Raw genomic sequence first — 72,089 nt, forward strand, 5'->3', positions numbered from 1 at the left:
CCGGGTCCTCAAGTACCCTAGAAGTAAATTTTTTCTGGGTCAACTGTGGATTTTTAAAATGTGACAGTTGCTGATACACAGTGCAACCGCTGGGTGACTTGGACATGGACTGTTAGGGTACTTGAGGACGAGGGTTGGGAACCACTGGTCTAGTGTGTATGGGGCTAAAAAATGCATATTTGGTTTCAACACCTAGACAACCTCAGTGGATATGGGCCGGGGGTTATACAATGATTTACCTAATCACCTCCTCCCACTCCCGTGTCCAAGACTTCTCTCGCGCTGCCCCTCTGCACTGGAACAACCTCCCGCCACCCATCAGGCTTTCTGATTCCCTTACCTCCTTCAAGCGCTCCCTCAAAACCCACTTTTTTCGACTAGCCTATCCCTCCTCCTAACCTCTTTTGATCCTCCTATCCTGCCTCCGTTCCCCTCCGTTCCTACTTATCCTGTTGTTTTTCGTTCGTCCACCCACCTATTTTTAGTATGTTAGCTCTTATGAGTAGGGTCCTCCTGCCTCACGTACTCACCCTACCTCTTTACCTCACCTGTCCTCCTGTCCTGTTCTTCCCTTCCTCTACTTCATCTTCAGTCTCCTCGACAATTTTGACACCTACTTCTGAACTGATGCTGATTTTATTTCTACCAGCTATACCCCTATTTATACTGTATTTTTCAACACACCCTGTACGTTACCTTGTCATTTGTTTTTTGTTTGCTATGTACGGCGCTGCGGACACTTTGCGGCGCCTTATAAATAAACGTACTACTACAACTACTACATGCAGGAGAGGTTGAGGATACTTGCCTAATTACTTTCTACTATAATGATGTTTTATACAGAGCAGCCTACACTGCTGCTGGGTGGTTCTACAGCTATGCTTAACTGCTGTCACCATGGAGTCCAGTTGTGAATTTGCAAGGGGAGGGGTGTGAGGCCAATTGTCACGACTAGGAGTTTGTGGACTCAGCCGTGACCCGTGGTGGTCTGGTGGCTGGTGTAAACGGTCACACTGGATGGCTATTGTGGATCAGTCACAGGCTGCGGTACCGGGACGGGCTGTGTTTGGGGAGCTGGAAGTGTAGCGGGTTGGATATAGGACCTGCGCATAAACCCCCTGGATGTGAGACTTGGCTGAACTTCTTGATGAGGGCGCGGAGTCTAACTGCCCAGCGGTCTTCGCCGCCAGGGACCCCCGCAAGGAGGTTTGGATTTCGCTGCGTCTGGACAGCAGGTCGCGGCCCCTCCCTAGAAGTGCTCACTGACGGTGAGAGGTTGCGCAGTTGAGGACTTGATGTAGGAGTTTCTGGTCGGAAGGCAAGTGGGACGAATAAAAGTCTGACTGGCTGCAACAGGCTGGAGTATGACTGGGATGACCGGGTAGACCTCCGTAGAATGAACACAGGAAATAAAGGAACTGATAAATGTAAGGTTATGCACCTTGGGAGACACAACCAGTGTGCAAGTTACAACCTTAGTGGAGATGATCTGGGTAATTCCATACTTGAAAAGGATCTAGGAGTCCAAATAGACAGCAAACTAGGATGTAGTGCCCATTGTAATGTAGCTACAAAAAAGGCCAACAAAATTCTGGCATGTATTAAGAGGGGAATGGAAACTAGGGACTCAAGGGTAATTATGCCACTATATAAAGCATTGGTAAGACCTCACCTAGAGTACGGAGTACAGTTCTGGGCCCCACACTATAAAAAGGACATCATAGAATTAGAAAAAGTCCAAAGGCGAGCAACAAAGCTTATTAGGGGAATGGAGAATTTAAGCTACGGGGAGAGATTAAGCAATTTGGGACTATTTACATTAGAAAAGAGACGTTTAAGGGGGGACATGCTCAACATGTACAAGTATATCAAGGGCCAATATAAGGAACTGTCACACACCCTCTTTTCTACTAGAAAGGAATCTAGGACGCGAGGGCATGAGTATAGATTAGAAGAAAAAAGATTTCATTCAGCTAGTAGAAAGAATTTCTTTACGGTCAGAACAGTCAAACTCTGGAACTCTCTTCCCAGAGAGGTGGTAACGGCTGGCTCATTAAATGCGTTCAAGGCAAAGTTGGACAAACATTTACTGGAGAAAAACATCCATGGGTACAAATAAGAAATATAAATTGTCTGTAAAATACAAGAACCTACCAAATCAGCAATGGATATCTATACCAGGTTGAACTAGGTGGACGCAGAAATGACAGACTTGGCGTTGACACAGGAACAGGTGATGGTAATAACTGAACTGAAATGACCGACTTGGCGTTGACACAGGAACAGGTGACGGAGATAACAGAACTGAAATGGCCGACTTGGCATATAACAAATAACTGAAGAAAACCGAGGATAAACACAGGAACTAGATGAGCAGGTACTGGAGCAGGAATAGGACAATTTGTGGACCAGACCGGGAGCGCTGGACCAGCCGGACAAGCAGAGCCTCTGGGAGCTGAACGCTGAAGACTCACGCAGGGATTCCAGGAAGCAGGCTTGAACTGCACAGAGCATCCAGCACATGCAGCAGGAAGACAAGTTGCTGAAGGCAGTTTCTGGGTCTGTGAGCAGGATATTTAACCCCCCTGCCTTGCATTGATTGGAGGAAAGGACAGAGGGCATTCTGCAAACTGAGGCAGGAATCCAGGAGCTTTCAGTGTGAATTTAACAGGTGAGCAACAGGGAACAGGACAGCAAAGGGTTACAGGTGATTTCAGTTTTAGACTGGATTCTACGCAGCTGCACAATCAAGGAGCCAGCAATGCATAGACTGACTGGCAGCATGAATGCAGACAGAACTGATTCAGACTGAGACACAGCAGAATCACAAGTCATGTAAGCTTGAATAAGCAGATCCGTGACAGTACCCCCTCCTTCAGGGTGGACTCCGGACACCTATGCCAGAACCTTCTTTGGAAGGAAGCTCAAGGTCAACGACGATGCTTCTTCTTCTTCTTCGATGAATTATTGGATTTTTTTGAGGAAGGTGAAGCTTTAGGTTCTGCAAAACAGGCATCAGAGAGCACAGGACCTCCCAGGAAGGGAGTTGCATCATAATCAGAATCATACTCTGAATTTGAGTCTTGGTCTTTGGTCAGGATTGTAGACCTCTTAGTTGAATTCAAACTCCCTGAAGGACCACCGAGGTAGCATGAAGCGGAAGATCCAATACATATGGGTATTGACAAGGCAGATTCCTTTTCAGAAGATGATCCTGGAGAATTGGGCAGTCCAGAGGAACCAACACAATGGGTGGACATGGATTTGTACCCAATTCTAATGTCCATAGATTCGGGTATCGATAGATAATTCTTTGAAACCTTGGAGGTTCTAATGCATTGTTGAGATGGCTCGTAATCTTGGATGGATGGCAAAGAATGGTCGGTTTTGGCCACCGGATGACTTTTAACTGTAGTGGTGGAGGAATTCTTCCAGGGAGTCTTTGAACCGAACCTTTCCACTACGGCCTTGGAGAAGGATGTCAGATCTCGAAGTCTGGAGTCGTTAGATTCATAAAGTGGACTAGTCCACTCCAAAGCTTCTCCTTTAAATGCCAAAAACAGGTAACTGACGATGTTGGCTAGCGTGAGACCAGATGAAGGTTCGGTTTCCAATACAGACAAATATTGGTTCACCAGGGCTTCATAATGGACAAGATCCCCATCAAAATAGATGGGCGAATATTCTATGCTTGAATCTTTAAATGGTTTTAATGGAATTGGGGCTTTGGAAGGCTTCGGCTGATCAAGAATCTTGGACTTTTTAGGAAAAACTGGAACCACGGAAGCCTCAGACAAGGCAGGCACATTGAGTGTTTTGTGCATGGCAGACCCCTCGGATGCCTTGGGCAAGGCAGTCTGCACTGGAATAACTGGAACAACCTCAGGCCCGAAGGCCAGGGCATTAGGAACCTCAGCCCCGAAGGCCAGGGCATTAGGAACCTCAGGCACGAAGGCCAGGGCATTAGGGACCTCAGGCACGAAGGCCAGGGCATTAGGGACCGGAGGCTAGGGCAGGTGTGTCCTCAAGCCCGGAGGCCAGGGCAGGTGTGTCCTCAGGCCTGGAGGCCAGGGCAGAACTGTCCTCAGGCCCGGAGGCCAGGGCAGAAGTGTCCTCAGGCCCGGAGGCCAGGGCAGAAGTGTCCTCAGGCCCGGAGGCCAGGCCAGAAGTGTCCTCAGGCCCGGAGGCCAGGCCAGAAGTGTCCTCAGGCCCGGAGGCCAGGCCAGAAGTGTCCTCAGGCCCGGAGGCCAGGGCAGAAGTGTCCTCAGGCCCGGAGGCCAGGGCAGAAGTGTCCTCAGGCCCGGAGGCCAGGGCAGAAGTGTCCTCAGGCCCGGAGGCCAGGGCAGAAGTGTCCTCAGGCCCGGAGGCCAGGGCAGAAGTGTCCTCAGGCCCGGAGGCCAGGGCAGAAGTGTCTGACTCTCCTCCAGGGTCTCTGGTATACAGGACCCCCACCTGGGACTGGACACTTGGAATTGCCCCCTCTTGGAGCCCGACACCTGAATTCAGACCCTCCTGGAGCCAGACCCCTGGAATATCCCCCTTCTGGGACTGGACACCTGGATTCACCCCTTTCTGGGGCTGGACACTTGAAATCCCATCTTGGGGCTGGACACAAGAAACCCTCTTCTGGGATTGATTATACTGAACCCCCTCTTGGGGCTGACGAGGCTGAACCCCATCTTGGGGCTGAGTGCAATGAACCTCTACTTGAGGCTGGAGATGAACTCTTTTCTGGGGCTGAAGAAATTGAACCCCCTCCTGGGGCTGGAAACAGTGAGCCCCCTTATGGGGCTGGAAACTTTGGACCCCCTCCTGGGGTTGTAAACTGCGGACCCCCTCCTGGGGCTGGAAACTGAAGGCCCCCTCCTGGGGCTGGAATTTGTGTGCCCCCTCTTGGGGCTCAGGGTTGCGGACCCCCTCTTGGGGCTCAGGACTGAAGACCCCTGCTGGGGTTGAGGCACAAGGCAGCCCTCCTAGGATCCGTAACTCAGTCTCTTCCTTTTGGGGTGTAAATAAAGGTACCTCATATTCAGTAGCGGACACAGAGACCTTCTGTGGATCTCTCTGGACTGTAGCAGATCCACTTTTGGTGTGGATGATCCTTGTTCTAGGACTCCAACTATGAACTCGCATCTTTCTCTGAGGCAAAACTGTGGGGACCTTCCCATTCCTAATCGTACGGAGTGAACAGTCTTCTATAAAATGGTCAGAGCCACTGCAATAGAAGCACAGGTCTAACAGCCTGCGCCGCTGACGTTCCTCCTCAGACAATTTGGGTCTTGGCCTGCTTCGTGGACCTTCCTCTCGTTGTAACCGCAAAGGGTTCACAGAACTAGATGTAGCTGAGGCAGATGAACTTTTGAGCTCAGGACCACTGGTGAAGGGTGTTAAGGAAGCAAAAGAGTCACCTAAGATGACGGAAATCACAGGAAAAATTTTGGTCAGAATTTCCTGTAACTGCATCCAGCAATTGATGTAATGTCCTTAAATGTTCTGCCTCTCGCTGTGTAGAAGTCGGGGGGAATCTACAACCCCCACAAGAGGAAGGCTTTCCCATGGGAAACTCACTCTTCTCAGAAGCCAAAGTAACCTTTTTTTGTGTAGAATGATCATGGAGAGTAGGATGAGGTGGGGCCAGATCACCTGATGTAGTGGATGTAGATGTGGTGCTTGAAGTGTCCTTAGCTGGGAAAGATTGTCGAACTTTACAGGAACAGCTGCATAACTCCTGCAGAAGCTTCATGACTGGTGATTGCATATCCTTATTGCACACTGACCAAACACTTTGGTCACAGACCAAGTCTATGTGCCTTCAGCAAACTGTCACGACTAGGAGTTTGTGGACTCAGTCGGGACCCGTGGTGGTCTGGTGGCTGGTGCAAACGGTCACACTGGATGGCTATTGTGGATCAGTCACAGGCTGCGGTACCGGGACGGGCTGTGTTTGGGGAGCTGGAAGTGTAGCGGGTTGGATATAGGACCTGCCCCCTGGATGTGAGACTTGGCTGAACTTCTTGATGAGGGCGCGGAGTCTAACTGCCCAGCGGTCTTCACCGCCAGGGACCCCCGCAAGGAGGTTTGGATTTCGCTGTGTCTGGACAGCAGGTCGCGGCCCCTCCCTAGAAGTGCTCACTGACGGTGAGAGGTTGCACAGTTGAGGACTTGATGTAGGAGTTTCTGGTCGGAAGGCAAGTGGGACGAATAAAAGTCTGACTGGCTGCGACAGGCTGGAGTATGACTGGGATGACCGGGTAGACCTCCGTAGAATGAACACAGGAAATAAAGGAACTGAACTTGCCGTCTTGGTGTTGACACTCCGACTGTATAATGGAAACCAAAGGCCGACTTGGCTTTACTACAGGAACAGGTCACGGGAATAACTGAACAGAAATGGCCGACTTGGCGTTGACACAGGAACAGGTGATGGTAATAACTGAACTGAAATGACCGACTTGGCGTTGACACAGGAACAGGTGACGGAGATAACAGAACTGAAATGGCCGACTTGGCATATAACAAATAACTGAAGAAAACCGAGGATAAACACAGGAACTAGATGAGCAGGAACTGGAGCAGGAATAGGACAATTTGTGGACCAGACCGGGAGCGCTGGACCAGCCGGACAAGCAGAGCCTCTGGGAGCTGAACGCTGAAGACTCACGCAGGGATTCCAGGAAGCAGGCTTGAACTGCACAGAGCATCCAGCACATGCAGCAGGAAGACAAGTTGCTGAAGGCAGTTTCTGGGTCTGTGAGCAGGATATTTAACCCCCCTGCCTTGCATTGATTGGAGGAAAGGACAGAGGGCATTCTGCAAACTGAGGCAGGAATCCAGGAGCTTTCAGTATGAATTTAACAGGTGAGCAACAGGGAACAGGACAGCAAAGGGTTACAGGTGATTTCAGTTTTAGACTGGATTCTACGCAGCTGCACAATCAAGGAGCCAGCAATGCATAGACTGACTGGCAGCATGAATGCAGACAGAACTGATTCAGACTGAGACTGAGAAACAACAGAATCACAAGTCATGTAAGCTTGAATAAGCAGATCCGTGACACCAATAATATAATGCCTAGGGGTGACATAAGCAATGGGGCCATGCATCAGCTGGCCAATTTCCTGATCATGATTCAATCCACAGATACATGATATAAAAAAACATTGATGATTGGCAGTCCATCAGGAGAATCAGCAAAATCCAGTATGTTAAAAATTTGTAATGTGCAGATCAAGATCATCTGTGGTTGGAATTGGCGAATAAAGGATTTATAACATTATAGATTTCTCTGACAGTCTCTGTCAGAGTCTGAGAACCCAACCCCCCCCCCCCCCCCCCCGGAGTCTAAGAGCACTAGGCTGAAAGCTGAGGGTCCCCTATTTCTATGGGTACAGGTATTTTAAAAATCGGCCCTTGGGAACCGGAGATATTTTACTTCAAAGCAGTGGTCCCATCCAAGCCTGTTAATTGCTCTTCTCAGTCCGATATTTCAGGTTCTGTCTGACTTAGTTTTTCTGAGGGTATATTCCAAAAGCTGGGACTCTTCCCCTTTGATGGACACTAGTAGCTTGTCTCTACTGTTCCCAGAACCAGAGATATCATCCTTCCAGCAGCTGGTTACTGCTCCAGCTCCACACACCTGGTATGTAGTTTTATACACTCGTTGGCAGGTTGCTCTGCCTCCTGAACTCTGATCCCCTAGTCCCCAATACCATTTGGTAGGTGGGATTCTCTAGTTTTTAATTCCATTAAAATCTAAGAAATCTATTTCCGGGTACTGGAGATATCTGCAGTCAAGCAAGCTGCCCTCCCACCAGAAAATGATGAATAATAAGCCCACTCCACTATACACCCCTCCTCTGCATAATAAACATCCTCTACCACCCTGGAAGTTATGTATCAGGGCCCCTTTTTTCAGCCCAATGCCCCCTTCTCCCACCTCATCTCCCACTATCTGTGCAGTAAAGGGGTAATTAGTGGAAATTACTGATCCAGGCCCTACATGCTGAGCAGTTGATATAATACCCCCTACCACCCGTGGGACATCAAAGCTTCCGCTCATAGCACCCCCCACCCCTACCGCATACAGTATAATATATAAATAATAATCACATAAAACATATGAATAAATCTCTTACTCCATTGTTTGCAGATGACACATAAGTCCAGTACAAATATGATCATAGGACAAGACTTTCTCCGTATGGAACTTCTAAACACAGTTTGGTCCAGGAAAAATGCTTGTGAATTCCACAATCCCAACAAGTTTTGATAATTCATCCAGTTGGTAATGGACAAGTAGGTCAACATGGCCCCGAACACCATTAGATCACATAGGATATCTGCTGGTAGAAGTCCATGCAGTCACACCATCCATTGGTGATTCATCACCTGCTTTACAAGTTTCGGACCGACGGTCCTTCATCAGAAGCTTCAGTAATTCATCTTTCAATTAGCAAAATGGAGGATGAAGTTAGGCTGATTTCCATCAATTGGGAGAACGTTACCACCACCAGTACCTGCAACCCCATGAGCCTCTGAGATCACAAGCTGGGATTTGAATTGAAATTCAGTTGGAGTTCATCAAAACTACTTTCAATCAACTGCATAAATGGCTTCCATCTTCAGCAGGTCTTAGTAACATATGATCTGTAGTAGGAAATACTCTGAAGTTTGGAGTCTGAATGTTGTATTCTTATCACCAGGTGGAGTTCCACCTGGTCCCGTACTGCCAGAAAAAAACATTTTCACAGTAGTGGTTCCCAAAGTACTATAGATGTACACAGACTTATTACTCATAAACTTGACAGACGAATGCACAAAAACAAAATGAGTCAATTTATTTTATTTTTAATTCTTAAATAAACCTACATTTTCCGTTCCAAGTACAGATCTGCTGTTTAGTTATTCTGATATGTACATCTGCAAGTTTGTGCCACCAATGTCTCAAATTACAGTATAATTATGAGTCAATTCAGGAACCCATTTACGCTACAAGGTCAGGCTAAGACAAAGAGAGCTATATAGCATTCATCTGATGTACAAGTTGATCAAGGAGAATCCTTTACGGTTTTTATTATTATTATTATTATTATTATTATTATTATTATTATTATTATGCACATCTCTGCGGTATCCTGTCCATAGGTCAACAGTGTCTAGGTTGACAGTCAATAGCTCACTATATATGGTCGACATGGATAAGGTGGACATAGACAAAAGGCAAAAACATGAAGAGTTTGATATGAGTTTTTTTTTCTTCAGGTTTTGAATGTTTTCATACTTTACCACCTTGCATGAGGATTGACAGAGCCATGTGAGGGGAAACGGTTCACAAATTTTGGGTCCATGTGATGAAATATACAAATTGACACCAAAAAAATCATGTTAATTTATGTGAACATTCTGTCTATGTCGATTTCATCAATGTTGACCATTTGGTGTCCAACTATTGATTGTTGACCAATACACTCTCGACATTACTACCGTAACCATCTCTAGAATGACTCTCAATACTAATTAACTATAGAAAAGTAAGGCACTTGGCATTAATTAGCACCTGCCCTCACAATCTGAGGCAGATATTTAAGCTGTCTTGTTCCATGTCCAACATGGGGGGGGGGCAATTTGGCCGGTCTGAATCAGGTAAGTATCATCTGAGGGTGGTATCATCAGGTGTGTCTGCTGTCTTACTCCAGGGCGCCATGTCTGCTCTCCTCTATCAGTCCGGGGATGCCCAGTCATCCATATACCTAGGTGCTGCCCAATAATCGGATGCTGCTTATCTGCCCGATCAGTACATAGGGGGAGGGGCCCTAAACTGCACACCCTGGACATATGAGGTGCTACCTGCTGAGACTTGACGTGCAGCAAGCAGGAGGAGGAGTTTGCAGGTGCACACTAAATATATATGCTAGACCTTTTAATATCTTGCTATATTGCATTTGAGGTTATTAGCATAGTAATGGCCATTAGTATGGGCTTGTCCACCGCATCCAGGTTACCTCAATAGGACAAGTCCCTAACACTACTCTGGGACAGGTCCAGGGCACAGGGCCCCCCAGGCCAGCCCAGCAGAACCACCCCATGGCATCACATTAGTGTGAAATTAAAGTGATAGTAAAAGGGATAGGGGAAATTATATGTGATAGGACTTACCTAGGTAAGAAGTAATAATAAATGTGAAGGGTGCTACATATATATTAAACAAACTAAAGGGGTGATTGAAAGTATACGATATGATGCCATGGAGCAGCCCAGCAACAGCAGCCCAAAGAGCCCAGCGCCCCAAACACAGTCCCACAGACTAACATTCAGCATATATGTATAGTAGGACTTACCCTCATAGTGCCAAGCTGAGGTGTGCAGTCTTGAATGTTGGGACTCCAACCTATTTAAAATCAATCTGGGACAGGTGGGTGGGGTGCTAGTTAAGGAGGAAGGCGTCTCTAGTTCCTTCCAGTGTGTATGAATACACAATATATAGTACATAGGGGGAGGGGCCCTAAACTGCACACCCTGGACATATGGGGTGCTACCTGCTGAGACTTGTAGTGCAGCAAGCAGGAGGAGGAGTTTGAGAGTTTGTCTAGGTTGACAGTCAATAGCTCACTATATATGGTCGACATGGATAAGGTGGACATAGACAAAAGGCAAAAACATGTTATGATATGATATGAGGTTTTTTTTCTTCAGGTTTTGAATGCTTTCATACTTTACCACCTTGCATGAGGATTGACAGAGCCATGTGAGGGGACACGGTTCACAAATTTTGGGTCCATGTGATGAAATATACAAATTGACACCAAAAAAATCATGTTAATTTATGTGAACATTCTGTCTATGTCAATTTCATCAATGTTGACCATTTGGTGTCCAACTATTGATTGTTGACCAATACACTCTCGACATTACTACCGTAACCATCTCTAGAATGACTCTCAATACTAATTAACTATAGAAAAGTAAGGCACTTGGCATTAATTAGCACCTGCCCTCACAATCTGAGGCAGATATTTAAGCTGTCTTGTTCCATGTCCAACATGGGGGGGGGGGGGGCAATTTGGCCGGTCTGAATCAGGTAAGTATCATCTGAGGGTGGTATCATCAGGTGTGTCTGCTGTCTTACTCCAGGGCGCCATGTCTGCTCTCCTCTATCAGTCCGGGGATGCCCAGTCATCCATATACCTAGGTGCTGCCCAATAGTCGGATGCTGCTTATCTGCCCGATCAGTTCAGGGGTGCTGCCCTGTGCGGCCATATAGAAGTCCAGTAGTGCTGCCCTGTGCAGCTTTATATATAGTAAGTCCTGTAGTGCTACCCTGTGCTGCTTTATGTAAGTCCAGTAGTGCTGCCCTATGCAGCCATATATAAATCCAGTGGTGCTACCCTGTGCAGCCATATAAGTGCACTATTGCTGTCCTGTTTTGCTGAATATAAGTCTAGTGCTGTCCTGTGCTGCTTTATTTAAGTCCAGTGGCGCTGCCCTGTGTTGCCATATATAACAGGGTTGCCTACTTTTGAAAAAATCGGTACTTGTGTATTTTGGCGGCGCCCATCGCATCGCATACCATAACACATACGATGGTATGCGATGCGACGCGATATCGTACGATAGAGCACGATGGCATACAATTTTGAAATTGTTTGCCATTGTACATGGCATACGATGCCATACGATGCGATGCGATGCGATTAAACATTGTATAAGCACCCTAATGGGTGCTTATACTATGTTAAGCACCCAAATGGGTGCTTACAATGTTAAATGCACCCCCACGCCACCCCCCACTATAAACGTGAACCCGAAGCGTGGCGAGCGCAGCAAGCCCGCGAGGGGCGGCGGTACGCGTCCTACGACCTTTTCATACCCCCACTATCCACGTCGGCGTGGAGTTGAGAATACAATAGTGTGGCGAGCGTAGCGAGCCACCGAGCCCGAAGCGTGGCGAGCGCAGCGAGCCCCGCGAGGGGACGCGGATACCTTCACAGGTAAACGCGTCCCCTCGCGGGCTTCACAGGTGTCCGCGTCGCCACGGACACCTGTGAAGCCCGCGAGGGGACGCGTATAACTGTGAAGGTATCCGCGTCCCCTCGCGGGGCTCGCTGCGCTCGCCACGCTTCGGGCTCGGTGGCTCGCTGCGCTCGCCACACTATTCTATTCTCAACTCCACGCCGACGTGGATAGTGGGGGTATGAAAAGGTCGTAGGACGCGTACCGCCGCCCCTCGCGGGCTCGCTGCGCTCGCCACGCTTCGGGTTCACGTTTATAGTGGGGGGTGGCGTGGGGGTGCATTTAACATTGTAAGCACCCATTTGGGTGCTCAAAAGCACCCTTTAGGGTGCTTATACGATTTTCGGTCGTATAGGGGGTCAAAATCGCGTCGCATCGCATCGCATGCCATCGGGTGCATGGCATGCGATGCGATGCAATCTGTTCGTCGTACGACGGACATCGGGGGCGCCGCCAAAATACACAAGTACCAAAAAATCATTTCAGGGAGAAAAATAAAAGCCCAGGGGGCGGGCCTTGTGTCACCAGGGGGCAGGGCTAGCGTCACCAGGGGCGGGCCTTGCATCGCAGGAAAAGGAGCTGTGGGACCGGTCTGGCTGGGGGTCTGAGGGACTGGCAGGGCAGGTGCCGGCGGACAGTGCCGCAGATGGGGAGGGACAGATTTCCAATGGCCCAGGGTAGAAAGCTTGGGCCCTATGATTATAGGCGCCTTGGGCAACTACCCATCTAGCCCATGTGCTGAGATGGCCCTGACAGCACCCAGCACTAGTGTCTTTGGCTGATTGGGAGTTTAGCTTGTGGCCTAATATACTGTGGGAAGAAAGCATGGCAGAACAGGTCTGCTTCATACAATGCATTTGCCTGAGCACAGCATTGCTACACATATTAGCTTAGAGGTACTGTACTGGCTCACAGCCTGAACAACCCCCAGCCCTGGGCTCTGCATGACATAGAAGGCATCTGACTGCCACCCCAGGCTGCGGGACTCAAAACTGTACAGAGGTACGGCGATGCATTTTTTTTATAGCCCCTGTGTGAAAGGGAGGGAGTTCTATAATATTGGGGAGTTCCCCAGTGGCATGTGGCCAAGCTGAGGCTTTGTTCAGTCTGCTCTGCGGGGTGTGCGCAGTGGATGGGGGAAGCGGCAGCCTGGCCGATTGATGGATAGGGCAGGGGCAGCACTCAGAAGGTGAGGGGGGGGGGGGGGGGATCTTTGCATTGAATGTCCCTGGGAGTTTGGGCTCTGCTGGGGGTGAACGTCCCTGGGGAGTATGGGCTTTGCTGGGGGTGATCATTTCAGCCTATTGTGCAACTGTAAAAGTGACCATTGTATACTTACCGCCCGCTGTACACACGCTTTCTCCTGCAGCTACAGCTTAATTTCCACAATGGATACTGCGCATGCGCTAAATACCATCGCTGGGCCACGTCATCTATGTTATCTAGCGCATGCGCAGTAGCCATTGCGGAATCGGCAAGTGGCAGCTGTGGGAGAAAGCTGTCCTCTTCCGGGAGTCCATGAGATGTCCAAGAATACCGGGAGTCTCACGGACATTCCGGGAGAGTCGGTAACGCTGATATACAGTATAAGTCCAGTGGTGCTGCCCTGTGAGGCTATATATAAGTGCAGTAGTGCTGTTCTGTGCTGCTGCATATAAGTTCAGTACCATTGCCCTCTGTCACCATATATAAGTCCAGTGGTGCTGCCCTGTGCGGCCCTATATAAGTGCAATAGTACTGTCCTGTGCTGCTGCATAAAAGTCCAGTGTGGTTGGTGTTGATAGAGAAATGGAGGACACACAATTTAAAGCTCAGGAACCACTTCCTACAACTAGTGCTGGAGCTGCTGTCACCAGTCATGACATTGACGGTGCAAGTCTATGAATGTTGTCTGGTAAAGCCGATGCCCAATGTCATAGGGGACATGTCAAATCCAAAAAGCCAAATTTGGCTGGCTGTTTATCACTCTCCATTTTATCACTTTTGAAGCTTAGTGCATCTGGCCCAGTGTCTCTTCTGCTTGCTCTCCCCCCTCTATAATACTGTCTCTCTCCCTGACACTGTCTCTCTCTCTCCCCTGACATGGTTTCTCTCTCTCTCTGACACTTTCTCTGCCTGACTCTGACACTTTTCTCTGCCTGACTATTTATCTCTCTCTCTCTCTGACACTCTCTCCCTCTCTATCCTCCTAAAATGTTTTCTCTCTCCCTCTATCTCACTGACATTCTCTCCCTCTCTCTTACACAACCTCTTCCTCTCACTTTCTCTTTGACATCCTCTCTCTTCCATTCCTTGATACTTCTCTCTCTTCCTCTCCTTGACACTCTCACTCTGGGCCAGATGCACTAAGCTTCAAAAGTGATAAAATGGAGAGTGGTAAACAGCCAGCCAATCAGCTCCTATCTGCCATGTAACAGACTGTTTGAAAAATGGAGCAGGAGCTGATTGGTTGGTTGTGCATCTGGCTCACAGTCTTGCTCCCCTCTTTATCTCTCCTTCCCTGACAATCTATCTCTCACTCCCGCCAGCACCCCTCTCTTGCTCCCCCCCCCCCCCCCCACTCTACCTGACACCCTCTCTATCGCTCCTCTTTCTTTCATTCCCTTTCTTCCTTGAAGTTTTCTTGGTACTTGTTTCCTAGAATGGCGCCCACAATTTTGATCTTAGGCATCGCAAGGAAAAAAATTGCGTCAGTCGCATCGCATGCGGACAAAAAATCGCATGCGATGCGACCGACGCGATTACCACGATTTTACATAGGAAACAATGTTAAATGGCCCAATTGACCCGATTTCACATAGGGAACAATGTTAAATGGCCCACAGACCCCAAATACCCACCCTGAAGTGTGAAATGGCCCCCCCAATTGTTAACGCCACCCCACGATCAACGTCAACCCGAAGCGTGGCGAGCGCAGCGAGCCCGCGAGGGGCGGCGGTACGCGTCCTCCGACCTTTTCATACCCCCACTATCCACGTTGGCGTGGAGTTGAGAACAGAAAGTGTGGCGAGCGCAGCGATCCACCAAGCCCGAAGCGTGGTGAGCGGACGCGGAACCCGTGAGGGGACACGGATTACTTAACATGTATTCCGCGTCCCCTCACGGGGCTCGCTGCGCTCGCCACGCTTCGGGCTCGTATTCAACGTCCCCTCGCTCTCCACGCTTTGGGTTGACGTTGATCGTGGGGTGGCGTTAACAATTGGGGGGCCATTTTACACTTCAGGGTGGCTATTTGGGGTCTGTGGGCCATTTAACATTGTTCCCTATGTAAAATCGGGTCAATTGGGCCATTTAACATTGTTCCCTATGTAAAATCAGTAATCGCGGCGGTCGCATCGCATGCGATTTTTTGGCCGCATGCGATGCGACCGACGCGATTTACATTTTACCATGCATTTCTATGTAAAAAAAAAAAACACCCTCTTGTCTCCCACTCCCTGCACTCTTTTCTTCCCCTTCCCTAAGCAGCATTGTAGGGACAGCAGTAGGGTGGTGATGGGGGTGACCCTTTCAATAATTCGCTATGGGGCCCACAGACTTCTAGTTATGCCCATGCCCTTATTTCAATACCCCCCATTAGGGGAGAGTAAAAGGGAGTGAGAATCAGAAAGTGAGAGATTTGGGGCCGGATGCACTAATGTACAGTTAGGAGCTGATTGACAGGTGGTTTATCACTCTCCGTTTTTGCAATCATTTGCACTTAAAATCCAGGTTGATCTCTTTATGGTTGTCACACCATATTACATTCCCCTGCCTGTTAAAGTACACATTCCATGGTGTTTGAGACTTCAGCCATCACTCTCTTCTTTATCTATCCCACAGAGTCATCCAAAATGTATCTTTCATTTCTCAGCTACTGTACATGACATTCCAGAGACAGTGGGGCAGATGTATTAAGCTGGCGAAGAGATAAACTGGAGATAAAGTGGAGAAAAAGTGGAAGGAGATAACGCACCAGCCAATCAGCTTCCAACTGTCATATTTCAAACACTGCTGATTGGCTGGTGCATTATCTCCTTCCACTTTATCTCCAGTTTATCTCTTCGCCAGGCTTAATACATCTGCCCCAGTGTCCCTATTACAGAGGTGAAAGGTTAAAGCGATGATTCACCATTACAAAATGTGTAAAGGATGAGTCCACAACATCCAGCAGAGATGACATTTATGGACACACAGGAGGAAAATTTATTAAGAAGGGATTTCTATTTCAGATCGGATGTTGCTATGGGCAACCAATCAGATATGATGTATTATCTTCTAGAAGGTGCTAAATAAATATGAATTAGAGGTACTTGTTTCGTAGCACGGCACCCATCGCATACCATCGCATGCCTTAATTAGTGGTATGCGATGGTATGTGATGGGACCCGATTTTCGGGTCCTAAGAGCCACACTGTACAATTAAAAAATGGCATGTCATTAAAATGGCATGCGATGCGATTGATGCGATCAAAACGATGATTTAATTGTACATGCACCCTGATGGGTGATTAGTATGTTATATGCACCCACATTCTTAATGCCACCGCCACTTAACGCCAACCCGTAGCGTGGCGAGCGACCTTTTCATACCCCCACTATCCACATCAACGTGGAGTTGATTTTCTATAGTGTGGCGAGCGGACATGGATTACATGTGAAGTTATCCGAGTCCCCTCGCGGGACACGCTATATAAAATCAACTCCACGCCGACGTGGATAGTGGGGGTATGAAAAGGTCGGAGGACGCATACCGCCGCTGCTCGCCACGCTACAGGTTGGCGTTAATAGTGGTGGTGGCATTAAGAATGGGGGTGCATATAACATACTAATCACCCATCAGGGTGCATGTACAATTAAATCATCGTTTTGATCGCATCGATCGCATCGCATGCGATCTGGTCGCATGTGATGCGATCGATGCGATCAAAACGATGTAATAAGATTAAAATCGTGGGCGCCGTGCTAGGAAACAAGTACCAAATTAGATTCTGATTGGTTGCCAATAGCAACATTTCTTGTTAACTAGAACTCCCAACGTAGTAAATTTTCCCCACAGAGAAGGCAAACAGCATTTTAGAAATATTAAGCTGTTTGTATCATTATTTAGCACCCATTGGTGTGTTTGACAGCACAGAGGGTTGATAAATATACCACCAAAAGGAGATATTTACCAAGATGGGAGTTTTATTGAAGATGAGATGTTGCTATGGGCAACCACTCAGATCGCATCTTCTAGAAGGTGCTAGAGAAACAAGAAGCAGGATCTGTTTGCTATGGACATCTTCACTCTTCTGTTTTCAATAGAACTCCCATTTTAGTAAATTTACCCCTGAGACTGTGGCACCCCAAACAGCATGCCTCCCAACTGTCCCGCCCAGGGCTGGCAGTTGGGTGTCCCCCCTGCCTGCCATTGCAAGCTGTGCACATGCGCTGGTCATGCTTCCATAGTGATGAAAAAGGGGGCAGGGCCTGCATCTTCATGAGGCCACGCCAGGGGCGGATCCAGGATAAAATGACAGGGGGGGCACCATGATAAAAGAGGGTTTAGGTGGGGGGGGGGGGGGGCATTGTTAGTGGTGCCAGTGTACATGCTAAGAGAGCGGCAGAGAGAGGGTGGGAATGGGATTAAAAATAGGCGCTGGCATTTAAAGTACGCAGGCCCACCATGGCAACAAAAGTGAAGGATGTAGTTGTGCTCCGGAAAAGGGGTGTGGTCACTTAACAGAGGTGTGTCCTTGAGTGTAGTCTACAACACCATATACAACTTGTACACATTATGCAACAAAATACTAGACCCCTTTATAATTCCCCCTTACACATGATGCCAAATGGAATGAAACTAAATTCACATAATGCCACATGGATTGAGCCAAAATTCAAATAATGCCACATGGATTGTGTCAAAATTCACATAATGCCACACGGATTGAGCCAAAATTTACATAATGCCACATATATTTAGCCAAAATTCACATAATGCCACACGGATTGAGCCAGAATTCACATAATGCGGATTCAGTATTGAATCCCGGCGGTCGGGATCCCGGCGTTCAGAATCCCGACGCCGGAATCCCGACCGCCGAAATGCCGACAAGGGGGGGACGTGGATCGCCCCCCCTTGCGGGCACGCTGCGCTCGCCACGCAGCGGGCCCGGTGCCTCGCTACGCTCGGCACGCTATTTTATTCTCCCTCCAGGGGTGTCGTGGACACCCCAGGAGGGAGAAAGTGTCGGCATTTCGGCGGTCGGGATTCCGGCGTCGGGATTCTGAACGCCGGGATCCCGACCGCCGGGATCTTAACTGCATCCCCATAATGCCACACAGATTAAGCCAAAATTCACAATACACTTCATAAACAGGGACATTGTCCACCAAAGGCGCGCATTAAACATTTACACCATAATGTCCATTACACGTTAAGTTACACGCCATTATGTCCATTATGTATTATGCCAAACACCATAATGCCTATTAAAAATTATGCTACATAAGTGCTGCTTATCTACATGCTCATTGCCAAGGGTTCCATGCTCATTGCCAGAGGTTCCATGCTCGTTGCCATGTGGGATTACATGTTCATTGCCAAGGGGGAATACATGCTCTCGGTAAATGGGGGACAGCCGCCGCCAGGCAGAAGTGATAGCCACTGACAGTGGCAGAGCCTGGCTGTATTCAGAGCACTGCAGGTACCGGCTATTTGAAATAATACCCCTTTCACACCAGAAAATGCATTCACAGTTTGGCCCCTTTTACACCAGCCTAGTCCCTGCATTTTCTGGTGTGAGGGGGAGAGAAAACCACCCCTCCCCCCGTTTAACCAGTTATCTCATTTAACCGGCTATATCTTTGGAAGCAACTGACCCATTTACATGAGACAAGTATCATATTGAAGAACTTTTGAGTGGGCTTTGAATGATTTTGGTCCAGTGAAACTGAAACGTTTGGTTCCAGAGTAATCTGCCCTCAAAGAACATGAACAGCCATGAAATTACATTTCAAAAATAAAAAAATCGGTTTACACACAATATCTCTGGAACCGATTGACCGATATGGACCAGCCTGGTATCTGTGATGCCAGGGCGGGAACTGGCAGCCTTCGGAACCGGGTGGGGGTCGGAATTGATGGGTCCCATATTATCCTATGGGGAAAAAACTTTACAGCTTTGCCGCGCGATATCTCCGGTTCCCGGGGGGCTAGAGACACGGGGCTGGGCTAGTTGGAAAGCCCTGGTCCTCAGCTACAAAATGAAATGACAGGGGGGGCACGTGCCCGGGTGCCCCCCCCCCCCTGAATCCGCCACTGGGCCACGCCATATACATAGTACACCACTCTACCATATAGGCCTCAAACATGTGGCTCCGATGCTCGGGCGTCCCGATCCCCTCCGGGATATCAAAGTTAGGAGTTATGAAATGGGGCTATTCAGTGAATAGTTGCAAACTTTTTGGCTGTTCTTGCACCCGGACTCAGCTGGGGGGTGATGTGGGAGTGTGATGCATCACAAGAGGTGGGATGGAGGCATGACAATACAATGAGGCAGTGTGTGTTTGTGTATGCATGTGTGTGGGGTGCCTGCAATCACCTCATAACCATGCCCCTGCTATACAATACTGACGTTGCCAGCATTATACTGTACAGCAGGGGGCATGGCTGCCATGAAGCGATTGAGTGAGAACTGCATCATGGACCATACAGACTGCCCACTTTATTCACTCAGCGGGTCGCTGGGATCAGAGGCTGATATCGGGAGACTTCTCTGATTTTTGGGAACTTTGCAGGAGAGTAGGCAAGAAAAATTTTGCAATATGTGTATGTGGACACATCTGTAGATACTGTGGGAGAAATGTATCAAAGCTTGTAGAGTGATAAACTGGAGAGAGATAAAGATTGTTAGGGCGGGATGTATTAAAATACATCTCCACCCCTCCCCGCAGCAATGCTAGCGCATACAGAGCCGGCCTTAGGCATAGGTAAACTAGGCAATTCCCTAGGGCATTTGGAATGCCTAGGGGCATCAGCAGCTTCTGCTGATTAAAATGATATGCAGCATGCCTATATTCATTGTGTGAGTGAGGATGTACCTGCATATGAACTAGTGTATTCATGGAAATCACTGTAACATAGCATTCTGTATGCAGGTACAGCCACAGTCGCACACAGAATATAGGCATGCCGCATATCATTTTATTCATCAGAAGCTCCTTGTGTGTGCTGGTCATAACAATGCAAATAAGATGAATTTTCAGCAAAGAAGGAACCCATCGTTAGCAGAACTGGCCAGGAGCTGCATGGCCTATTGAGGCAAGATTTATGAGGAAACATCTGTATCCAAGCAGAGGCAGAGGTCACAGTATTAGCGGCTGTGCGAGTGCGGTCTGCGGGTGGGTTGGTTGTGCAATAGTGTTCGGCATATGTGTAAGGGGCATTATGTGTGTCATGTATAAATGCATTAATAATGTGCAACATATGTGTAACAGGCATTATGTGTGTCATGTGCATAAGGGCATTAATAATGTGCAACATATGTGTAATGGCCATTATGTGTCATGTGTATAAGTGCATTAATAATGTGCAACATGTGTAAGGGGCATTATGTGTATGAAGGGCATTAATAAAGGTTGGCATAATGTGTAAGGGGCATTATGGTTATAAGGACATTAATAATGTGTGTCATGTGTAAGGGGCATTACTGTGTGGAATTATCAGGGGTGCCGAGAGAAAGGGGTACAAATTACCCAGGCCAAAGTCTGATGGAAGGGCCCAGCTCTTCTCCTCTGCCCAGCACACACTGCTTTGTGCTGGGTTGCAGTGTGGTCATGGAGGTGCTTAAAATACAATATTTTCTCAGGACTTTTTTCTAAGGGTATAATGTGAATAATGTGAGGAGTAATGTACATAAGGTAAAGTGGTACTACTGTGTGATGTAACGTGAATAAGGGACTCCATCGCATGATATAATGTGAATAAAGTGGCACTACTGTGTGGCTTAATTTGAATTGGGGATACTATTGGGTGGCCATGCCCCTTCCCAGCAAGAACGCACCCCTGTTTGGGCTGAGCATCGAATGTGTGCGCTGTTTCTATTTAAAATATTGCGGGTAGGAGCACCAAAATGATGACTGCTATGATGAGGGTTGATGGTGCTGGGAAAGGGGAGCAGGGGCAGAGGCAGTACTAGTGGCGGTGCTAGGGGGCACCAGACAAAATCTTGCCTAGGGCGTCATTTAGGCTAGGGCCGGCTCTGAGCGCATATGTATTAACATATGCACCTAGTATCGCAAAGTGGTGATGGAGGCCACCCCGCAATACCTGTGATGTGGTGTGGCGTGCCTCCATCACGATTCACATCCCCGGCTCAGCAGCGGTCCCCTGTGTCTCCTCCTCCCCCCTGCAGCTGGAAGGACATCCGGGGGAGGAGGAGCTTCATGGAGGACAGGGAGGGGGGTCGGCGTCTGCGGCGGGTGGCGATAGAACCTTTTGGTGGCGATACCCTGCCCAGCGAAGACAGGGCGGCCGGGTTTTAGAACATTTGAAAGGTAAAACCCCTGAAAACGTTGGATCCGTTTTGTGAATTCTGCCTTCAATGCTGTTGGAAAGTACAACATTGACCAGGAGACCAACGCAATTTCCCCTGTCAGAAATAGCGGTGGGGATTGAATGCACCCCTATGACTCTATAATGAGGGCAGACATTGTCACAATTAAAATATGTAATTTATTAAAAAGCCTAAAATGTGATAGGATTATTAGTTTATAAAAGCACACATAACATATACATAGAATGTACTGTATGTTCTTACCGGGGAATGGGATCATTGGATAGACAGTAACTAGGTCTACAAGCATTAGATCGACACCACTAGGTCGACATGGATCAAGGTCGACATGCATGAAGGTCAACATGACTGAGTTTCGACATGGGTTAGGTCAACAGGTCGACATATATACATAGAATGTACTGTATGTTCTTACCGGGGAATGGGATCATTGGATAGACAGTAACTAGGTCTACAAGCATTAGATCGACACCACTTGGTCGACATGGATGAAGGTCGACATGCATGAAGGTCAACATGACTGAGGGTCGACATGGGTTAGGTCAACAGGTCGACATGGGGTTTTTCACTTTCTTTTGTCCTGAATTTTGACACAGTCGATATGGACACGCACGGTTCTGCCATGCTTTGTGTACGGTGCCTCACTACGCTTGGTACACTATTTTATTCTCCCACCACGCCCTAGTCCAAAAAAAGTGAAAAACCCCATGTTGACCTTTTGACTGTTGACATCCCCCATGTCGACCTAATGCTTGTGTCGACCTAATGACCTGTCGACACATCCCATGTCAACCTTCAGTCACGTCGACCTTCATGCATGTCATCCTTCATGCATGTCGACCTAGTGGTGTCAACCTATGCTTGTCAATTTAGTTACTGTAAACCTAGTGACCATACCCCCTTACTGGACCTTGTTGGACAGGAAAGTCTTGTTAAATACAGGATATATGTGTAAATATCACTGTGATACCAAGTGGAATATGCCCCCAGTATTTAGCTGGTAAATAGCGCCCTTTATCTTTTCTCTATAAATGTCTCTTCCTTATTTCTTTCCTGCAGATGGTTACAACATTCTGCATTCCATAGACGCAGAATGACAAAGGGTCACCGGAACCATTGTACTTGGGTATACCCTCTAGAAAAACATTGGGTTCCTTAGGCAACAAGACCGCTGGTCACAGACTGAAGACACCTTCTTATCGCAGGAAGTCGGTGTACCAGGATCACTAATGAAGGATTAATCTTGACCCCAAGAAAATGCCACATACCCATGTCATACAAGAGGAAGGAATCGCATTCTTTGCATTCTTAAGCATCTCGCTCATCTTCCTGCAAATTATCAGGAATAATTATTTATATTAATGATGGACATATTATACAACAACTTATAAACAAAGAAGTCCACACAAAAACAACAGCATTATTGCATCAGTAGTAAATCGTTCTATGTGCGGGATGCGGTCATCTATTAGAATGAACTTAGGTCTACAGTCATTAGGTCGACTGGCAGGAAGGTCGACCTGACTTAAGGTCGACATGGGCCAAGGTCGACATGACTTAAGGTCGAATTTGCATAAAGGTCGACATGAGGAAGGTCGACTGGTCATAAGGTTGACATGGGGTTTTTCTGTAAACACCGCCTGCCACCCCCTGCTGCCCCCTGCTGCCCGAAACCGTGAGTTCACATACACATCCGCTCGCATGCGGCCACAGGGAAGAAAAATCATTTGATGGTCGCTCACCATGAAATTATTTTTTTCTCTTCGCTAATAAAGGTCGATCTAATCTGACTTTTATCCTGGCAGGAGATGGCTGAATTCGGGGTGAGCACTGACGTCAAGTGATACACCTGCATTCGCCGGGGTCCGCCCAGCCTGGGGGGGGGGGTCAAGCTGCAGGGGGAGAGAAGACCCCTGGCCTTTGGGGAGGCTGTGCTGCACCTCCCCGCTCCCTACTCTAGGGCAGTGTGGGGACTGGTTCAGGCAATGTCCAGTATTCGCTGCTGCTGGTGGTGAATGCTGGAGAGGGGTGATAGTAGCACCTAAGCAGGGGAAGAGCAGCTCTGGCCAGGGGACCCTGGGGATACTCACCCCCTAGTCCTATCCCATAATCCGCCACTGTTCTCCTGACATATTTCAAATAGAATGACCACTACTTTATATCATAAGACTTTGATGATTATAATACAAATACCTTCAGAAGCAGGTAGACAGTGTTGCAAAATGTCATCATCATCATCATCATCATCGTACAGTATATCATTGAACCTTGCTTACAGACACATGAAAAGTTACTGCTCCTAACAGGTAATTCCGTGCTGTATATATCATATAACACAATTAAAGCTAAGTAATTCCGTAAATACTGAAGGGAAAAGCACTTATAATGTATAGCATGTGTCTATAATAGTTCAGTGGCTAGCCAACCATAACAGTTCTATAGTCACCTAATTTTCTAAGTCCTCTAGATTGCTAAGGGTCAATGAGAAGCTGCATCTCCAAGATATCATGCCCAAGATCCCTTCCCGTGCTTGTCCATGTCTCCTTGTACTGGTGCCCCATAGACCTCTCAGTTACGATCCCTGGGACACAAGAAAGCAGAGAGAGTCTAGGTCACATTACTAAAAAGTCTAATCGACCTGTTTGTTCACATGGATTAAGAATTTTGGTACTCTTTACCTAGAAGGGCGCCCATCGCGGCCATTGCGGGCATTGAATGCACTAAAAAATCGGGTGCAATGCGACCGACGCGATGCCCGCGTTTCCCATAGGGAACAATGTTAAATGTCCCAATTGACCCGATTTTCCTGTTCAATGTCTCAATTGACCCGATTTTTCCATAGGAAACAATGTTAAATGGGCCACAGAGGCCAAATAGGCACCCTGAAGTGTGAAATGGCCCCTACAATTGTTAACGGCACCCCACGATCAACATCAACCCGAAGCGTGGCGAGCGCAGCGAGCCCGCGAGGTCCTACGACCTTTTCATACCCCCACTATCCACGTCGGCGTGGAGTTGAGAATAGAAAGTGTGGCGAGTGCAGCGAGCCACCGAGCCCGAAGCGTGGCGAGGGGACGCGGATACCTTCACAGGTATCCGCGTCCCCTCGCGGGGCTTGCTGCGCTCGGCCACGCTTCGGGCTCGCCACACTTTCTATTCTCAACTCCACGCCGACGTGGATAGTGGGGGTATGAAAAGGTTGTAGGATGCGTACCGCTGCCCCTCGCGGGCTCGCTGCACTCGCCACGCTTCGGGTTCACGTTGATCGTGGGGTGGCGTTAACAATTGTGGGGGCCATTTCACACTTCAGGGTGGCTATTTGGCCTCTGTGGACCATTTAACATTGTTTACTATGGAAAAATTGGGTCAATTGAGACATTGAACAGGAAAATCGGGTCAATTGGGACATTTAACATTGTTCCCTATGGGAAATCGCGGGCATCGCGTCGGTCGCATCGCATGCGATTTTTTAGTGCATGCGATGCCCGCGATGGCCGCGATTTTTTACTAACGATGCCCACGATCAAAATCGTGGGCGCCCTTCTAGGTAAAGAGTACCAGAATTTCTTTATATCATTAGATATTGGGCCTGTTTTTGATCTGCTCACTCCCAGGGATCGTAGCTGAGAGGCCCTTACACACTTTTGATATGGGGCCTATGAATATCTAGGTAAGCCTCTGGTTGGAGTAGCTCAGTTGGGTTCAATCACAGAAGTAGTATGGTTATGGTATAGATGGTAGACAATGTCTAGGTCGATAGTCAATAAGTCAACCACTAATAGTCAACATTGACTAGGTCGGCACCTATGAATGTTCGACATACCCTAGGTTGACACTGACAGAAGGTCAACACAAGGTCGACATGGTCATGGTCAACATTAATAAGTTTGATTAACAAGTGCTTGTGCAGCAGAGATTCAAAAGTGGAATATAAAAATACTGAGACGAGATGGGTCTGATTCTATTACTGAAAGTACTGAAAAGTGATCTACGCAGGGTCAGAGCAGTGTGACCTGAACAGATATGAATGACTCATGTACTGTGTAGCCTGTTCAAATAACTCACTTGTACACTGCCAAAGTTCTGGCTATGGGCTATGGGCAGTGTGTGTGAGACACTGGGACAGTGTGTGCCTACAGGGCAGTGTGTAAAGCTGTGTGTGTGTGTGTGTGTGTGTGTGTCTACAGGGCAGTGAGTGTATGTGTGTGTGTGTGTGTGTGTGTTTGGCTATAGAACTGTCCCGATTTTTGCAGGACCATCCCATTTTTTTTAGGACGGGCCCTGCTTCCAGCCCACGGCTATCAGTGTACCATTGTGGGGTGGGGGCAGTTGGGAGTCTCCCCTGCTACCCGCTGCTCTGCACAGCGTCTATTCCCAGAGACAGTTGAGCTAGGGGAGGAAGTGCGGCTGTGCCGACTGATCAGTAGGCCATGCCCCCAAATTTTGAACGTGCATCTAAAATGTGCACAGAAGTCCTGACTTGGACAACTCAAATGTTGTCAGTGTGTGTTTGGCTATGAGGGTAGTGTACCTTATCCCTACTGTTGTAAGTGCCTGTTCCAGAAGTTACCTGAGTGTGTTTTTTGTTTTTTTATATGCTGCTACCTGTACCTGCATTACCAGAGGGAGAACAGGATTCTCCTCAATCTGGATAGCAAACTCCATTTATTGCCCTTTTGTCTTTGCCAATAGTATGGGGTACTGTGCGGCAGACATGGTCTCAGCTGCAGGTATGTGTTGGCCACTGCTCACATGTCGTACGGCGCACATCAATGGGGCCGGGACCATTGCATCTGCGCCATGCGCCATGTGGGCCGCAGCCTTTACTTATCTGCGGCAGACATCCTCTGCCACACAGTAGCCCGTACTTATTGGGAAAGTTTAAACTGGGTCATACATACTTAAATCTTTATATATAGTGTGTTTTTTTGTACAATATCTTTTATATGGTATTATAATATATTTGTGTTGACACAATAAATCTATTTACTATTTTACTATTTACACATGTTTTACATATGAAAGGCCTAAAAAACCTGTTTCTGTCCTAGGCCTAAATTATAAATAAAAATATTTTGTTTGCACAATAAAGTGTACGGTGTATATTTCATCCTTACCTTGCAATACTGGTACTGCAGCACCTTCACAATGGCTTTGCAGGTCTCCGGGATGATGAGGCCCAAAGCTTGCAGGGAGATGAGGGATCCAAACTTTAGGTCAGCAAGAGACCGTCCTGTCGCTAGAAACCTCAGGGTCACCACCAGCCGTTCCTCAGCAGGGATAGCCATGCGATACTTGGTATCCTGCTTCTCGATGTGGGGAGTCACCAGACGCAGCAATTCCTGGAATGTGGTATCATCCATCCTCAAGAAGTTACGAAATCGTCTGGGTTATTTTCCCTGATGTCCCTGAGCAGTGGCATGTGCGAACGAGTCTGACGCTGAAGTAGCCACTGCTTTGTCCAGCATGATCTTTCTCTCCTGCGCTGGGCTCTCTGACGTCTGAACTTCAACACTGCATAATAGAGCAGGTACTGTTGCTGGTGACTACCCATCACTGCATTCTCCATAGTGCAGGGTTAAAAGACACTTTGTAATGGCAGGCAAAACAAAGTAATGTGTAAATAGCTATGTCCAGCGTTCAGCAGGTATAAACCAAGCCTCACTAGTAACAAAGCAGAAATACACTGGTTTAAAATGGCTGCTGCTATTCCTATCCCCCTCTGCTAGTCCTCCCCCTCTGCTAGTCCAGCCCCTTCATTCAAATTTCAAAGGCCAATCTGACGACGGTCGCATGTGTTCTTGCAAAAAAACAAAAACCAGCGATCCGACCGTCTTAACGACCATCGCGGGCGCATCGGGATCGGATCTCGATCGTTCCGCCAAAAAACCACAATTTTTGCTAATCGTTTGCTGGGGACTGCCTGGGAGCTCCCGGGAAGTCCAAGGGAAATCGTTCCATGGTCGTCTATCGGTCGTATACGATGGTGGTCGTCCTGGTGTGTACCCTACATAACCCTGCACCCAAACGTGTGTTGCTTACCTAACCCTACTCACAATACTGTACCGTTACCCTCTAACCTTGCACCCATTATTGTATCCTTTCTCCCCACACCCTGTACACACTACTGTACCACTTATCATGTATTTTACAACATTTTGCATGTTACATTTCAAAATATGAAACAAATCTCATTCTGTTCACACCTTGGGTGACTGCTCATGGTTGTTGGAAAAACTTATTTAGGAAGGATCACATCAATCTTAAGAACTTGTATTGATGTTATAGAAGTTTTAGGACTGGAAGCGGCCTTTCATTTTCATGAAATTGTTTTGAGGTTGTATATTTTACAATCATTTATAATTGAACCACCCCAGATGAAGTCTATATAAAGATGAAACGCGTCAACCGAAGTGACAGTTTTTCATCAATACTTAGGATCAGTAGCCATTGACAAGAACACACAGCCCTATTAGGGAATGACTAATGGTGACTCATTCTATTCCTAGCGAGGATTAAAAAAAATGCATCTTTTCAAGATATTTGTTGAAATGTATTTAAGAAACTTTTTTATAGATCATGAGAAATCTTTTATATATCTATCAGAAGGCTATAAGTCATCTTTAGAGTGTCTTTATGGTATGAGGGTACAATTACAGGATCTCCTCTTAAAACTACAGAGAGTCGATTCATTAAGAAAAAAAAATTCCTTTATAATTGTATCTTTAATAAATAAATCATTCGTTATATGAGGCAAATGGTATTGGGACCCCTAGGGGTGATAGTGGCCCTTTGACAGAGGCTGCTCCCCCAGCAGCTGCTAGAGGGGGATAGTCAGTCACCTAGAGCTTACAAAGAAAATAGAAAAAAAATAATTAGCAGTGCTTGTATTAATTACAGAGAATACCACGTAAAACGATTGGACTTATTTTACATTAAAATACATTTTATTAAAACACATATAGCTATGACCAATGATGTTTATATATATGTTTATATATTACACTGCAATGCATGCATTAGGCTGAGATTCCACACAGTTCCTGGTAAAGGTGGTAAAGGCCCTAGTATTGTTGATAAAATGGGTATATTTGTTATTACCATCCACCGTGAATGTGTGTATTAAGCTGGACCAATTGGAATCCAGTCCACCATGGAGGATAGCTCAGCGGTGCAGGTGGCAGCTGATGGTGAACTCCCACAGCTGGGGTGCAAATGCTGGTGATGGAGACATCTGGGGCTGGTCCGTATCAGTCCAGGTGAAAAGTGGAATGAGATGGAAGTTCTGTTCAGGAACACTGTGGGGTGAGAACGCTGACACGTTTTGCCATGTCAAACAGCTTTATCCTTTGATGAAGGGTGGAGGGTGGACCTCTTAATTCCAGCACTATTTAGGTAAGACTAACTGCACACTTGTTTGCACTTAATACTAAAGCAGGTAAAATCGCGAAATGTTAGCATCAATTCTGTGTTGGATTGTTATTACTCTTAAAGTCCATGGGAGTGCCGATAATTTATGGATCTATATATATATATATATATATATATATATATATATATATATATATATCTCAACATATATATATATATATATATATATATATATATATATATATATATATATAAAGAAAGGGGAAAAGATCAGGGTGCGCTTTCAGACATGAATTAACACATTTAAAAGTAACAATCTTATTTAATAATAAAAGATGCTCAATGAGTAATAATAAAATACACAATAAAAATGTATTTTGGCACAATTTGTTATCAAAAGAACTGCTGATTAGACTTCCGATCGTCGAAGAGATGCCCAACGCGTTTCGTCAAAAAGACTTCTTCAGGGGCAGTGGAAGCAGCATATTATATGAACAGTTCACACTGTAAGTCACAATACATAACAATAAATGTACATATAATGATACAGATAATTATTACAAATCTGTGTATAAGATCATATGGCCAAAAAACAAGGGAGAAAAACGTGCTAACGGAGAAAGCGTTGATATGGAGAGAAGGACAATGGAGAGGGGAAGCAACATGAAATTCAATAGGATCTACAGTGAGTCTCTAGATCATAAGGGCAACAAGTGGGCCACCCATGGGAGAAGAGACCAACAATTCTCCACCAAACCAAGAGATGTGAACAAAAAAATGGCCTGCACCAAACAAACTCAGTGAATGTACATCATACCGTATTCTGTAACAGGAAAGTTCCTGTTACAGAATACGGTATGATGTACATTCACTGAGTTTGTTTGGTGCAGGCCACCCCCACATTCCATCGTATCATGATTCTCGAGAGCCGGAGTAGAAGTGACATCACTCAGGCCGATGGTTTAGCTGCAACAAGGATATTGAAAGTGACAATAAAGTGCATAAAAGCAAAGTGTATAATATAAAAATGCTTAAGACAAACATTTAAGACGATGTCTAAAAAAGACAATAATGTGCTTATAATTATATGTTACAAGGAAAAAATGGTGAATTTTAAATACGTGCTACAAAATTTTTTATATTTAATATAACATTTTTTGGAGGCCAGTCCATGTGCCTGCCGGTAGCAGGCAAGCAGAGGCAACACAGAGTATGCCTCTAGCTCCAGAGCCAGCCAAGGAGCAATGGGGTAGATTTATTATAGCGGCGCCTATCGCGCCGCTATAACAGTTCCTGCTTCGCCTCATTAGCGAGGCGAAGCAGGAGGGGACACCGAAAGAGCTATTAAGATCTTGCCGCGCTAACTCCCCCCTCCGGCGATGTCCCTCCTGGAGACAGCGCATCAGTTAATACTGATGCGCCGTCTCCTTTCCCCCCAGCCGGCTCACTGCGCATGCGCGGGATCTCGCTAGTCTCGCGAGATCCCAGCGCAGCTCAGCGCCAGCAGCAGGGACAGAGCTGTCCCTGCTGTTAGGTATAGGGCATCGCCGCCTGCAGCTGGCGAAGTCGACAGCTGCAGGCGGCGGAACGGTCAGCGGTGCTGACCGTTCATAAATCTGGCAGGGGCGCAGTGCAAAATATCGCCCCTGCGCTATGCCTCCTGCCCCACACCGCCGGCATTAGAGTAAACGCTCGGCGGGTGTGATAGATCAGGGGAAGCGCTATCCCCTGCTATAACGCACGGGGATAGCGCAGATTCCCCTGATCGCCATATAATAAATCTACCCCCATGTTTGCCAGATGGCAGGGGAACCCCAATGTTTGTGAGCTTTTGTGTGACTCCCCCCCCCCCCCCCCCCCCCTTATAATAAAGTCCTGCCTTTTAATAAGCATGATACATTTACCCTGTTATCTATAATAATAAACTGTGGACAGCTGTATGCTGCAATGAGACTCGGGCAATTGACAGCCTGTATAACAGTGTATGACAAAGAACACAGCACAGAGAGAGTATGCTGCTAGAACATTAGACAGGTGCCAAGACATTCACATCCCACCACAGCACAGGTGTGCAAATTAATTTCATATACAAGAGACTTTGATGACTTGGTGGTCCTGCCTGCATCACTGGACCAAATAATACAGCCCGCAGATCTTATCTTGGTCATCTTGTTACAGAATCAAGCTGGAGTCTCATGCTGACTCGGCATCCCAAGCACATGAATAAAATTAAACAGTTTTGGCAGCACTGATGAGAAAATGTAACATGGTGTGTATTCCCTGGGGTGCCCTTTGGGCCGCCCCCTCACACACAGGCGTGCAGTAGACTCCTCCCTTTTGGAGTAAATCACAAAACGTTCAGTTAGTAAAAATAATGGCTTTAACCCCATCGGTGCCAAGGAATAAGGAGATTTCTACAGTGTGTTCGAAGAATTTAGACTGTCACAATCAGTATGCATAAAAAACGATGTATTTGTTCCCCATAAACACTGTACTATGTCCTTACTTTCCCAGAATGGTCCACTTATAGGTCTTTAACAGTCCATAAATCCATCTTACTATCGCACATCCTATAACACCGTACATTCTGTACATCACCATATAAACCCTCAGGCACAACAGAATTGGCTCATCACAGTCCCATCCAACGGATTCTTACTACCGTATTATGTTTAAGATCTCTTCCTTCTATATTTCCATAGTAGCTGCTTCTTAAATACTTTTTATTGCTGTTTTATCTCTTTATTTATACAACTCATATAGTTATCCCTCATAGGGGTCATAATGTACTGTGAGGTTATCACACAGTACATTAACTCTATTTCCTATCTCACATGCTCACGCGTTCATTGACGCAAATGGGAGTGACTCTATCTATAAATGAACCAATTCTCTCTCTCTCTCTCTCTCTCTCTCTCTCTCCATATCCTGGTGCTGGCCCTGCAGGAGAAAGCATTATACAACTAAGGTGTATGCTTTATATTACCCAAAGGGAGGAATAAACATCAGTGTTTTCTTTGAATGTAGTTTGTGGTTCCTAAAGGGTCAAATTCCCCTTATTTAAATCAAATATTGGTTTTACATGATTTAATACCTTACTCTGCATGAGGCTGGATCTGTGTATCCCTTAAAGTACCCTCTGGAGATGTTATGCTCCTAACGAAGGCCTTTTCAGATGAAACGCGTTGGTTATTTCTGCTGTGCAATTCTGAGTGAAGAACTATCAGCCATTTGATTTGTGACAATCTTTGGAAGAACCTTTCAATAAACATATTTGGATGACATCTTCCTCTGCTTCAATGAATGTTGGACTGTAGAATATACTCAAATTGAGTCAACGAAAATCTATTTATTCATAGGCGCCATACCACTATTATTTTGTATTATTTTGTATTTCCATGTTTTGTTCTTGACGGATTTTACTAGTGGTTACGCTGCCAAGTTACAAAGCGTATTATACTTACCTATAAATCACATATATTGGGAAATTTCTAATAAATGTTCATTTGTTTTTATCTATTATTGATTTATTGAATTTTAAGAGTCATCTTTAATAGAAATTGGTATTGGTGATACAGCGCACCTCTATTCTGTTTATATATATATATATATTTGTTGCCAGAGGTTACCCTGAAAATGAGTTAATAACCACTAAGCAAAAGGTCATGCAACTTAACCGTGAAGATTTGTTAAAAGAGAAAACTGCCAACCCAGCAACCATTGATGTGATTCCATGGGTATCCACCTACCACCAAATGAGCCCTAACATAAATCGCATCGCCCGTAAGCACTGGCCCATGGTCCAATCAGATCCGGACATTGGTATACAGAACACCAAATTGCTTATCAGCTATAAAAGATCCAAAAATATCAGAGATATGCTGGTTAAATCTGATGCAGCCCCTGACAAAACTGCTTCTAGACCACGCATATTGGGTTGTATTCATTGCACATGTATAACTTGCCAATTTATGATCCCGGGGTCCACATTTAATCATCCCCAAACAGGCAAAAAAATGGAAATCCGTCACACTTTATCTTGCAACTCCCAATATACGGTTTATCAAATAATCTGCCCATGCGGATTATCGTATATTGGGAAAACAGAGCGTACGTTCAAAGAACGTATGGCGGGACATAGATCCGCCATTAAAAAAGCTCTGCTGTCTGGTAACAGTGACCAGCCTGTGGCACGCCACTTTGTGACCCATAAACATAATGCCACTTCCATCAAATATAGGATGATTGACCACATCCCCCCATCACTTCGTGGGGGTGATCGTGGATCTGCCCTCATGAGGTGTGAGGCCAGATGGATCATCCGACTAGGCACAGTGGCGCCGCATGGGCTCAATGAATTTACTGGTATTTCTGCTTTGCTATAATACAGATATGACATACTGCTGTTATGTATTATCTTGCATGTTTATTCTGTCCTCTCGTGCCCAGTTTCTAACATGCATCTTCGTATCTCTTTTTTGTATTTTTATGACAGTGTGCGTTGAACTGCAGCGGCAGCCGATTCCCCTGTTCGGTCAGCCGTGACTATATGACTGTTTATTCTGTAACCTTGGTGATGGGAGCACGTTACTCAACATACGCCGGGACGTCAGCTGCATCTGACGTCACAGGTGCGCGCCAACGGGATGCACACCGCTCCCGCTCTGGCGCCGGTGTCACTGGGTGTATTATAAAGGTATGTGTTTGTTCTATACATTTTCAGCCTGATGACAATGCCCGCCGTGGCATTGAAACGTTGCTGTTGAAAGCTTCCCAATAAATGGTTGAAGCTTACTGAATGTATTGGAGTTTATTTGGAGTGCCGCACTGGAAACCGTATCATATATATATATATATATATAAAATGGAACAGAAATGGGCGGCACTCCGGGGAAACTTTCAAAGGTTTAATGTGTTTTCTCACCACATTAAACCTTTGAAAGTTTCCCCGGAGTGCCGCCCATTCCTGTTCCATTATTCATCACGTTCCGGTAGGGCACAGAGGTGCATTGATTACCAGGGAGAGTGCCGGGCCGCCAGCACTGAGTGTATATATATATATATATATATATATATATATATATATATACAGGTTGAGTATCCCGTATCCAAAATGCTCGGGACCAGGAGAATTTTGGATAACGGATGATTCCGTAATTTGGAATATTTTAATATTTCAATGATGTATTTTGAAGTACAGGTTGATTATCCCGTATCCAAAATGCTCGGGACCAGGAGAATTTTGGATAACGGATTATTCCGTATTTCGGAATATTTTAATATTTCAATTATGTATTTTGAAGAATCTTGCATGTATGCTGTATATACACATAAAATACACACAAATATATTTTATTACCACATAAAATACACACAAATATATTTTATTTGTTCAAAAAACAAGGTTTCAAAACATGAAACAAAATTTGTGTACTATCTCAGAAATTGAATTTGAATGCCAAGCAATCATTTTCTTGCACATATATAGTGCCAGTTACATATCATGTCACCAGTAATGCTGTTACAAATGTCCCCAGTGAGTTTTTAGCAAAAAAAATATTTTTTATTCACTTTCTGGAATGTATGGTTTTCGGAATAATTCGGATAACGGATACTCGGATACGGGATACTCAACCTGTATCTTGCATTTATGCTGTATAAACACATAAAATAAACACAAATATATTTTATTACCTCATAAAATACACACAAATATATTTTATTTGTTCAAAAAACAAGGTTTCAAAACATGAAACAAAATTTGTGTTCTATCTCAGATATTGAATTTGAATGCCAAGCAATCATTTTCTTGTACATATATAGAGCCAGTTACATATCATGTCCTCAGTACTGCTGCTACATATGTCCCCAGTGAGTTTTTAGCTAAACAAATTTTTTTTTCCACTTTCTGGAAAGTATGGTTTTCGGAATAATTCGGATAACGGATATTCGGATACGGGATACTCAACCTGTATATATAAACCAACAGGATGAAGGCGGCACTCACACAGTCTCTTTTGTGAAGTAAAAGTCCTTTATTAAGGGACCGCTTAATAAAGGACTTTTACTTCACAAAAGAGACTGTGTGAGTGCCGCCTTCATCCTGTTGGTTTGTACTGGGATTCTGCGGAGTTCTTTGGATGGCACCGCAGCAAGATATATTTCTAACAAGCAGAGTGCCAGGTGTTCCTGTTTCTATATATATATATGTCCTGTATATTTGTGGTACTAAATAATAGAATAAACTCTGATACTAAAGCATCTATTTTACTACTGACGTAGTAACTGACAGATCCCTGTCATCAATTTAAGGTTAAGCCTCTGTCTCTGGAAAAATCTATTGTGTTGTATGCAAACGTCAAGGGCCCTATCTATGGCGCAGATGTTTTAATAAGCAGACAAGTGGCACTGTCAGTAAGACACCAGATAAGGGTTGGCATAGGACTCTGGGCATTACGCAGCATGTGCCAGCCCTGGGGAAGAATGTCTGCCTTGCTAATGCTGTAGAGATTGAGCGCTAATGTTCAGCAGCTGTGGGCAGCATTTCTCTGTCTTGCACGGACAGTCCTGGAAGTTTTTGTCCTGTAAATTGAATCTGAAATTAACCAACCGCAGAGCAGAACTTTCCTTGTTCTGTATGCTGGTGTACTTGCCAATATCTGATCAGCCATGTGGAAACTCACTATAACTGTTTGCTTTTAATAAGGCTAATTCACTAACAATGGTCAAAACTGAAAATTTGCACCAAAAGCCATAACAACTAAAATTACAGTTGCTTACATAAAAAGGTGATTTACTAACCACACATTAAGTAGGTCCATAGAGCATTTAATATCACGCACATGTACCGACTTGCCAATCTCCTGTATAGCACACACACACACATACACGCACACACACACATACACGCACACGCACACATTGCAGTTTTTGGAACTGCCCCAGTAAAATCAATTGTGGGTCTGTCTGTAATTGCACATGTGGAAAGATTTAACCCGTCACTACAAAGTCTAGCCTACAGTACTACCATCTAGTCTAGCCTACTGTACTCAATCCCCATTCATTTAAACAATTCCCTTTTTCTAGCAATTAAAGGGATATATTTTCTGCATATATCAGTAGAGAACAGTACCATTTTTTTACTTAAATGGTTGAAATGCCCATACAAATGCAGTTTCCCATAAAATTTGCTGCTGGAAGTTTGAAACAAAGCCCCATCGAAATACATGCTCCACTGCTTATTGTGTATGAAGGCAATAAGTATGGAAAATGCTGAATACAAGCCTCTACAATCATGCTCATGGCTGTAGTGAGCAGTGCCGAATCAAGGTACTGTAGGGGGGTGGCCTAATAGTGCATGTCTGGCCACGCCCCCTACAGAGAAACTGATAAACAAGACATTTGGTGCCATGGGCAGGAGTGGTCAGTTTATTTGTGTTATATAGGAAGCATTCCAGTAACTGATATGCAATACAGAGAGCAGTTTAGTGACTCACAGAAAATACAGAGAGCATTCTAGCCAATGATATGCACAGGGCTTAAAGCGGTCCTGAAGATGTGGTGGAACTCCTTTCCCCTAACGCTGAGCCCGCCTCATTAAGCAGAGCCTAGACTAATGCAAAGGAATTTCTGCCCTACCTGCCATTAAGGGACAATGGTCCCACAAGGAAGGAGTGTGGTCACATAATAGTAATTCCAATAAAAATGACGACACACAGTAGCACAATCATATACACATTACACCGCATGTACAGGTTGAGTATCCCTTATACAAAATGCTTGTGACCAGGAGAATTATGGATAACGGATTATTACCTATTTTGGAATATTTTAATATTTTAATGATGTATTTTGAAGTACATTATCTTGCATTTATGCTGTATAAACACATCAACCACATGAAATACACACAAATATATTTTATTTGTTCAAAAAAACAAGGTTTTAAAAGACGAAACAATATTTGTGTCTTATCTCAGGCACTGACTTTGAATGCCAAGCAATAATTTTCTTATATATATAGTGCCAGTTACATATCATGTCCTCAGTAGTGCTGTTACAGATGTCCCTAGTGAGTTTTTAGCAAAACAAAAAATTTATTTTTCACTTTCTGGAATATATGGTTTTCGGAATAATTCGGAAAACGGATATTCGGATAAGGGATACTCAACCTGTAGTACCTTTGATTCATATTGAATCACTCAGTAGTGCCCCTTATACACATAATGTCCACATTTGTGCGGCTTATACACATCTGTCTCTGTCACTCCAGCAGCTCACTGTCCATGTCCCTCAGCAGCTCCATGCCCTGTGTCCCTCCAGCAGCTTCCCCACCCCTGAGTTCCTCCAGCCCCTTCTCACCTTGACTTCAGCAAGCACAGAGCCTGCTCCTCTAAGTGGCTCTTCTTCGCTTCAACGGCGGTAATGGCATGACATCACATACGCTGTGCCAGAAGAGGAAGCCGCTAGGACAGGCTTTTCTGATGTATTTACTGTTCAGGGCTGTGGCAGAGGTGGAACTCAGTTCCCTCTACCATTAGAGGTGGTGGAACTCCACCCAACTCTTCTGATATCAGTGGGACAGTTACATTTTTGGGAACAGTCCCACTCACAACCCTTAGTGTACTGCAGGCAGGGGAAGTTTGGGGGAGCATTCAGTCACTACTTCTGTTAATAGAAGAGCAGAGAGTGAATAGATTCCATATACATACACATGGCATCTAAACCGTGCAGGGAAGAGAGGCTGAGGGATCCCCAGCTGCTCAGAGAGGACTGGGCAAGTCACCATAGTTATGATCATTATGATAACGCGGGACATGCCAGGAAGCCACTCCCCAAATTTCATGGCTTCCTTGGTTGGAAGGTATGGTAAATAAATAATAGAATAAACTGTCACTCTGCAAAGCTCTAGATAGGGAGTGATGCTCTGATTGGTTAATAAGGTTGGCCATGCACCAGTCAGAGTACTGAGTGTTGTGATAGGATATTCTGTACATCCATCATTACTGGATGAATGCATTGCTATTGGTAATTGCTTAGGGAATGGACAGTTGCTGTCTCTCCTTCATATAATCAGGGAATACTTACTATTTGAGGGGTTAGCCAAGAATATTATAATATAAATAATAAATTGGTCGGTAAGTGTCCAAAAGACCCAGCTTTGATGATGGGAGGTGTGATGTTGAATTAGTTTAGTTTCCTGCTTTTTTGGGGGTTTTACATTCGTTTTATATCATTCACAATAGTTGCTATGTGCTATAAATGCTAAGTGATGGCACCAGTCCCTATTAAACTAATAGGGAAACTATTGGTCCAGCACACTAAAATGGCCGACTTCACTGTAACAATGGGTCCACTTTTAGTAATAAAATTAAAACACCGCCAATTCCATTTCAGTGAACCATTCAGCAATTGATGAACCTATCAAAAAATTATTTGGCAATATTGTCACCAGTCACGTTGTGTATCCTGATCAAGATTTAAAACATGTATACACTTTGTTTGCTATTTCATGAAGTATTTTATATGCAACATGTCTGTTGTTTGTATTTTTTGTGGATCACAGGAAAACAGCTGCACTGATTGCTTATTTGTACTGGAATAAATACACAGGGATCTGCTGGACAGGCTTTGCTATCTCATGTATCTAAGTGTCCTAACTGTAATACACAGTGCATGCTGTTGACAGGGACACAGAAGTGTCAGGTCACAGATTGGGGACGGAAAACAATGTAAGTCAATAGATAATGGCACAAGGATAGAGAAGGTGACAGGGGTACATGGGGGAAATAATCAGGGCACTGAGATAAAGCAAGGCTAGATAAAGTTAATCATATATGCAGCTTCCCCAATGAGGACTGACACACTCAAGGATTGTTCAATCACTGAATGGCATCCCATCATTGCCAACTGGTCCTAATTTATTTGAGCAGCCATTAGTTTAGTTCTCCTAGATCTGCAGTGTTTTACATTATTGGATACAACAGTTTGCAAGAAAATGTCCATAGCTGTTATTTTTAAAATACTAGTAGTTATTTACTAATATTTCGATTAGGTAGATCGGCCAAAGATGCTTACCTTTTCCTGGAGTCGTCAAGGGACGTCCAGTGGACTGTTGGTCATGAGATTGGCATTTGGTCCATGTCCTGAAACATCTATCAGATGTTGCAGGAGATTATCGTGCAGTTTTGACAAGAAAAGAGTTTGGCAGCCATGGAAGAGATCAGGCAGCCACGTAAATGGACAGAAGTACAATCAAGCCAGAATAATGCACAGGCAACAAGCAAAGACCCAGAAATGGTGGCTGAGTAGTGAAGACTGAGGATGGCGGCTGTAAATGATACTCAAGACTGGGACTGAAGACATAGAAGCCTCTTCCTCTGGCAGCCTTTGTCCACTATCACTTATAAAAATACCCTAGACCAGTGGTTCCCAAACTTTTTAAAATCACGGCTCCCTAGAATATCATACATATTTTGTGGCATCCCTAGTCCAACAAATTCTTTATTAAATCGGACTGATAGGGCATTGCAGTCAACCCAGAGATGGGAGGGTACTCACGCATCGTCCTTCCTTCTATATATCGGTGGTCCTGTCTTGTGTCTCGCCATTCAGTGCAAGTCAAATCCGGAACCAATTCCCTGGAGCATCAACAGTTGGACCAGAGTTGAGGCCCACTCAAGGAACCCTTTCAATCATGTCCCAGTAGACAATACACAAAATATCCAGAATATTAGGCCATGCCAAATCCCATTATCTCCCATTGTTATCACATGCCTCAGCATGAGCCCTGTAAACCCGAGCTTTGCAAAGCTTCACTGCCAAAGCCACAAACAGTTATCACACCAAGTTTCCCAGCAGTTGGTTTAGGTCATAGTTACTTGAATACATTTTTAAATGATTTACAGGGACACATCTGGGTTGCATGCTAGCATGTCTGTTTCAGAGGTGCTAGGAGCACTACAATTCCCATCATGTCTGGATTTGATTACCACCATCAGGACTTCATTATACAGTAGATACTCTTCAAATGCTCCATTATAAGGTCTGCAGTTGACAATAATGGCATCTAACATGCAGGAAAAAAAATCATTATTTCTATACTGAAAAAGGGACGTTTCCAGCAATCAAATGAAATGTCAAACAGGGGACAAACTAAGTTCATGGTCAAACTTATAACATCAGGGATTCTTAGCTAAATTATGGGGTAACAAATACATAAAGAATATGTTCTAGTCTTACAGTCCATAGGTGTGAATTAACAGTTCACCGCATGTTAGTACGTGGTGTTTCTCTATAGATTGTAAGCTTGTGAGCAGGGCCCTCCTACCATTTTCACTGTAACTATCCAGTGTGTTTGATCCCTGTTTCCAATTATAAAGGTCAATGGAACCTGCTGCGCTGTATAAGAAACTGTTAATAAATAAATAAATAGTGATACTGAGCATACAGCATATGACAACTACAAAAGGGAGAGTTGTCATCGTCTAGCAAATTATGCACCAGAAACAAAATGGCAGAGTAATCTCAATGTACTTTATGTCATTGGAATATAGGCTTACGGTATATGAGTAAGGTTCACTGTAATGTTTTTTTTTTTTAAACCAGCTTCATATGAGAAACAAGATGGTTTGGGGTAGGTCGCACAAGACAATAGTTAATACATTTGGAGGACCCCCTCAATTAAGAGTATGGACTGAAAACGTCTATTACAGGAGCGGGGGTGTGCTACCTCGGACACAAGAATTGACAAGAATAAAGAAGAAGAAAAGTGTGTCCTATGTCGGTGCACCAATAAAGATTCTAAAACATAACTTTTATTGTGTTTATTTTAAGAACTGCGAGATAAAAAAATACATATAACAACAAGAAGACAAGGGTGGAGTGACACTTTAAAAACTAAGGTGGCGGGCAGATGTCTGCACATATATCTATAATGTGTGCTGATTTGACTTGAGAACAGTGTACAGTAGAAGTTGGTTGTTGACCAATTACTCAGGTAAGTATAAATCAGGGCGGGTATGCCTCTGATGTAATTGTGTCACCAGCCGCAACTTCACTTATGGCAGTCTGAGAGTGAAATGAATAATAACTTAGTGAAAGTTCAGAATCTCTGGATTTGCATACGCCTATATATGTTCTCAGCGTATGGGTGAAAAATCACTCTATCTCCAGCACGAGAATCCTGTCTTGATTCACTACTTATGGTTATTACGAGAATGGTGTAATACCACTATAATAGGAGGACTCCTATAGGCTGGATAATATGCCTTAAAATAGGAGCCACTTAGTTAATGCAATGCTACCTCTCCCATAGGCTGGATAATGTGCCTTAAATGGGAGCCACTAGGTTAATGCAATGCTACCTCTGATTCACTCTACTAGTCCAAAGGGGTCGCCCCCAAATGGACCGTATCTGGCTGCAGTGAATGCCCTGAAAAGGGCTGTAGCGGCAGTACACTGTTCAAAATAGTCTATAGTACATTAGTAAGAAAAATAACAAACATCTGCTCGCACACCGCTAGCCGGCACGCGCTTCGCAGATTTTAGCCCTGAGGAAGCTAAAATCTGCGAAGCGCGTGCCGGCTAGCGGTGTGCGAGCAGATGTTTGTTATTTTTCTTACTAATGTACTATAGACTATTTTGAACAGTGTACTGCCGCTACAGCCCTTTTCAGGGCATTCACTGCAGCCAGATACGGTCCATTTGGGGGCGACCCCTTTGGACTAGTAGAGTGAATCAGAGGTAGCATTGCATTAACCTAGTGGCTCCCATTTAAGGCACATTATCCAGCCTATGGGAGAGGTAGCATTGCATTAACTAAGTGGCTCCTATTTTAAGGCATATTATCCAGCCTATAGGAGTCCTCCTATTATAGTGGTATTACACCATTCTCGTAATAACCATAAGTAGTGAATCAAGACAGGATTCTCGTGCTGGAGATAGAGTGATTTTTCACCCATACGCTGAGAACATATATAGGCGTATGCAAATCCAGAGATTCTGAACTTTCACTAAGTTATTATTCATTTCACTCTCAGACTGCCATAAGTGAAGTTGCGGCTGGTGACACAATTACATCAGAGGCATACCCGCCCTGATTTATACTTACCTGAGTAATTGGTCAACAACCAACTTCTACTGTACACTGTTCTCAAGTCAAATCAGCACACATTATAGATATATGTGCAGACATCTGCCCGCCACCTTAGTTTTTAAAGTGTCACTCCACCCTTGTCTTCTTGTTGTTATATGTATTTTTTTATCTCGCAGTTCTTAAAATAAACACAATAAAAGTTATGTTTTAGAATCTTTATTGGTGCACCGACATAGGACACACTTTTCTTCTTCTTTATTCCCTTCATATGAGAAACAAATGGATATGGCAAACATGACAATGCAGTATATAAGAAATAAATAAATGGCCAGAAGCACAGAGCACCATGGAACTCAATAGAGACCCTTAAAATAAGTAATAATAATAAATAATAAATACAAGTTTTATCTGAGAAGTTCAAATTAACTGGGTGGCTGGTTCTGCTACTTTGATCAATATGCCATAAGTCACATACAGCAGCTTTTCATCAGAAGCCAGAAGATACACAACTCTGAGGGAGTTTATCCTAAGCGTTTCATTGCAAGAGCTTCATCAGGTGCATGAACTCCCATGCTGATTATTATATAGATTTACAGTATATGCCAGTAGCCAAGATGGCAGATATTGACGCCTATTGGAAATGACTAAGATGCCTAAGATAATGATAGTATAATGGTAGCATAGGCATGCGCACATTGACAGGCACAGGCATACCCTAATGCTGTGCACACCCTTATGAACATCTCCCTGCCACTAGCAATACCAGCAAATATTGAATTTTGATTTTTATAGAAGGTACACACGGTGAGATATGCACTATATTTCTATTCAATTCATCTTTTAGAAGCAAAATCAAAGCAAAATTGAATGCTTTTAGCAGCATTCGATGGCGATTCGATCACAATGCGCGTTCACGTATAGTGGGAATCTAAATAAAAAATTGACTTGCCAGGCAAGACTATATGGTAGAAATCAAATCGAAATTGAATCAAATGACAGATCGAATGGAATGGCATATCGAATTGAAATTGAAACGAATGCCAGATCTAACTGTGTGTATGCACCTTTTTAGCATTCGATGCAGATTCGATCCCAATGTGCACTCCATGTAGTGGAAATCAAATAGAAAAAAAGTCTTGGCAGGCAAGACTATCTAGTGCAAATCTAATAGTAGATAGTTGAAATTTAATGTGTTTATTGCTGCATTCGATTCGATCCAGATCCGATTTCGATCTACTGCCTGAAGTATCAGGAACACTCTGAAATCTAATAGCAAATTGAATGGAAAATAGTGAAAATTGAAAACTTCAGAACAGGTGGATTAGGCCAAATCTAATCGAAATTGAATCTAAAACAGAATTGAACCATGTGTATGCACTATTAGACCTGTATTTTATTAAAATAAGTGCCCATCAATCACTTATGTGTATTTTGCATTATTTATTATCCTAGACCAGGGGTTCACAATCTTTTTTTAATCACGGCACCCTAGAGTATAAGAATTTTTTTCGCGGCACCCCTAGGCCAAAATTATTTAAATTAGATTGGATTTATATGCGATTCTTAGGGTCAGTTATGTGGAAAAGGGCAGGAATGGCTTCTGTTTTTATGATTGGCAGCCACCAGCACTGGGTTTGCTTATAAATAATTAACCATTAATAATTTGTGTTGGTCCTGGACTACCAACCCAGGGCACCCCTGCATGTGTCCCAAGGCACCCCGGGGAGCCACGGCGCACAGTTTGGGAACCACTGTCCTAGACCATTCTCCTATCACTACATACCTGCACCATCTATATATATTTTTTACATTTATCTGCAATATTAAGGGGATATTCAATCCCAGGTCACGACTGTTGGCCTGGCCCGACAGCCGTGACCCTGTCCCATTCTCGGCCAGCTTGACTAAGAATCAGCAGGCGGGATTCAATGTCCCACCTGCTGAACACCGAAAAGGGGGCGTGGTCAGGAGATGCAGCCGTGGATCGGCAAGCTATGGCCAGGAGCTCGACAATCCACGGCCGTTCTCGGCAGAACAGGCCCGAAGGCTTCTAAAGTCAGGTCCATTCTGCGGAGATCCCTGTTCAATTCTGTTGGGGAAGACAGCATTGATAAGTGCCCCGCCGCTATTTCCCTCGTCAAGATGACGGTAGACACACCCAATAGGTGGTGCAAGACACACCCCTTTGACGGTGCACCCCCTAACAAAATGTGCTGCGCACATCTACAGTACTTAATGAAGCATCGGTGTACAGTATCATGAAACAAGTTGTTTTGTATAAATAATTTGTATTACAATAACCCTTTGGGGGAAATTTGTTAGATGGGAGTTCTATTTCACATGGGATGTTGCTATGGGCAACCAATTACAATCTCCTTATTTATTTAACACCTTCTAGAAGATAATAGTATCTGATTGGTCGCACAAAGCTATATCCTATCTGAAGCCCGTGCTAACACCAGCCAGCGAATGGGGCGTGCGCACACCTAAGACACTAGCATGCCCCATTCTCAGCAATGGACGCACGAGCGTGTGAGACACTTGTGCATCCACATCCGCCGGACCACCCTCCTCCAGCAGCCGCCACATACTGATATCTGGCGCGCTGGCGGCAAAAGGGAGAGTAGCCCAGACGCGTAACTATAGCACCGCAGCCCCCGCCACCGCGGGGGGGCGCTGTGCATGTGGGGGCGCCGGGGGCTGCGGTGCTATAGTTAAACCCCCCCTCAATCCCCCGCAGACTTACCTATCGCGCTGGTCCCGGTGGCTCCGTTCTTCTGCTGAGGACCACCACAAAATGGCCGCCCCCATATAGCACACAGTTCTATGAAACTGTCTGCTGTATGGGGGCGGCCATTTTCTGGTGGTCCTCAGCAGAAGAACGGAGCCGCCGGGACCAGCGCGATAGGTAAGGCTGTGGGAGATTGAGGGGGGGGGGGTTGCATGGGCGGCGGGGTAGGGGTGCTCGGCGGGGCGGCGGGGTAGGGGTGCTCGGCGGGGCGGCGACAGGGGGGGACACCCCCCCTAATGGCGGGGGGGGGCGCCCAAAACGTAGCTACGCCACTGGAGTAGCCCCATCTGTAAATAATGATGTTCTTCTTGGACAATGACTGATTGGTCTCTAACAATATCACCACCTTTCATGCAAGAGTTTGTCCTCACATATCATGTGAAAGTCTGCTCACTGTACACTGAAGGCAGCTCACTTGAGGGGAGTTGTCTTTCTCACCCATAAACATATTCAGTCATATAATGAGAATCTCATTTGCTGAAAATCCATTATATAAGAGGTCTCATTTGCTGAAAATTACTTGCAGGCCCATGTATTCCTGGATAAGGTTGTGACCTCCATAATATTACAGTTTAGACAAAAACTGTTTCCCATCCTTACTAGGAAGATCCAATTTTTTTTTAAGTTTTAACATATTCTCTTACAAGCAACCAGCTTCTAGCAGCGATGTAAAAATCTGTCCTGGAAAAAATATATTCATTCACTCCGAGCCTATACAGTACATGTTCCTTACAACAAGCTAGCTAAAAATCACATAAAACTTCTCAGAGGGAAACTTTGGCAGACTCTGAGAGGGAAGTTTAGCTGCAGACCAAGGGCAAACTTTTTTTTTTTCCTCTTCAGCAGAGAAAAATTGGCCTATCTCACAGGCAGTGTCAGAATATGGAAATGTTTACAAAATGCTCATTAGGAAAAGTGGGATTCTGAGATAGCAGCGAAATCTGGTGAGTCGCTTCTAGTGTGGGAGATAAGAGGAGCAGGGATGCTGTAGGAACATGTTATCAAATTAGTGAAATCTGGCTTTTTTGAAAGGAAAGAAGAGAGGGAGGGAGAGAGAGAGAGAGAGAGCAAGGAGTGTGTATGAGTGAGAGAGAATGGTCACAAGTTTCAGACGAGTGTTTCCATACTTGTCAACTGCAGATGACAAAAGCAGTGTCCTCTCAAGAGAGTAAGGCACACACACCGGATACCACTGGCAGCTGAGGTTAATCGTGAACAGGAGCAATCGCTGAACATGGATCCCATCTCTCTGCTGGCATACATGGCCCTGAGCTTGCTGGTGCAATGTGTATCAACTGGTCCCATCATGAGTTTGGAAGATGATTTCCCTTTATATGACGAAGTCCTCTCTGAGCAGGATGGGGTCGATTTCAACTCCCTGCTGGAAACAATGAAGGATGACTTCCTGAAGACACTCAATCTCTCCGGGATACCAGTGCAAACACCTGTTAAGGTGGAACCACCAGAGTACATGCTGGAAATCTACAACAAATTTGCAATGGACAGGACCACAATGCCTTCAGCCAACATTGTACGCAGCTTCAAAAATGAAGGTAAGACATTGTGATTGACTTTTGTGGGTGTTTATTGTTTACTTTCATGATGAAACAGGCCGTTTGGTCACATTCATCTTTAACAGCAGGTGGTCCAACCTATTTGGCCCACAAGGTGAGGGTAAGGTACTTTCTCAGACGTTGAATGAAACTGAGTGAGATTTTGTCCATTACGATTTTTCACACTTCTGCTCTAGGCTCATTTTGGCTGAGTTCTAGAACATTTCCACCGAATTCCAGAGATGAACTCAACCATTCATATCCTGTGGGTGGTTCTTGAGACGTTGCATGTGGGGATGTCTAGGGGAGCTTTATGCTCATGGGGCAAGGCAGGTAAAGCCACTTGTCACATCAGATGAAATTCTGCCTTCTTCATTATTTAATGTCTTCTGAAACAGTCGGGAGATGCAGATGATCCCAGATGTCCGGTTTTCCTACATACGTCCTTAAATGCTCATTCTGAACCAAACAGGTTAATGAATTCTAACAAATTGTGTTATTTGGAATACAATGGACATCCACAGTTAAAATATTGGCAAACATTTGTTATAATAATATAATCATCATCATATAAATAAACATACTTGACATTAAACCGAGTTGGATGAAGAACTCACATGATAAGCTTGGGACCAATTCACAGACTCACGCGAAGTCCATCTGATTCGCTAATCTCAGCAACCCAAAATTCTTGAGAAGAACGCATCTTAAGGGTTAATCTCAGTTGGCTCGTGCTTGTGAGATTTTCTCTGAAGTTCCCGCTCATCTTGTATAAAGACACGAAAGTAGAACGTCTACATCCTTCCAACCATTTCACAATTTATTTGCTCTAAAAAACAAAAACTTCAAACTATCAGAGACTTTATACAATAGTTCCAGCTGCTTCTCATCTCTGATATCAAGTAATCTCTCTCCAGGCTCACATAAAACTCATTCTGTTGTGGGAAAGGCCTCACCTACACTTTTAGCTAGAGGTTAAACAATAGTGGGTTTTTTTTTCTATGTATAGTGTTGGGGAGGGGGGGGCGCTTGCTGAATATACCCCATTCGAAAAATGACCAATGCAGGCAGAAAATTCATACGTCTCATTATACACAAGCTTATAGAGCTCCTGTTTTGACCATACCGTATGTTATGGGACATCTAAAGGAAGCTTTATTTTGCCAAATGCATGTGACTTCCTGTCAATAAACCCAATGAAGGTTGCTACAAGGAGCTTTCACAGCATAGAAGAAAAAATCAAGGAACCAATCGGGTGCTAATTATAAAGGGGGAAATGGGTGGTGTTTATGGGTAAACACTTATATTATACTATTTGGATGCATCTATAATCTGAGGGTTTCTGAAACAATTCACTCTAGAAACAATCCAAAAACAAAACAAAATATGAAGCTCTGTCTGTCAAACTGACTCATTTAATAATAATACATACAAAACATAAAAAACATGTAAAACACTCAGCCATAAAAGAGAAACACAGTCACTATTCTCTCGCACCGTTTTATTATTAAACCACCAAATGTAACTTTTATATTTGGCTTGTCACTAGAACACGTTAGAAACTCCTAATCATAGCTATGTATAAAATAGAAAACAGTTTAAAGTTGCAATAAATGCATCATATTATGAATAGCAAAGATCTTATAGTCTATTAAAGTGTTATGTCCTATAGTAGCTTAAAAGGACTCTTGTGGTTGGGATAGCTTGACATATGCTATCAGGTTATATGTCAGATTGTGAGTCTATACAAGACTTGAGGGTGGTAACATATTATCATGAGTTCCTCAACCCTTTAGAACACAAAGGGTGTTTTACGGAGCCAAGTTGGCTTCTTCCCAGAATAAATCTGTAAGTGTACAATATACAGGCAAGACGTCTGTCTTTAATTATGTTTAAACTTCCCTCGTTCCCAGCGGGCTATACATTTTGAAAAAGTACACTCGATAAATATTTTACATGATCATCATACTTCCATTTCTCTGCCTACAAAAATCTCATTAGAATGATTATTCTTTTGGCTTTACAATGTCACTGACCTTTAAACTTACAATTAATGGTGTAAGCCTGGTGGTGTGCATTGTACATTCCTTCATTTGGCAAGTTCAAATAAGAAAAATGTAATTAATAAAAGTGTGGGAATAAGAGATCACGTTACACATACTGTACCTGCTATAAATTTCAAATCCTTTAGGATTATTCCGTACTCAGTAGTAGTCCCTAGTGTTTTGTTAACCGCATTGTGCAAGGCTGTTATTGACAGAACTAAAAATTTGAATTCTTGTTATTTGATTATTTGCAGTTAAGTATCACTGCCTTCCCTACGGATGCTAAGGATTGTCAGGGAATAATAAAGTGGTCGTTATGTGTGGGGGTTCCAAGGCCGAGTCCTGTCAAATCCAGTCTTTATACTACTGACATAACACATTTCCTGCAGTTCATTAATACATGTTTTATTGGACTTGGGAAAACTGTGTGAACTAAGCTACAATCGTCAGTATGTATTCCCAAGGAGTTCTTTCTATGAGTAACAGAACATTTTTTTGGATTGTGAGGATCATTGTATTAACGATAGCCTCCTTTATAGAGAGTTGGCTCATGAGCATCGTCGTTGGATGAAATCGAGTCTGGAAACCTATCACCAGAGGAGGAATAGTTGTCTGTTTCCATTACCGAGGTCAACTATCCTAATCATGTTCAGTTCCTCCGCAGGTTAGCCTTTAATAAACACTCATTAGGAAAAAGAGATTTTCAGCTTCTAGAACAGGGCTTGTGGCTGCCATATTGGATTGATGTTGAGCTGTAGCTTTGCTTTATGGCAGCATGTGACCAGTGACCTAGCATACTAAAATAAATTGGCAATTCATGGTCTCCACAGAGAGACTTATTTGCACTTATCGAAAGGCAGGGTAATCACAGAATAGCTATCTTGAGGCATTGCATGTTACTCTTTATCCTTTTTTTCCTGAAACTTTGCTCAGAGGTGGCGTGCTTCTCAGCAGCAAACATTGAAGTCAGGAGACTCCAATTTATTTTAAGAACCAAGACGCAATGGGGGAAATGTACTAAGATGGGAGTTCTAGATTGCATGGGATGTTGCTATGCGCAACCAATCAGATACTATCTATTATCTTCTAGAACAGTGGTGGCTAACCTTGACACTCCAGCTGTTGTTGAACTACACATCCCAGCATGCCCTGCATCAGTTTTAGCATGGCAATATAGTAAAACTGTAGCAGGGCATGCTGGGATGGGTAGTTCAACAACAGCTGGCGTGTCAAGGTTAGCCATCACTGTTCTAGAAGGTGCTAAATAAATAAGTAGATTCTGATTGGTTGCCTATAGCAACATTCCATGTGAAACAGAACTTCCAATGTCCAATGCACGAATGAAGTTGTGTTTTTATAGTCAATAGTTGCTATTTCGAGTTTATTCTAAAGTACTGTAGCGTAGCTGGTCTCAGAAAGAATGACAAACTGTAAAAGCTGGCTTGTAATAAACCTGACCTATATTCTATATCATGTTCCCTAACTCAGTCTTCAAGGCACTCTAACAGTCCAGGTTCGAAGGATAATCATGGTTAATCAGAAACGTAACAAGTACCTCAGTCAACGTGATACACTCATCTGTGCACAAGCATAAAACTCCTCACATCTGGACTGTAATGTGGGGTGCAGAACACTCGATCATCCCGCCAACTGACTTATGTACAGATTTTGGTATGTGTGCCCAAACTAATGCATTCACACTTAACAATCAGCCACTCTATACAGTATGTCTGGCCAGATGAACCAATTGTGATTGGCCACAAGATCTCTTCCTGGTTACTGTGGCCAACATACAGTATGGAGCGTTGGTTTGGTTGCCTGTAGACACAATGGGCGGTATTCAATTGTTTGTCTCCAGCATTTCAGCTCGCTATCCCCGGGGGTGAGGATGTGAAATGCCCGAATGCGTGGCTAAATGTGCCCATAATGAGTGTGATATGCTCAAAAAATAGAGCAACTGAATATCACCCCACAAACTCCTATCACTTTAGATGGGAGATCGGGCATGATATAACAATTGAGTACCACCCAATGAGTTGTCAATGATATATCTGTAGGATATATCACACCTGCTCTACAGCATGGCCGATGTGACGTCTTTGAAAGATGTTGTTCACAGATATATCGTATGCATACATATACAGAGGATCGGTACAATATATCAGACGTTGGCTGTATGAATAATTTTCGTCCAGTGTATACCCAGCATTAGGGCTCCTTGAGGACTGAGTTTTGAAATTTGGCTCTGTACAAAAAAATAACCCTGACCAACATGCACTGAGACAGTGTAATCGTAAAGTGGAGTCTGTAACTACATGCAACAGGTACAGATCTTCCAGGAACCTAAACACAGCGACAATAAGGTAGTAAATAAAATGCAGTAAACACTTTTAATTGCAATTTTTGTGTTTACGCAAGAGTGCAATTGAATTTAATGGTGAACACAGCAGCCCCTACATTGTTATACCATTTTCAGACCGCAAATACCGAGTCGCACTCGGGATTAGGACATGGGTCCCATCCCTGGAGCGACGCAGCATTTGCGGTCTAAAAGCTTTGCGTCCGACCCGGCTTATTGCGGGGTCATTGACATCACACGGGGGGAGCTGAGCGGCGGCGCGTCACCTGGGGGCTTTGGAGGAGGCAGCACTTGGAGCTGACAGTGCTGCCTCCTCCATACTGTGAAATGCACCCGGGTCCCTCGACCCAGGCACCCATTCACACTGCAGTTGACACAGTTGACACTGCAGTTGACACGTGTTCAACCCTGGTTATTACCAGTGTTGAACTCCCGTGTTGCTTGACCCGAGGTGGCCCTTTCAGACCGCACCTCGACCCGTGTTGGGGCCGCAAGGACATGGCAATAACCCGGGTCTAGAGTGCGGTCTGAAAGCAGTATTAGTGAATAAATGTGAAACTCCAGCTTTTAAGGCCATGAAGGAGATTTCATTTAGGTACTATTGCTGCTTCAAAAGTACTGAGCCCAAATAACTGAGAAACTATGGATTACATTTATTAAAGCTTCTAAAAATGAAAAGAAATGCCCATAGCAACAAATCAGATTCTTTCTCCATATTTTCTCCATTGCATCCTATAAAATGATCGACAAAAAGTGTTGGGTTACTATGGCAACATCACCTCTTATAATTTTTACAAACTTTAGTAAATTTAATCCTATGGCTCCTTTGGGCTTCAATACACTTTTAATATTACCTCAGATGTACCTACTGGAGCACTACGGATGTTTATAATTCAATTTCCACCTATTCTGCCCCCGTCATAGTCATCATTGACCTAAAGCAGGGGTGGGCAAACCTGTCCTCAAGATCTACCAACAGTTCCTGTGTTTCAGGCCAACCGTGGATCTATAGTAGGAATGAGTGCAGCATGTTTGTAAATGTGACAGTTAGTAATGACTACATCTGTGCACCAACTAGCTGGTCTGGAAGACATGGACCGTTGGTAGATCTCCAGGACCGGTTTGGCCACCACTGACCTAAAGTGTTAATACAGCAGCTTAGACACTAGTTGAAATGTAGACATATTCTAGCTATAAAACACTGTCCTCCTATTTATAGTGATAGCACTGATGTGTAACTGAGCCTGTGAGTAACCAAACAATTACCACACCGGGGCCCCTCTCCTTCCAGCCTCAAGCCTAACTGTAATTTAAACCTCATTAGTAGCTCATTGCATGTTAATTCATGTTTGTATGCTTCTTAGGGATGTTTATTTATGGGAATAGATGAAGGAGCCCCACCACCTCCAATCTTTCTCTGCGTCACGGGAAAAGGAAATGCTGCCTGTAAACCGCTTATTTCCTATAACTGTCAAAATGTCACAAGCTTTATGCACTTTTGCTTTAACAGAATCATATGTTTTAGTGGAGAGATGCATCTGTACTTGTGGTATAGCAGTTGCTATTGCTGCCTATTAAGAATAAATACAGCCTAGATATAGTGTTTCCAGGGACGTCATTGGCAGCTTTTGCATGAATATTTGCCCTAGTAAAGGGATAGACTGCATTACTTATGAATATTGGTTGTCCATGAAATGGTGAGATTCCCTGGGATATATATGATATCCCAACATTCATGATTCCGGTTGTCAAAAGACTTACCCCAGCATCCGTATACAGAGAATCCAGACAGGGGCTCCATATGTACCCAAACCTTCTCCTCCTACCCCCCTAAGCCTCCCTTGCAGCAGACCCCCCTTTCCTGCAGCTTGACCGTAACTTCCCCGCTAGTGCCTAACCTGAACCACCATGGCCCGCCAACTAACCCTAATTAACCCTAACACCATTCCTCGCAGCCTATCTTTAAGTCCCCCCCCCCCCACACTGGTGCCTAAACTTAACCTCTCCCTTCCGCAGCTGCAAGCTAGCCTGGTCGGTGGGGCTGCCATCAGGAATTGAGTGGCCTGGAACTGACAAAATAGGCAGGGCCCCCCTTCTCTTTCTCGAACACCGCAAATGTCTGGTGAGACCTGTGTCTGCCGCACTGGCCGCACATTGATTCAAGGGAAATGTGAACTTTGTATATGACAAACTATACTTTAGAAACTCCAGTACTGGGCCCCCTTTCTAACTGGGCCCATGACGGGGGTAGGGAGTCCCTGCAGTTCCCTACTCCCGTGATGGCTGCTCTGCTATTGGGATGCCAGTTGTCGGGATTCTGGCATAAGCCGGTCTTTTGATGACAGTTGGGATTCCTGCATCGGCATACTGAATGCTGGCCTCTTGACAGCCGGGATGCTGTTCACATTCTGCTCCACTAGGCAAACAATTGGCTGCCAGCAGCTGCAAATTTACAGAACAATCCCAATTCTGAAGTCTAAAAAGAGGAGAATATGGTTTGGGCCGTGATTCAACTTTGTGCAGTATTGCACAGTCACAGGGCAATGGCTGTGACTGTGCAATACGGTATGTACAACTAACATGCAGCATGAGGTGAAGTACTGCTCTGCCAGGTCCGATGACGCTGGGCTTAGCATGCCTACAACACTGGGACTCCACATTCCCGCTTTGTAGAAAGGTCCTGGTCGCCACCCCCAAAATATCGCACATCAGTCATGCTGCGGCTAGGGGGGGGTGGGGGGGTGTGGTGTGAGCAATCATGCAGGACCCATTCAGCACATGCGCAGACCCACAAACATTGCACTAGTATTTAAGTATGTAAATCATAGGGTTGCGTGCAAGTCCAAATATAGCCCATGGTTCATTTCGTCACAATCTTTTGCAAAAGAACATTGTGACATTGTGTGTGTGTGTGTGTGTGTGTGTGTGTATGTGTGTGTGGAGTGCACCTAAAATAATTTTCAACATGTGTAAAACAGTTCCGAATCATGTTGTTGACCTAAGAGATAAAGCTATAAAAATTCCCAAAGTATGTTATCTGTTAGCAAGGATTGTCCATAAGGCAGATCTGTGGCACGCTGTCAATTCTGCAGATGCTTCGGCTATAGCTATGGCAGCATATGTTGTGAATACATGTATTCTCCCACTTCAAACACATGTGCGAATGCTCAGCACACAAGTTCCCAGGCAGGAAAGGTGCTAAGAGCACGGGACTGAGCTGTAGGCAGTGTGAGCAGACGCTAAGCAGACTGCTCTCTTCAGCTGGGCTATTTCAGGGTACCTGCGCTTAGCAACTGCAAGGGTGTGCTGGTCGAAGCACGGGGGATACAGGATTGTGTTATTCTAAACATTAGTCACATAGAGCACTACACTGCCTGACCGGCTCAACATGCACTGTGATCATTATGATTATTATAGCGGGTTGGGATCATATCGCCACGTAAAGGAAGGTCGACATTCATTCAGTCAAACACTAAAGGTTGACAGGGCTTAGATTGACACCTTCAAAAGGGCGACATGGGCTTAGGGCAGTGGTTCCCAAACTGTGTGCCGTGGCACCCTGGGGTGCCTCGGAACACCTGCAGGGGTGCCCTGGCTTGGTGGTCTGGGACCAATTCAAAATGATTTATGGTCAATGTAATAGGCAAAACCAGTGCTGGTGGCTTCCAATCATAAAATATATGGACAAACAGAAGCAAATTCTGTCGCGCACCAAAAAACTGACCCTAAAGATAACATATTAACACAATTTACTTAATTTAATAATGTTTTCTAAAATACGCCATAACATTTTTTTGGCCTAGGGGGTGCCACTACAACATTTCTGATACTATAGGGAGCCGTGATTCAAAAAAGTTTGGGAACCACTGGCTTAGGGCGATAGGGTCATTAGGTTGGCACAAGCATAAGGTCAACAGTCAAAAGATCGACATGGGTTTCCAACATTTTTTGTACCGAATGTCGGTGTACAATGGGCACTGTATCGGTGCACTGCATCCCCTCACATGGCTCGCTGCACTCACCATGCTTCGGGCTCACTATTCTATTCTCCCTCCACGCCCTAGTGGATGGTAGGGCATGAAATACCGCCTGCCGGCACATGTCGGCTCAAAAAGAACCTTGAAAACCCCATGTCGACATTTTGACTGTCAGCCTTGACCATGTCGACCTAATGCTTGTGTTGACCTAATGACCCTGTCAACCTAAAGCTATACCGACCTTTTAAAGGTGCCGATCTAAGGCCTGTCCACCTTCAGTGATTGACCTAATAAATGTCAATCCTCCATTGGTCGACCTAGAGACCATATACCATTATAGCTGCATCACTGTGTTTCACGTCATACTGTAGTTACCGAATACTGCATCATAATTGTTATTATTTGTGTTTTATTGCATTTCATGTGTTTTCTTGTGTAAATAATCTCCATCTTATCTTTCCATACAGTTCTGTACAGTATATGCTTAGATTGACCTCCTACTATTCCTATATATATGTATGTATATGTATGACTTGAAAAAAGTTGTGAAATACAACTGAAACGTTGTCAAACAATTGTATTGTTGTCTGACTTTATTTGACATTATTGTTCCGGAGTGCCGCACCTCTCTCCTCCATATATATATATATATATATATATATATATATATATATATATATATATATATATATGGACAGTGGTCCCCGGCACTCCGGATACGGAGAGTACTTGCCTGGTGCCTTCCGGGGGGGCACACTGTAAATACAGGGGCCCAATGAATATGTCGGTGGTAGCGGCGGCACTCAATATATATATATATATATATATATATATATATAAGTAAAAGAAGCCAGCACATCCATTTCCAATGGAAAAAAAAAATTCTTTATATTTCAAAGTCAGAAGAAGGAAAAACAACAAGGGGACACACCATGTGGGGTAAACCGTGTCGACATAATGACAGTCCAAACTGGGAACGTTACCACAGTCCAGCAATACATAGCATGGGTGTCCACTTTCAAGCCACTGATGCCCGACGGCCGTTTCGGTGTGGTCACCGTCGATATATATATATCCTATGCAATTAGCATATAACAGTTTAGTTATTTATCTATGTACAGTTTCTTATATAGCGCAGCGTATTTCATTGCGCTGTACAATTTGAACAGTTGTGGAATTCTGTGATCATTACATACTGTATCCCCCCCCCCCCCCCCCCTTACTGGTTTGTGTATTCATATTAGCTGATAATGTACAGTATGAAGTGCAATACTGGCAATAGTGGACAACAGTAGAGCAAAAATAAAAATACTTTAATTAAATCCTAAATGAAAAAGTAAAAATCCTCTATACTGATGTCGATTAATATAAGACTGAAGTCGTCATGAACGATGTAACTGCATTAGGCTATGGCCATCATTATAACTTTTTATAATCTGCTGAGACAAGGAGAAGGTTCAATCCGACTTTCCCACTATTTCTTGGGTTTGCAGTCATCAATGGTCTATGGACAATAGCAAATATGTTTCTGCCCATCCATGGTGAACCACCGATGCTGCTCCATCTGTGGTGGTAAGTTGGTGTATGGTCAACCAAGTTGCTGCATGGTCAACTGTTTTAATATCAAACATCGACCGTAAAACCGTTGACCATACAGTAGAGGCCATCAGTACTCCCTCGGAGCAATATGCTGATAACCAACTCTCATTCAGAAAATAATTCCAGGCATCACCCTTTATGTGGCAATCAATACTTTACCCACTATATACAGGTTTGTGACATAAAAAAAGTGCGAGCCAACTCTTTCCGGGTGTGGTACAGGGGTCCGACAGTCGGAATCCCGACAGTCATTAGCCCGACGTCGGGATCCAGACTGGCTGGACCAAGACAGCATGGTGAGTGCAACTAATCCCGTTGCAGGCATGGTGGCTCACTACGTGAGCCACCTATTCTATTCTCCCTCTATGGGGGTCGTGGACCCCCATAGAGGGAGAATAGCAGGTGGCCGTTGGGAACCCGGCTGTCGGTGTTTTGACAGTCGGGATCCCGATGTCGGGTAAATGCCTTTCGGGATCCCGACTGTCGGGACCCCGTCCGGCACCCCTGTTTCCATCCTTGTTGTCCTAACATGGGAAGCAGTCTCCATAACTCTACCCACTATTCTATGCTGACTCAATGAACTGTTTTGCTAATGACCTCACCCAGATGCAGTGATCATGGTTACATGGTGCCAGGGCAATGGTTGGAACCCCAGCATCTTGATGTAAATTAGCATAAACTTTATCGATTTTACATATCACAGTTTGATTTATTAAAGAGTTTATTACAGTACTTTTATATGTGATACATTAAGAGCAGTGTATATCCCACTATTTCTAATTTGATGTATTTCTTTAATTACCAGATTTTTCTGTGCCGTACAGTGACGTCCTGGATGTGAAGAAATACCCTCTACTTTTCAACGTGTCTGTACCTCACCATGAGGCGATAGTAATGGCTGAGCTTAAGCTTTACATATTGGTTCCGAGAGACAGGGTGACGTATGATGGAATAGGCAGGAAAATCACTGTTTATGAAATACGCAGTGATGAAGAAGGAGTGGGGAAGGCAGTGGAACTATCCTCCAGGCTGGTATACAAAACCAACAGTGAGTGGGAGATGTTTGATCTCACAGAGGCTGCTGGACGCTGGAGCCGATTAGGATTGACTACCCATATGCTGGAAGTCCATGTACAAACTCCAGACATTGACCTGGAAGATGCTGGACAAGGAACACTGGACATAGATGTGAGACCGGAGACCAAGCATGAACCATTATTAGTAGTTTTTTCAGATGATCAAAGTAGCGAAAGAAAGGAGGAGAAGGAGGAACTAAATGAGATGATCAGCCATGAACAGGCTCTAGACCAGGAGAACTTTGAATTTGGGGGAATAGGTAATATTCCCAGTGAGGAATCCTTGCTGCAGATGAGGTCAAACATTATCTACGACGCCAGCTCCCGCATACGAAGAAATGCCAAGGGAAATACCTGCCGGAAGACCTCACTTTACATTGATTTCAAGGATATCGGATGGGACTCCTGGATCATTGCCCCAACAGGTTATGAGGCATATGAATGCCGAGGCGTGTGCGCCTACCCATTAACAGAAAATGTCACGCCAACCAAACACGCCATTGTTCAAACTCTGGCCCACATGAAGAACTCACAAAAGGCAGCTAAAGCTTGCTGTGTCGCCACTAAACTGGATCCCATCTCTATCCTGTACAGGGACGCGGGAGTAGTCACTTACAAGTTCAAATATGAGGGTATGGTAGTGTCAGAATGCGGGTGCAGATAGTAGTTCTTGGGGGAGATGGCTACTTGTAAATTTGTACATTTTGTATTTCCTTATTTAAAGAGTTTATTTAAGATTGTGTGTACAGATAATATATGTTTTTACGGGGCATATTTATCAGTCGATATTTGTGGGATATTCCCTAAAAACAGATATTTTTGGAGAGTACCCACAAATATTAAGGTTCCCCAGATGTACCATAGAGGGATTGCAGCAGATATTTCTAATGTCTGCCATGGACCCTCAATATCTGTTTTCAGATCCAGCCCCCATAGGTTTCTATGGGAGCTGCAATGCAGTTGGATTTACCAAGATTGCATTAGCCAATGGGTTACTGTTTAGCAAAATCTTCAGGAGAGGGATCCTCCAGATTCCTCTCCAATGTCCCCTACAAAATATCTATGGGGGACACAAATCAGGAAGTAGTGTGATAGCCTTACGCTATTGCGCTGCTTCCAGCTCTATGTCAGGATGGACTGTTATCAGGGCCCGTCTCCTGGAAAGAGACAAATAGTGAGTTTATGTGAAGATATTCATTTTCACATTACAAATTTATGCTAAAAATATTTATCAAATCGCATTAAAACTTGCGATAAATATGCCCCTTAAATATGGCTACTACAGTATGCGATGCAAGGCAAATGGGGCACTGCCTGACCTGCTGACATAGAGCTGTTGGGTATCCTTTCGCATTGCATTGCCACGTAACCTTGGTTCTGTAAATTAATCACTGCTGTTAACGTCATCTCTAAAGGGGTTTAACTGTAATAATTGTTTAAATGAAGCAATAGGTCACTTTGAAATTTATAATGAAACTTCCTTGAATTTCTCTGTTCTTCATTTTATTCATGGAGCAGCCAAAGAACGAACAGCACCACTAGCTGGGTCATTGCTGGTGTGATCCCTAGACACACCCAGCCCCATACATGGCATCATTGACAGGATATGTAACTCAATGACATATAAAGGACATCCAGACCCATGCAGTATTAGTATTGAATGTATAGGTATATGTACATGAATGAATATGTAAAGATATCCTTTGTTTAGACCAATGCCTTTAAGCCACCAAACATCCATTTCATCCTGATGAAAATTTTGGTTTTGATTAAAACCGGGTCCAAATTAAGGATATTTGCATAAATGAGATATATGGGAAATTGTAAGTGTAGTGTAGTGTTTTGCTGCATTTGCATTGGCTACATAACAGGTGTACCTAACCCCCTGCAGTAATTTCGGAATTATCCCCTACTTTATGTTCCGCATACATAAATAACCAATGGATAAATAAGGACGTTGGTTTGTGGGTAATTGTGAATAATTTGCAAGCAGCAACCTCTGTATTGGGAATGTGGAACTAAAATTGGTCATTGAATATGTCATCAGCCGGTGGTACAGTGCATTGTGTTATTAACAGCCCATCTCTGGTTTGAATATTACAGTATACCGTATTTGTTGTGAGCTGGACTCACAAAGCCTTTGCTGCTTCTTCGTAGCACAGCCAATCATAGCTGCCCTCTTTGAACAATCATATCCCTGCTTTCCAACGTATCCCTTTTCTAATGTATTCCTGCTTTCCAACTTATACCAGCTCTCCAACTGCTCATTGGACAATTGCAGCTAAAAGCAATGACCTGCTGTTGACACAGACTAACTATACTCATGCTTAAAGCAGCAAACTCACTGTTCTCTATAAGATAAACATTCTGAAAATGGAAAATAGAGTTAGACCCCTCAAATACTGGCATCATAATACATGTCTTCATTAGCATTTATTAATGTTACTAAAAGCAAGTAAACAGGTATGGGAATGGAGCCTTTGGATCCAATGACTCTGGGCCTGATTTGTGAAGCAAAAAAAAGAAAGTTACTTTGTGTCTGGAACAAACCATGTTGCTTCGCAAGCCTTTCACGGGAAGCAGATACGTTTATTTTGTGGCTGCTTTTGCATGTACTGTAGCCCACAAATCTTAGACAGCTTTATTTTTACACTGTCATTTAGATTTCACTTAAAACACTCTAGGCAAATCTAGCTCTCTCTTCACATGTTACATCTGAGATCTGACCCACCTGCAGTGCAATATGGTTTTGTCCAATTGCTTATTTTTTTTGCTTTGCTTATACATAAATCCAGTTCCGTAAAAGCACAAATATTTGGGTTTTTCCAGAAACCATTGCTTCATGCATTAAAACTGCACTCAGCAGCTATACTCCAAACCTCCTACCTGTCCCGATTACAGCGACACAGTCACGTTATTTGGAGACTGTCCCGCTGTCCCTCCCGCGGGTAGCAATGTCCCGAAGTTGGAGGAGAGCCGGAGATCATCGCTGCTCTTTGTAGCCAGTGATCACTGAAGAGATGTGCAAGCACATGGCATCTCTTCGGTGAAGGGAGGGAGTGCAGACAGGGGGCCCTTTTATTAGAGGAGCTCTGGGCACACCCCAAAAATGCTAAAACCATCGGTAGTGGTGACAGGCCCTGCCCCCTCTACCCAAGGCCATGCCCACCTATCTCTTCGGCGCAGCTTAACAATTACAAATGTTGGGAGGTATGATACTCCATCCACTGTCAGTGCAGTACAGGGTTACGTATAACTCTTTCATTTCCAGAGTTTTCATCTTAGGACAGACATTGCAGCTAGAACAATATCTCCAGATGCTAGATTCCACACAGCTGGCTAAATTCATGAAAGTCATAATCTGCAGCAGCCTCAATGTCACGTATATGAGCTTTGGGTAAAGACATGTTTTTATTTATTGCTACACGGTTGTAGGTGTAGATTTTGAGAGATGTGTAATTAAATATTGGTTAGATAGTGGCACAAACTTTCATTACAGGGAATGTAAGGGTATAGCAGAATCCTAGCTCAGAGACAACTGCCTACAATAATGGTGTCACTGGTACCATTTAATAGAGACGGGCAGTGATGGATTTCTGACTAGGCACATGAGGCATGTGCATAAGGGCAGCACTTACTATGTGTGGGGGTGGGGTGGGGGACTGATGAGCCGGGCTGACGAGCTAAGGTGTTTCTTTTGTCATTCGAATTTTTTTTAATACATTATGTTGCAACTGCCATGATAGGGGGGAGGGGGAGAGGGTAGTAGGGTGAAGTTGGGGTTGCATCGGCAGTCTTGAGGCATCTGTGGGGGAGTACAGACAATATAAATGTGTCTAGCAGTGGCCTGAACCCTAAATCCAACCTGACGACAGCATTGAACTTAGGAATGGTATGATCTGTTAACCTTTTCTCTGCTGAAACCCCAGCCCGACAAATTCCTGGTACTACTCTCAGCATTGACTTTGAGAAGTTTAAAATTAGGTTTATGTTATTATTAACTAGTAAATATTAGTACATAGTGTATCAGCCTTTGAGCCACTTCCATTCGTATACCAATGAGTTAAGTCATAATGGGACTAAGTGAAAGCCGGACATGGACAAGACCCCAGAATGCCGGAGGGTGTCTTGTCCGTGGGGGTCCCTGTGATAGATTTCACCAGGGACACGGGGAAAGGGAGATTACAGCCTCCCCATGTGGTCTGGACCGTTCCGGTTTTTATTATACTCCCGGACCATACAGGGAGGCTGTATTCTCCCCCTTCTCCTCTTCCTGGTGGCAGGTGTCAGAGCACCCCAACCGGACGGGACACCCCCAGCACGGCACCCCCCCCCCTCCCCCGGACTGGACACTACAAGCTCCAGAATGACATATATTGATGAATGGAGCCTGTCCCGTCCGGCGTTCCGAGGTCCTATCCAGTCCGGTTTTCATCCATCTCCAGTCCCAGTGTTCTAGTAAGATAATACTGACAGCATAATAAACTTCCTCTTCCAGCGAAAGGGTTAAATAATACGCCACTGGTCAGTTGTTTAGCCCAGCAGCTACGGAACTTCCTACTACTTGTTTGAGACACTATGACATTTTATTATTATGTAACTTTCCCTTAGTTTAAGGGCTCTACAGCGAAGATGCAGAGCACGTGGGCAGTGTGTGCCAGCAATGTAATTACACTTATACTGCACTGGGTAATGAGATACAGATGCCCTCACATTGATCTGCATACATTTCTCACCAAACTGCAAATGAGAGAGAGAGGGGGCAATGGGGTGGGGATCACTTCTTCATTAACCTCTTCAGCGATGGCCAATAATATGGTTGTTATTATTATCATCAGAGTCAGCACATCAGCTTCATGGTTGATTCAACCTCCATACCTTTTACTTTATATTATTTTTTGGTACTTTACACACATCCCACAAAAAGCGGTTCTGTCAGGAAGTAATGATTTGTGGTGAGAAGAGAAATGTATTTTCAAAGACTTGGACTGAAAATGTGTTTTTAGACAGGCAGAAAATAACCAAAAGAGTAGATAGGGAATAAAAAGTAACTCAATGCCACGTGCAGTTCAAGTTACGTTCAACAGAGTACCAGGGGCTTTAGGCTTGAGGTGAGAGAACCTCAGAGGACAGATTACAAGAACTGTAGAAATAAAGTTCACAAGAAGTGGATGTCAGTCTTGTAGGGCCTATGTTAGGACACAGCAAACCAAAACGTGTATGTACAGTATATAGTTCTAGCTGCTAGGGTTCTCCTAATCTACGGGGTCTCTGTGGATTGAGATTTCCCAAGAATCCAATAAAAGTAGTAGTTATTGTGGTATTTTACATTTTTTTCAAAGCTCTTTTTAGTAATAATAATATTTAATATATAACTATATATAGACTAGTGTTGGGGCCTTACGTTGATTTCTGTCTGGTGTATCCAACTCTGTCATTGACTGAAATCAAGTGAACTTAAAAATAAGCGAGCAATGAAATGTACAAGTTAGATCTGGATATTGCATGATCCTCTTTTGGTAAATCCGTTTTGACCACTGACACATATAGAAGCGAGTCGCTGCAGAATACTACTTTACGTTTAAATTAGAGATGTGTTTTGATTCTAATCTATCATCATGTTTTGGTTTTGTCAAACTTGTTTTGATCCACAATCAGGTTTTGGGTCGTTCTAGATTCCTTTAAATCCATTAAAAAAAAATCCATAAACATTAATAGAACCAGCTAAAATCGTGTCATTTGAACTTGTTTATGCAATCCAAAACATGATTTCGATTTTTTAAATCTGAGTTCTGAACTGACAACAGACCGGACCAGTTGGGACTCAATTCTACTTGGAACCTCTTAATTAGGGTGATTTCATATTTCAGGAAAACCGCACATCTTTAAATAGTCTTTTGCAAGTCCTGAGAGAGACTTTTGCTTTATTATCTTAAGGCCCCATACACTAGTCCGACTTGTCTGCTGGGTCCAGGCAGCAGGGTCCGTCTAGTGTGTCCAAGTGGCGGCTGGGAGCTGGTAGCAGCATTTGCCAGGTGGTGGGGCGCGAACCGGCTGCCGAAATAAAATATTTTGAAAAGACTGGCCGGACGGTTATTGGCTGAGAGAATTCTCTCAGCCAATCAGCAGCCTCCCATTTGATTGGCTGATAGAATTCTTTCAGCCAATCTTTGTCCGGACAGTCTTTTTAAAATATTCGTTTAAATTTAGCAACCCGCCACCCGGACCACGCTGCTGCACATATGTGTGTGCCAGTGGTGCTTCACCACTGGCACACACCTACGGATCAGACCCAACACATCGCAGGTGCTAAAAAGCACCCACGATGTGCCACTGATGCATCCGATAGACATTATGTGCAACCTGTCCAACCTCCTGAATCCGATCCAATGCGCACGGGAGCGTAGTGCACCAAGTTCCATCAAAACATTATCACGTCTGACGTATATATAAATATATCGACTCAGCAGAAAAGTGTCCCTAGAAAAGGTTTTACCATGTCGGCAGCAATGTCAGCTGCCTGCTGCTTAGGATCACTGCAGTGGCAGTACATTGGTTAAGGTCTGCACCAACATGAGGAAAGCGAAGGGGATGAGGCAAAACACATTGCCGTTCCTGCAGACAGATGCTGACAATCTGCAACCAATTAATATAGGGCTGCAGATAAAACGCCGGCCCATTCCCATGTGCTCTTGCTCTCTGGATCCTTCCCTAGAAATGGGGTTGTGGGAGGAAGGTTTGAACTTCGCATAAGTATGTTTTGGTTTTGTGGTTAATTTACCTTCCCGATGCTGACCTGAAAACTTGGATCGGGTTAATGTAGTGATAGGAGGCAGTATCATGCTAACGTGATATATACAAGGGGAGTGCTTCAGGATATGTGAAACATATTGTATATGTGCTGTACTGTAGGTTCTGGAAAGTCTTGACTGAAAGACAGATTTTGATATGGCCGAGCTCTTGGGAAGCTTTCAGTAAAGTAATATTAGTTCTCGTCTTTCTCTGCGCTTGCCATACTTGAACACAGAAATTCAGTTGCTTGCTAAACCAATTTCACAACTCTTGTATTCCCCGTTCCCGGGGGTATCTGTGTTCTGCTCATTGCTCAGTATGGCTTGCCATGTTTCCGCTACTCTCCAGCAACTAACCCTCACGATAACAAGGTGTCAGGGCAAAGTAACCACACACCCTGCTCACGTTATTTTTACTGAGCTGCAAATTTGTCAGATTCTTGGGAGAGTGTGACTGACGTTGCTGCCTCCTTCCCGGGCCTGAGAGCTTGCAGATCCTCCTGCTCCGCTTTTGCACTCCGAAGGCCGTGTTATCTGTCCCAGAGGAGATAACCGACTTGCCATTGAGAAGGATTGACTGATACATTAATAGGTCTCTGCACACTTGGAAATCCAAATCCAACCAGTCGCTGCAGCTTAGCTCTGGGGTTTAACATGTGAAATGCAGCTTGTCACTCTGCAGTATGCACATAGGAAGATATACAGTGGACGGTCTTTATTTTATTACATGACTATACATTTTGCACATCGCAGTAGCTCATTGCAACTAATCAGAAATGAGCTTTGATCGGTCTAGTGGATGGACTTATGACAGTCAGTGTCTGATTGGCTGTAATAAGTTACTGCCCCTTTTTTGCACTTACATAACTTGTGGCAGAACTACCGTTGGTTCAGTGCAGTCTCTATTTGGGCCCGGAGGTCATGAGAGGTCAAAAATGTCCTTTTCCTCTTCTGTAAATGATCCCTTATTTGAGATTTACTGACTTTGGTGGGAGCTGAGAACTAATAGCAGCTGGACCTTAACATCAAAAATCCTACCCTCTAATACCCCTTCCCCTTATTCTAGAGCAGGGATGGGGAATCTTTGGCCCTCCAGCTGTTGCTGAACTACACATTCCAGCATGCCCTGCTACAGTTTTGCTCTTTGGCCATGCTAAAACTGTAGCAAAGCATTCTGGGATGTGTAGTTCAACAACAGCTGGAGGGCCGAAGGTTCCCCATCCCAGCTCTAGAGTGTAAGCTCTTTAGAAAACACCTATTTCCAATTGATCTGTATGAGTTTTCCCTTGCAATATGAGGAACAGGTTGTCCTAGCCCTATATATTAAACATAATTTTTTCTTCTTGCAAGGTACGCAGCCATGAAGTCGGTGTTCAGAATGCCGACATCCACAATGTTAACAGCAAAATGTCAAGATGATGTGGATATCATTAAAACCAACCCCACAAAATGGCAGCATTGACTTTGGAATGTCAACGTGTAAATGTTGACATTGTCATAATACAGTATCTTCAGGAGGCTTACAGTTAGTCCTAGGGTTAGGGTTTCTAATAGGCAAGGGCGTAAGTACCATAGGTGCAAGGGGTGCAGCTGCTGTGGGGCCCAGAGCTGATGGGGGCCCATCTTTACTGTCTAAGTAATATGTTTGAGATACATTTATCACCATCAGTTGATAAATAGGGGGCCCTTACAAAATTTTGCTATGGGGCCTACGAATATCTAGTTACGCTCCTGCTAATAGGGTGTTAATATTGCTTTTAAGGTTAGGATAGGGTTATAGGCAAACTTAGGGGAAAACCACCATATCGATATGCTAACACTGATGATTGCCAACATTGTGATAGCCAATTAGATATACCATAACCTCCAGCAAAAGGTCAAGGGACACATTCGCTATGTGAGAATAAAATACATACTTTCCAGTTTAATACAATAGTGAAGCATATTATATGCTAACAATAGGCATTAAGGGCATTAATATCTGGGGAAAGGTAACAGAATGGTCTTACACCTTTTCTTCAGGGTCCCCATGAAATTCTAATAACATTTCCTATTTTATTTATCATCTGCAATATTCAACCTTTTTGGTCACCAGCAGCTACGGTAGTTACATCACTGAGGCATGATGGGAATATCGCTCATTCCTCTTAATGCGATAGGTGGAATATTGGTTAAGGCAATAATATGGGGGTATCTAAAACGTTACCTTACATTGGCCCTTATTCTGATCTGTGCGGCCGGAGCCGCATACGTTGCTCCGGCCGCACAAACCAATCCCCGCCTACAATACGGATCGCCACGGCCGTCCGTACGCGGACGGCTGGCGATCCGCATGAAAATGGTGGGGCGTACGCCTCCACCATGGTGGGAGCTGCCCCCTGCATTCGATGGTCGGCGACCATCGAAGGCAGGGCCGCACGCTCCACCAGCTCCCGCAAGCTTAGACCACACGGACAATCGTCCGTGTGAAAGCTTGTATGGGGGCGGAGAGCTGACATCCGGCGATGTCAGCTTTCCGCCCCCATCACTGGCGTCATAGCCTCATTACCATGCATACGCCCCGCGTTTGCATGGGAACGCCCATGAAACGCTGGGCGTATGCATAGGGTAATGAGGCTATTAAGCCCCTCACGCCCCTATACGCCCCCTTTGCGGCGTATACATTTTTTGTGCGGCGATTTCGCCTGCACATGCGCAGAGTGACCTCTGCGCATGTGCAGAGTGAAAACATCGGCGGTACGGCCGCACGCGGGCCGTACCGCCGAGATCAGAATAAGGGCCATTGTTATTTAAATAAATAGTATTAATAAGGTGTGGATGTATCTATTCTACATGAGACTGGGACATTACAAGGTTGTAGAAAATACAATATAAAGGTTAATCAAGAATTAAATACATGAGGGTCTCACCAAGAACACTACAAGAGAAACTGAAAGGCTTTTTCTGTTAAATATTGTGTATATTTCTGTGCTTTTCATTGTAATCTCCACCTCAACAAAATGTCTCACTTCTTTTGATGGCATTAAATGAATTTGTAATGAATGAATATATATATTTGATTGTAAATACAGTACTATAGTATGATTGTCATCTAGCCACTATATATATTTTTTTAACAAACCATCAATGTGTCTGTTTGTTTTTGCTTCATTTTTGAAAACCGCATGTCCGCATCAAAGAGGGTAAAGATAATATACTACGGGAGTGGGGTGCAATATAATTACCATTATAAATGCCGACATTGCTGAGTCATGGATTGTCCAGCAGTCTCACAATTAGGGGAGAACAGGTAATAATCCCACAGGAATGGTTGCCTTCCTGAAAAACTGACATAGATTTGATGTGCCTATTTATAAATACTTAATTTAATTGTATGGATTTCCATACATACAGTCCATTTTGTGGGCTAAATTAACTTACAGTAGTGCACTTTGAGTCGAGACAATATCAAAATTAGTCACATGAAACTGGTAGTAAACCTAAAACAAGTGTTGCCTCTTACCTAAATTTGGTTAAGTTACATGCTGTAATCCATATCCATCTACTCACTACATTTTGCCATGTCTCAGAATTTCGGTCCCATGTTAGTCACTGCATTAGGCTAACTATTGCTTCCAGATTCAATGCATGCTATTTTAAGGCAGAGATAAAACCTTACATTATCTTGGAATGTTAAATGCTTTCTCTGAGTACAACCTACAGTATAACATATAATATACATTTTTCAATATTATATTAATATGATTTTTGCATTGATACTGCAGGTGTTACAATTGTACTACAAAAAATAATGAATGGAATGGAAAGGATTTTGAAAAATGTACCAGTTTTATCTTCATTGCAAATATGCCTGTTAGGACATAGGGGGTTATTCTAGTTCACTCTTTCTGACAAAATCCTTCTTAGATGGACAAAACCATGTGCACTGCAGGTGGGGCAGATGTTACTTGTGCCGAGAGAAGTAGATTTGGGTGGGGTTTTACTTTAAAGTGAGATCTATATTGCAGTGTAAAAATAAAGCAGCCAGTATTTACCCTGCACAGAAACAAAATAACTCACCCAAATCTAATTCCCTCTGCACATTTTACATCTGCCCCCCTGCAGTGCACATGGTTCTGTCTATCTAAGAAGGATTTTGTCAGAAAGAGTGAACTAGAATAACCCCCATAGTGATGCGATGGGTCTATGTACTAAGCCTTGGAAATAGATAAAGTGGACAGAGATAAACCATTTTGGGAAGCTCTAAACCTCCCCCAGCCGGTTTACCGCAACGGGGGCATCACCAGCAAAAGCTGGCGATGCCCCATAGAAGCTTATGGGCTTCTACCGTGACCCACCGCCACCCTGCACCGACCCCCGCCACCCGGCACTGCCCCCCCTCACCTGTGTCCGGGCAGCACAGAGCTGTGCTGCCCGGACCTGTGACCTCCTCCTCCCTGCACTATGATCCTCTTCCAGGTGCAGGGAGGAGAGCCAGCCCCCCGCCGCAGCCACAGCAGCAGCACCAGCGCCGGGTAAGGGAGGAAGGGGGGAGCCCCCAGGACCCGCTGGGACCCGCTGACTCACCTCAAAGGACAGCTCTTAATGCAAGAGCTGTTCTTTGCCATAATTATCGCATATGTTAGAGCATATGCAATAATTATGTCGGCGAATGGGTGGCGATGGGCGGCAATGGGCGGCGGAGCTGGGCTGCGGATGTTAGAACATCCCACCCTTAGTGCGCCCAGCATCTGTTCTGGCAGAACACCTGGCATGCCCCCACAATGCTGAAAATGTCAGGTGTGGCTCACGATCATAGCATTCCTGTGAAACCACACCCCCTTTTGACAAGGCCACACCCCTTTAAAGGAGTCCCTACTTCACCACTAGCAATGTTGTCTCCCTCCAAGGCTTAGTAAATAAACCCCCCTTAGTACATTCACACATTTAGATTTAATGGGATTTATTTACTAAGATGGGAGTTCTATGAAGAAGATGATATGTTGCCCATAGCAACCAATCAGAATCTACATCTTATTTATTTAGCGCCCTCTAGAAGATAAAAGATAAAATCTGATTGGTTGCCCACAGCAACATGTCATCTTCAATAGAACTCCCATCTTAGTAAATAAACCCCTATTAGCCTGCATACATACTCCTGCAAACCTGTGTGTTTCAGCCAGGCATTTCCATCATCAGCCAGTGTTGTTGGTATATAATCCTTTGGAAATAATATCTAACGTATTAGTTACCACAGCAGATCTGCATTGCATCCCAAGGTACCATACGCAATGATGTAAATAGCTCATACATGGCTAAAAACGTAAAGCACGGAGGGGATCTGGACAGATAATGTATCATACTTCATAAATATGCATAATTGTAGACACAAATAAAAGTAATGATATTAGAAGGTAGGAAACGCCTTTAAAGAGTTAAACAATATTTTGGGGTTCCTGAGAAAGCGTGGGTCCTGCTGTGGGGAGGGGTGGGGGCGAGGGGCTGTGTTTTTGTTATAAGATGAAGCAGCGCCAAGTGAAAAAAGAAGAGGCCAAATCACAACATGGCCCTGTGAAAACTTCCTTGTTTACGCGAAGAACCCATCTATCTTCATTAGTGAGGAGGACAGCTCCTTGCATGGGCTGCAGAGTAGGGGTCCAGAGGGGTTACAGCATGAAACAAGGCAAGGGGTGGGGGGATCCCAACACATTGTATTAGCTGCACAACTGACAACTGCACTATTTCATTGCTGGAAGCTGTGGGACAAGTCATTAAACACGCTCATTAAATGTGTCACTGTCATTTTATTACTTAATTCGGAGGATTAAAGCCATCTGTCATCACCGCCGTAAAATGGTTTATCCAATGACAGGCCATGAGAGTGAGCTGGACGGAAGACAGAAGGACCAGGGAGCACTGATGTCACTGCTCTCTTTGCGCTGCCATGTGGCCGACAGGAACCCAAAGAAAGTTACTCTATTAATAGAAAATAGGATAATTTGCGCAGTTCTTCTGTGAATTTCCTCCATTGATCTAGTTAGTTAAAATTCTATCTACAGACATTCAGGTAACAGCCGTAATTTCTATTAGCAGCACTTGAAGCTAATTTCTGAACTTCTCTGGGGTAAAGGAAATGGGAGTAATCCCTTAAATTTGTCCTTTTTTATCTTTTATTGGATAGAAACTGACAATATTCTTGTAGAGATATAATTGTAAGAAAATCACAGATAACCTGAAAGATAACAATTAGTTGTCTGAATAACTATACCCAGGGCCGGTGAGGGGGGGGGGGGGGGGGCGGCCCGGTGCCTACGGGGGGGGGGGTACCTGCGACGCTGTGTGATCTGGCGGCGGGGTCCCTGCAGTGATGTGCACTATCCGGTAGCCAGGCGGCGGTGCGGGAAGCGCTGATTTGTTTGAAAACTCGCCACACGCTGATTGGCTGAATCGCAGCCACTCAGCATGCGGAATGTTTTCAAACCCAGCAGCGCTTCCCGCGCCGCCGCCTGGCTGCCGGATAGTGCACATCACTGCAGGGACCCCGCCGCCAGATCACACAGTGCCGCAGGTACCCGGCACGGACACCCCTGCAGCCTCCATGTGAGAGGTGAGGGGCAAAGTGCCGCCCTCCAGTGGCTGGCGCCCTAGGCAAATGCCTAGATTTGCCTAGTGGTGGCGCCGGTCCTGACTATACCGGTATTTTACATAATGTAAGAGTGGGTACACACCAGGGAGACAGAGTCAATGGTCAAGCCCAATCCCCTTCAGCCTGGACCATAGCCCTTATTCTGATTACCACGCTGCCCTGCGTGAACACGCAGAGGAGCGATGGTGAGCGACTGCGCATGTGCATACAACGTTATGCGCATGTGCAGCCGCTTGGTGCAAGCGGGCGCTGGGCGTTCCCATGCTAATGCTCCGTCATGCAGGAGCAGGCGGTGGGCAGCTGACGTCAGTGCCCGCAGACCTAAAATACCATAGAGATGTCTTAGGTCTGTGAGCGCTTGCAAAATCATTTGATGGTCAGCGACCATCGAATAATTTTGTTTCTGCATGAGAGCCTGCGAATGGATGTATATGCAAATCATCCATTAGCATGCATGCGGGGATATTCGGCTGTGAGGGGGGGGGCGGCCGGTAGAGGGGGCGGCAGGCGCCATTTGAATGACAAGCAAAGCTGCGAATTTTGCAACTTTGCGTGTCAACCAAAATAACCTCCCATGTCTGATTGCCCATACACACACACACACATACACACACACACACATACACACTATTCCATTCATTTATTATTTATTTATTTATTTATTTACAGTTTCTTATATAGCGCAGTAGATTCCGTTGCGCTTTACAATAGTAGACAGCCATAGGCGAATCTAGAATTATGGTAATGGAGGTCCCAGATCTAGACAGAACAGCAGGATGACCTTTGCGCGGCATAGACGCGTGTCAAAAGGGGGCGTGGCATCATGGGAAGGAGGCGTGGCATCACAAAAAGGGGTGTGGTATTACACTTTAGACCATACACAGTAATGCCCATTACATATTTTAGCAAACTCCGTAATACCCATTACACATAAAGCCACACGCCGTAATGCCAATTACACATAAGGCCACACACCATAATGCCCATTACACATTGTGTCACACATCATGATGCCCATTACATACTATATAACAAACCGTAATGCCCATTACATATTTGCCACATAAGTGCAGCTTACCTACGTGCTCATTGCTGGGGGGTTCTTGCTTGATGGCACCATAGTACCCATTACACTTGATGCCGCACACCATAGTACCCATTACACATGATGCCGTACACCATAGTACCCATTGCACATGATGCCGCGCACCATAGTACCCATTACACATGATGCTGCACACATAATGTCCCTTACACA

General features: G+C 44.6%; 1 protein-coding gene across 1 annotated transcript; it reads left to right on the plus strand.

Moving 5' to 3' along the window:
• The first annotated feature begins 46,001 nt into the window (after positions 1–46,001).
• On the plus strand, positions 46,002–59,175 carry BMP10 (bone morphogenetic protein 10). The gene is made up of 2 exons (XM_083179800.1): positions 46,002–46,359; positions 57,145–59,175. Exons 1-2 carry the CDS (start codon positions 46,041–46,043, stop codon positions 58,077–58,079), a joined length of 1,254 nt encoding a protein of 417 aa, XP_083035926.1. The 5' UTR covers positions 46,002–46,040; the 3' UTR covers positions 58,080–59,175.
• Positions 59,176–72,089: the final 12,914 nt, after the last annotated feature.

The sequence above is a fragment of the Crinia signifera genome, chromosome 4 (assembly GCF_055691185.1).
Source record: "Crinia signifera chromosome 4, ASM5569118v1, whole genome shotgun sequence".
NCBI classification, from domain to species: domain Eukaryota; kingdom Metazoa; phylum Chordata; class Amphibia; order Anura; family Myobatrachidae; genus Crinia; species Crinia signifera.

What these genes read in the sequence shown, in the direction of transcription:
- BMP10 (XM_083179800.1), top strand. Translation starts at nt 46,041, where the DNA reads ATGGATCCCATCTCTCTGCTGGCATACATGGCCCTGAGCTTGCTGGTG. An exon ending in ACGCAGCTTCAAAAATGAAG is followed by an intron (nt 46,360 to 57,144) that starts GTAAGACATTGT and finishes TTTAATTACCAG; the next exon opens with ATTTTTCTGTGCCGTACAGT.